Source organism: Petaurus breviceps, unplaced genomic scaffold (genome assembly GCF_028583685.1).
Source record: "Petaurus breviceps papuanus isolate PSGF00001 unplaced genomic scaffold, PetGlider_PUasm1.0 90825, whole genome shotgun sequence".
Classification (NCBI taxonomy): Eukaryota; Metazoa; Chordata; class Mammalia; order Diprotodontia; family Petauridae; genus Petaurus; species Petaurus breviceps.
In genome coordinates this window covers 18,637,263-18,708,608 of record NW_027187353.1, presented here as the reverse complement: position 1 = coordinate 18,708,608, position 71,346 = coordinate 18,637,263, and the positions used below count along the sequence as shown (strand labels likewise).

The window sequence follows — 71,346 nt, the reverse complement described above, 5'->3', positions numbered from 1 at the left end:
TGGTGCAGCAAGACAGTACCCTGGGCCTGGAGTTAGGAAGACCTGAATTCAAAACCTGCTTCAGACACTGGCTATGTGACCCTGGGCAAGCCACTTAAACTTCTATTTGCCTCAGTTTCTTCATCTGTGAAATGGGCACTTACTTCCCAGGGTTGTTTCAAGGATAAAATGAGAGAAATATTTGCAAAATGCTTAGCACAGTGCCTAGAACATAGTAGGAATTTTATAAATGTTAGCTATTATCATTAAAGATAGGTAACAATTGCTAAAGTCTCTATGAGAAGGGATATTTGTACTGGGGTTACAATAAAGAGGGGTACATTATTACATGAAAAGTACACCAGAGAGGTGCTAACAAAATGTTCTGGGAAATCTGAGAGGGAGTTAAGGTAAGCAAGGAAGACTTCCTGGGAAGCAGTGCTTGAGATAGACTCTGAAATAGAGATTTTTTAACCTCTTGTCCAGTCCTGGACCCCTCTGACAGCCTGGTGAAGCCTATGGAACTCTTGTCAGAGTAACATTTTTTTTTTGCTTTTTTTTTTTGGAGGGCAATTGGGGTTAAGTAACTTGGCCAATGTTACATGGCTAGTTTTTTGTGTGGGTGTTGTGTCTGAGGCCGGAACCAAACTCAGTTCTCCTGAGTGGGCTGGAGCTTTACTCACTGAGCCACCTAGAGAGTAACATTTTTAAATGCACAAAATAAAGCATGTAGGATCATGAAGGAAACCAATTCTATTGAAATACAGCTATGAAAGTATTTTAAAACCACAAGTTCACAGACCTCAGGCCCTGAAGGATGGGCAAGGCTTCAGCAAGGTGGGAAGAACAGAGAGTCTGGTCAGCCCAAGGAAGCTGAAGGGATGAGGCCATTGTTTGGGACTTGGGTTATGTGCCAAGAACTCAGACTATGCCTCCCAGATAGGGGCTAATGTCCTCAGGGAGTGAACAAGTCTCAGCATTGGGGATGATGGGAATTAGTCAGGATCCTGTGCCCCTAAGTGGCATTCGTTGACCAGGGAGCAGAACATAGATCCAAGGAGAGAACTGAGAAGTCTGACAACAGACATGGGCCCCTTCCATCTACCCCTCTGAAGAAACCACATGTCCCTTCCCCCATGCCAGGGATGGTAGCCAAGGAAAAGCAGGAAATACCAAACCATCTTGGACTGAGAGACTGAGACCATGGAGAGGAGAACCACACAGCTGGTCCAGTGGGGAGAGCTCCAGCCTCTGGAAGGATCGTGAGGAATTTTATGCCCCAGGACCAAGCTCCTGACTCCAGAGCTGGAGGAACAAAACAGTGAGGAACTGAGTCACCACAGGGGCCCAAACTGAACTCTGACCCCTGCTGTGCCACCATATGACCTAGGTCCAGTGGGAAAGGGCATGACTTTAGCAACTCATGTTCTGTCCCCTTTTGAGCTGAGTTCAGCCCCTTAGGGCAGCTCCATAGGGTAGGTCCCGAGGGCAGACCGCAAGACTCATCAGACCATGGGTGTCTTGATTACAATGGGCTCCACTGAGTTCTTTGTGTATTCATTCTGCTTTTTTTTAGAGGAATGAAATAAAGATGGCCCAATGTTGTGACCCACATCTGTGGAGACCCAGACTAGACATGGGCTGTCTTCTGAGGCTCCCCAAGGAAACTCTGCATGGGGTCAAATGAGTCCAATTCTGGCCCTCTCTGGGAAACATAGATGGGTCAAAACGAGTCGAAGGAAGTCGGGAATCTCCATAAAACCTCATCCTTGTAGGCCTGACCTGAGATTCTAGTACCGCGGGATATATGAGGATAGGAAATAAAACGGGCCAAGTCACAGAGAGGATGACCTGTGAAGAGATGATTGTGGTCCTAATGCACTGGCAACAGAAATCAGGAGAAGGGGGCAGGTTCAAGAGGATTGGTCTATGGTGCATCAGAGAACAGTGCTGACCTCTTGGGGGGAAGCCTAGGGGGATGAAGAAGAGATGGAATGGTCAGGGCTGCTTCCTGGAGCAGCTGGGATTTGAAGGATGAAGGGGAGGGGGACTTGGATCATCACAATGGAGGAGATAAACCATTCAAGGCCCATCAGAAAAGAATTGGTGGTTTCTGTCCTGCATTAACCCCCAGGCTTATAGCCTTAAATAAATAGAAGGGACTTCAGAGGCCACCTGATCCAACCTCTTCATTTCACTGAAGATGAAACTGAAGCCCCAACATGGGAAATGACTTACCCAAGGTCACAGTGGCAGTAAATGACAAAGCTCTGAGTCAAACCCTAGACCTCTGGCTCCAAATTCAGCATACTTCCTCTGTGTAAAATTTTTATACTTAAAAATCCCAGCATCACTTCTTTTTTGTATAATTTTTAAATTCCAGTATCCTTGCTTTTTGTAAAAATCTTTTTCTACTTAAAAACTCCCACATCCTTCCTCCAGCAGAACCTCAGATGGTCGTTTCAGCCATGAGGTTATTTTTATTTTATTGGCCATGGTTCCCTCGTGACCACTGAACCTCCCTCCCTTGTTATCTCCTTTTTCTCTCAATAAACAGGGTTTTGTGGTTGTAGTCATGGAAATCCCAGTTTATTTTGATGGGTTAGCTCCCAGTTCTTGGCTGCTTCTTGCAGCTGTAGCAAAAGGAATTTATCTTTCCATCGCTTCCTGTTGTATTTTTGTTACTACTCAAAACTCATCTACTTCCCTTGAAAGCCTTTGGTCCAAACTTGTCTGAGAGGATAAAAGCAGACACTTAGCAGGAGAGCCTGGTAAAAGGCAGCTTGGTAGGAAGAGCACTGGACTTCAAATCAGAGGACCAAGGTTCAAATCTCACCTCCACTACTACCTGTGTGACCTTGGGCAAGTCAATGTCTCTGGACCTCAATCTATAAAAAGAGAACTTTGAGTTCCCTTTCAGCTCTAGATTCTGATTTTATAATAATAAATTGCCTTCATTAAATACGATCCATGGGCAGGGCTCTGTGTTTGGGATAGAGATAAAAATGAAAGCATCTGTGCCCTCAAAGAGTTTACATTCTACTGTGGAATAATAAGGAAGACATATACACATATGGTACCCCCACCCCTCATATGTGGGGTATGAAAATAGCTTCCTTGTTTCAAGGAACTCTCCAAATCCACAGTCATTCAAAAGAATAACTCATGAGGTCCCAGTGAGTTCAAATCCAGCCTCAGACCCTTCCTAGCTATGTGACCGTGGGCAAGTCACTTAACCCTGTTTGCCTCCATTTCCCTGTCTGTAAAATGAGCTGGAGAAAGAAATGGCAAACCCCTCTAGTATCTTTGACAAGAAAACCCCAAATGGGGTCACAAAGTGTCAGACATGACTGAAACAACTGAACAACAAATGATTCACCAAACTACAAGGTCTGCTCCATTGCACGTCCCATCCATGTGTTGGAATCTTCTTCTTGGGCTCAGGGTCCACCTCCTCCAAGAAGCCTCCTAGGATGTCCCCAAGTGAAAGCGACCTTTTTCTCCACAGATTTTTCCCTGCACTTTGGCTAGATCCTTCCCTTGCTCTTTTGACCTCCTACTTTGAAGCCCCCATGTTAGTGTGAATGTCACAGAACCTTAGGGCAGACAGGGCCTCTCTCTGTACATTTAGGCTAATCCAAGCCACAACCCCCTGGAGAAGTGGTCATCTGTCACCCCTCTGAAGACTCTGGGCGAGCGGAGCTCACTGACCTTACCAAGAGGGCTGGTGCTATGAGGAAATGTGATGTTGTGAACATCTGAATTCTAATTCCATCTCAGACCCCCTTGGGTGAATCCCTTAGCCTTTTAGCCTCAGCTTTGTCATCTGTAAAATGGGAATAGAAAACCTGGTAGCAACTACTTCACAGGGATGTTATGAGGAATGTGCTTTGGAAACCTAAGGCAGGGATTCTTAACCTTTTTTTTTCATTTAGGTCAATTGGGGCAGCTCGGTGGTGCAATCGACAGGGCACCAGTCCTGGAGTTGAGAAGTTCTTACTAGCTGTGTGACCCTGAGCAAGTTCTCTTAACCTCAATTTCCTCATTTATAAAATGGGAATAACACAGAACCTGTCTCCCTGGGTTGTGGTGAGCATCAAAGGAGATCATGTTTAGGGGGATTTAAGTACTTGCTTGGCTTATAGTAACCGCTATAAATGTTAGCAGTGTGTAAGTGTGTGTGTGTGTGTGTGTGTGTGTGTGTGTGTGTGTGTGTGTGTGTGCGCGTCCTGGAAAACTCCTTTTCAGAATAATGTTTTTAAATATGTAAAATAGAATATGTAAGATTACAAGGGAAACCAATTATGCTAAAACGCAGCTATAAAAATATTGTTACAAACAAGTTGATGGCCCCCAGACTGTAGAGAACAGCGGCCTCACCTCCACAGAGTGACCATTTCACTTTGACATGACTTCACCCCTTAGAAAACTTCTTTTTTTACCCAGCTGAAATTTGTCTCCCTGGAATGGCCCCTCCCCACACACCCAAGTGGTTCTGCTCTGGGTAGGCTACCTGAACAAGCTTCCTTCTTCCTTCCTACCACGGCAGCTCAAGTACTCAGGGAGTGATGATGTCTTACCTTGGGCATGGCTTCTCCAAGTCTAATGTCCCCAGTGGCTGAGGAAGATACGACTCAGGGAGGTGGTCACTGGTCATTCAATTCATCAAGTAAATAGTAGGCACCTACTGTGTGCCAGGCAGGCACATTTTAGGCACAAAGACCAACACGAAACACTCCCTGCTCCCAAGTAGCTGCTATTTGTACCACTGGGGTATAGGAGGTCCACCATAAGAGCTTGGTTTTGATGGTGACTGTGGCAAGTTAGCTCTGCACACCTCATTCATTCTGGAAACTGCCGCCTTTGCTCTCTCTTCTAGTGCGGGGCTCCCTCCACTCTGCTCAGCACCTTCCTCCCCATACAGCAGCCACTGCCCTCCACCAACATCAGCATCATGACATTATAATGGGCTTCCTAAAGGCATCTTAAGCCTGTTCAAAGGAGTTCATCCATCCTCTTTCTCTGCCTGTCATTTCCCTCAGCCTCAGGGAGGTATCCGGTAACCCTTTGCCACTGTTCTTTGAAATGATTTGTTACTCTGATCAGAAAGGCAGGGCTGCTGAGCTGTAGGGCCATGGAGACAGCCGATGCTGTTCCTCATAATTCTAATAAGTGCCCCAGCCCCCCCCCCCCTCTCTCTGCCTCTCTGTCTCTGTCTCTCTCCCTCCTCCTCCTCCTCCTCCCTCCCTCCCCCTCCTCCCCTTCTGGGCCAGAGTTCTAGGCTGACATTCATTATACTGTGACCACAAAGCTGAATGTTTGGGGAGAGGGGAGAGCAGAGAACCTGGCTGGACTCTTTATGGTGGCACAATGAAGTTCTGGAGAGTCTGGTCCTTCAAACTGGCTTTCCTGTCTGTTTGTGTTCCCTTTTGTCCCTGAAAATGTCCACCTGAAGTCTTGACCACAGAGAACACTGAATATCTGGACAATGATGACCGTGAACACTTTCAGTTCGTATCAATGAATGAATCAATAAGCACAGAAACATTGAGCCAAGTGCTTAGGATACAAATAGCCATCACTACTCTCGGGAAGCTCACACACCAATTAGGGGAAACAGAAGAGTTTCTCTGCCGCGCAAAAGGAAAGGTTCCACAGCCGCCGGGGAGCAGTGGCAGCATGAACAGCAAGGCCCAGGGTCCTCGGGCACATGAGCAGATCAGGTGAGAGTGCCCAGAGTCACAGGGCTGACAGCAAGGCCCAGAAGACTTTAGGATGTCGTGGCAGGGGTAAAGCCTAATGGGTAAGGCCTAATGGGCCCCCCATCCCTGGAAGGCTCCCAGTGACTCCCAGACTGTCCAAGTGATAGGAACATCCACATGACTCTTCCCCTGTTCCCTCTACCCCAACCCTGGCATGTGAGAAGAAGGGCCTTCCTTAGAGGAGAGAAGGGAAAGTCAGGGGCGGGGCTGGGGGAGGCGATGATGCCTTTGCTTTAGGTCCTTTCTGCCTGATACCTCCCTACCCAGATGGGCTTTGAACTCCCCCCCCCCCCAGCACCATACTGCACACAGTATTTCTGAGTCCTTCCCTGATCTCTCCAGTGCCCCTGCCATGGGATCTGGAAGTCTTGGCAATTTTGGAATCCCTTCCTGAACAGCTGCAGCATCATTCCCCACTCCTAGTCAGGAACAGGATCTACTTCTGAATTCTTTGCTCCTAGAGGGGATCCCCCAGACAAAAATGAGGCAAGAATGTCTAGCAGAGGCAAACTGCCTAAACAGGGCTTGGGAAATCACACTTTCCCACAGTGAAGAACAATTGGGCAGAACTGGTGACCAACTCCCTACCAGTGTGACTAGAGCTGACTCTGGGCTGAGTGGCAAATATGGCAAGGGTTCATCTCTGGCACCCCTCCCCTTTCATTTGCCACCCTCCCTCATCCCTGGCATCTAGCCAAGTGTGCCACATCCAGACAGGCATTCACTCATAGTCAGCTAGTGAAGTCAGAAAACTATTTCATAAATTTAGCCCCACCAAGGGTGGGTACTAATTATAGTTACCGGTGTTGCCACTCCCAGAAGTATATCTGTCCTCTCAATTCCCTCTCTCATTCCCTTCTTTCTTCCCTCCCTCCCTCCTTCTTCTCTTCACTTCTTTCCTTTCTTCCCTTCTTTCTTCCTCTTTTCCTTCTTTCATTCTCTTCCTCCCTTCTTTCTTTCCTTCCCTTCCCCCCTTCCTCCTTCCTTCTTTCCTCCCTTCCTGCCTGTACCTAACTTTCTCAGTCCTTGAACCTTTTTTTGGACTCCTGGATTCAGGGATTTGGTCCACCCGTTCCTACCATCACTGCTCACTCAAGTCTGGAGTCTGCTTCCTCTTTTGAAAGAAAAGAGGATGTGATGATAACAATGCCAAACTTCAGGAAGACTTGGTTTTGAATCCAGGCTCAAACATTTCTTAGCTGTGGCACGCTGGGTCACCACATCTCTCCAAGCCTCAATTTCATCACCTACAAAATAACAGCACCTACGTCAAAGAGTTGTTGCAAGGATCATATGAGAATATCACCGCTATTATCACTATTATTTCCACTCTATCCACTGTCTCTGCATTCTCTAGATTATGAGTGGATTTTTTATGGTTTATTCATAAGGCAAAAGACACTATACAACCTCCAAAAGACCAGTAAGACAAAGCTCATTAGACGACTTATAAAAAAAAGACCTTATCCCAAATTGGATGATGCCTAAGCTTTCTAAGTTAATCTTTTCTTAATTAAATTTTTTTTTCAATTACCAAGCATTTAATTTCTCCCTTCTTGTTATCCCTCCCCTCTATGAGGGGGAAAAAAAACCTTGTAGCAAATAAGTGTAGTCAGGTAGGCAAAACAAATCTCCATATTGCCTATATCCAAAAATGCGTGCCTCCTTCTGCATATCAGTCTACCAACTCTCTGTCATGAGGTGGGTGGCATTCTTCACCATGGGTCCTGGATGATCATGGATGATCAGAGTTCTTAAGTCTTTAAAGTTATTTCTTTATACATTACTTTTGTCGCCATATACATTATTCTCCTAGTTCTGCTCACTTCACTCTGTATCTGTTCATGCAAGTCTTCCTGGGCTTCTCTGAAACCATCTCTTTGTTACAGCACAATAATATTCCATTACAATCATAGACCATAATTTGTTCAGCCATTTCCCATTGATGGACGTACCCTTGGTTTCCAATTCTTTGCCACCACAAACAGAACCATTCTAAATGTTTTTCATGCATATTAAAACTTTTGCCTCTTTTTTTGATGTTTCTGGGGTTCTATTCTAAACTTGAACTCCTCTTCCCTGAAACCAGATCAGCCTTCATGGCCTTCATGAGTGCTAGAGGAAGGAAGGTGAGCTTAGGACAAAAAGTGACAAGGATATGTTAAAGAAAAGCTTGAGATATGCCTCGACACCATATTTTCCCTTCAGTGTCTGTTAGAGACCACAATCCCTGTGGGAGGCAGCACAAAACAGTAGAAAGATCACAGAGCTCAAATACTACCTATGACATTTGTTACCTATGTGACATACGGCAAATCATTTAACTTCCCTGGGCCTGTTTCCTCATCTGTGAAATAGGTACTATAATCCCTTCACCACCTACTTCACAGGTCCATAAGGAGATGAGCTTCAGATATGGGCATAACTCCTAGCCTGATCCTGTCTGTGAGCCCCATATGGAAAAAAAAATTATTTTGTGTTGCTTCCCTAGCCTGGAAGATCACCTTGCCCAGACACACTACCACCTGACTGATGCTTCTGAATCCTTGGGGCCCCCTCCTCCCACCTTCCTGGCAGCTGCAGATGAGGCTGCCCCTGTCAAGAATGTCATTTTCTTTCCCTTCTCTCCAAGGCGCCTTAGAATAATAAACTCTCCGCTTGACTGTACTTTATTTTTTGCAAAGTCATTAAACTACTTTTGTGGAAACATTTTAATTGAATTAGATTGTTTTCTGATTGTAATAAATGTTAATTAATTGAGGGGGTTGGTGTGTCCTTGTATCCAGTTGGCTTCCTTCGTTTTAATTAGAAGGTGAATACAGAATTATTCCTTTTTTGCCACAAAACTGTAGCTTAAATTTACTTCTGGTGCTAATGAAGTGATCAAGCAAGTGCATGGGGCAGATTAGGCCTTATACATTCCATTTAATGGGCCACTCGGCAGAAGTAATAAGCCTGGTGGCCTCCCATCCTGGCATCCTGTCATCATGACCCAGTTCTGCTGTTTGCTACCCTAATGAGATTTCCCGAGTTCTCTCAGAAAAGAAATGTTCAGTGTTCAGATGAAGACGGGCCTTTGTGTCTGAAGCAAAGAGGTCAACTTTGGGAACAAAGCAGATTCCCCATTAACCAGGCCCACCAAGGCCACTCCCCTCCTCTGCCTGGTCCCTGCTGGGAGACAGCCCCAGCCTCCTCCTGGGGAAGGACAAACTCTACCACAGAGTCCGTGGGATAGAAAGGGAGGTTTCTGTCCTTTTAGGAGGAGGGAAAGATTCAGAAGAAATCTGAATCTTTCCCCCCAAAAGTAGCTGCTGAATGGGGTCCATGTTTATTCAGTTAGTCAGTCAACAAGGATTTACTTATGTGCCAGAGGCAAACGGGTGGTGAAGTGGATAGAGTGCCAGGACTGGAGTCAGGAAGACTCATCTTGCTGAGTATCTGCAAGTATATGGCCTCAGATACTTACTGGCTGTGTGACCCTGGGCAAGTCACTTTACCCTGTTTGCCTCAGTTTCCTCATCTATCAAATGAGCTGGAGAAGGAAATGGCAAATGCTTCTAATATCTTTGCCCCACCCCCCAAAAAAGCTAAATGAGGCCACAAAGAATCAGACACAACTCAAAAACAGACTGAACAATAACAGCCATGTGCCAGTCTCTGTGCTAAACACTAAAGACACAAAGACAGGCAAAAGTGACCCTGCCCTCGAGGAGCTTACGATGTAATGAAGGAGACAACATGAAAACCATCGTGGACATGCAGAATACAGACAGGTAAATGGAAATTCACCTCCTAGGGAAGGTTAGCTCTGCCGTGTCCAGCAGAGACCTTTGAAAAGATAAGATTTCAGCCGACTCTTGAAGGAGACCAGAAAAGCCAGGAGGTGGAGGCCAGGAAGGAAAGCATTCCAGGTCCAGCGTCCATAGTATCCAGACAGTGAAAGGACATGGAGTCGAGAGGTGCAGTGAGAAGGCTGGTAGTGAGTTGAGGGGAGTCAAAGGTAGGAGGGCATTAGGGTATGAAGATGCCAAACGGAGTGTTTTTTCTGGATTTTCCCCATTGATTCTGGAGACAAGAGGAAGTCTATTGAGTAGGGGAGTGAGATGATCAGACCTGAGGTTTAGGAAAATTCCTGTAGTGACCTCATGGAAGAGGATCTGAAGTGGGGAGACCCTGGAGGCAGGGAGGCCCGCCAGCAGCTACTACAGGGGTCCAAGTGTGAGGTGCTGAGGACCCGACTCAGGGTGGGGGCAATGTCAGAGGAGGGAAGGGAAGCACTCTGCCAGGGGCAACATCTTTATGTACTCTGCTCTGACCAAATCTAAGGCCACTGGGCTTGGCCTGGAGGATGGAGGACCAGACAGGAAGACCTGCCTGCAAAACTTGCTCGACACTTTTTTTTCTTTTTAAATCTTCACTGAAGCTATTTTTTTTAACCCTATTATCACTTCTCCTAGACTTCCCCCACCCACACCTCCAGTGGAACCTTCCCTAGTTACAAATAAGTACAGTCAAGCAAAACAAAATCAACATGTTGGCCATGTCTGCAAGAGTATGCCACATTCCACACCTAGAGGCCACCACCTCCCTACAGAGAGATTGGGGGTGAGTTTCATTATGGCTTGACACTCTTAATGAAAAATGCTATCCACTTCCAGAAAGAAAATTGATTAACTCTGAGTGAATGCTGAAGCAGAATTTCCCCCCCTTTTTTCTTTCGCGCTTCCACCCCCCACAATGTGGCTGATGTAGAAATGTCTTGCATGACTTCATATGTATAATTGGTATCATATTTCTTGCCTTCTCAATGGATGGGGAAGAGGGGAGAGGGAAGGGAGAGAATTTGGAAATGAAAATGAAAATTTTCAAATTAAAAAGAGTTACCTGATGTTTACCACCTAGGTAACCACCTGGCGTCACAGTGCATGGAGCAGTGGGCCTGGAATCAGGAAAATTTGAGTTCAAACCTGGCTTCAGACACTTACTAGATGTGTGACCCTGGGCAAGTCACTTAACCTCAGTTTGCCTCAGTTTCCTCAACTGTAAAATAGGGGTTATAATAGCACTCACCTCACAAGGTGGGTGCTTAAACAAGATAGTGCCTGGCAAACTTTAACTCAATGTAAAATGCCCATTAATAGATAGTGTATAGTCATGTATAGAGCACAAGCTTTGGAATCAGGAAGAGCCTCCTTGGACATAGACCAGGCACCTCTCTGTGCCTCAGTTTCCTCATTGGTAAAAGAAAGGGTTGTCTCAGGTGACCTCTCAGATTTCTAGCCTAGATCTATGGTCCTAATTACCCGATTACCAGATAATGATTTTTTGTAGCCACAGAAACTTATGAAGATGTTCTACCAAGGTGTAGAGAGGGTTTGGTTCTGCCTCAGTGGTAGAAGTGCCCACAACAGGGATCCTTGGAAACTCTAGGAGGGCAAGTCTAGTTTTTGACAGGTCAACAAAAGAAAGACCACATTTGGAGTACTGAGCTCAGTTCTGGGGACCATCTTTTAAAAGGGACATTGACAAGGTGGAACATGAGCAGAAAGGGGCAACAGCGATGGAGAGGAGATATGGAAATGATGCCATATATGAGTGCAGGTTGAAGACATTCGGAACCTTTGAAAGAGAAGCCTTACAGGCATGGTGAGGAAATGAATGCTATCATTAAAAAAAAACTGAAGGAAAACATAAGCTGGTATAGAGTGAAGCAAGCAGAACCAAGAAATCAGTTGACACAATCACAAGGATGCAAATGGAAAAAAAAACCCACCATAAAACAGTAGGAAATGAATGTTGCAAAATTATGAAAAGTAAGTTTGGCCTTAAAGAAGAAGTATGAGAAGACAATTCCCTTCACTCCTTTGAAGAGATAGGGAGAGGTCCAGGGGTATGGAACCTTACATAGATTGTCAGATTTCTTCCAATGTATTGATTGGTTTTTGCCAATTTTTTTCCTCCTCCTCTTTTTCTTTAAAAAAAGATTCTTGTTTGCTTGCACAGGAGGATCTGAGTTCAAACCTGGCTTCAGATACTTATTAGCTGTTAGACCCCGGGCAAATTGCTTCATCCCAATTGCCTCCCCTACCAAAAAAAAGATTCTTTTTTATAGGGGATCACTGTTTAGAAGGGGTAAGGGAAGTGATACCGGGGAAATTTTGGCAGCTGCAGGGAGGTAGATTTCAACTCATTATGAGGAAAATCTTTCTAATAATTAGAGCTATTTCAAAGTTGAGTGGGAGACCTTGAAAGGCAATGAATCCCCTATCGCTGGAAGCATTCAAGAAGGCTGGATGGCTTCTTTGGGGGGATGCTGTAAGGAGATTTCCTGCTCAGGGAGGGGCAGACCTAACTGACCTCTGAGATCCCTTGTAGCTCTGACACTCTGCAGTTCCAGCTAGGACATCTGAGGGTCCATGGCCCCCTCTGTAATCCTTCCAAAGGATGAAAGGACACCTGACTCTGGAAGGTGTGTACCTTTGACCAGCATCAAGGAGGCTGCTCTTCTGAAGACCAAGCCATCAAGGCTGTGATCCCCGCTGCTCTGTCTCCTGCTACATGGACTCTGGTCCTGGCAGACAGAACCAGCTGTTCATACCAGATTAATTACCACAATTAAAGCCAAAGTGCCTTTGCTGGGGCCCACCCTTCTCACACACCTGCGTGCCCACTGACTGAGAGCTCAGCCTGGGGTGAGGTGATTTGTCAGAAAGTCAGACAGGCCCCTTAATGATGTTTTCTGTCAGGTGCTTGGAGAATGTGCAGGCTTACTTCCTCATCTCTCCTAAAGCATTTGTCGCTCCCACTATGTGGTTATGTTACTCCCCAGTGGCACAAGGACCTTCCTTACCGTGGGCCAGACAGCAGCTTTCTCCACATTTCCATTCACACTGCCCCACCAGCCCACCTGACTTCTTATAGACCCTTACCTCTGGGAGCAGGAAGGGTGGCATCTGAGAAAGAACTCTAGATCTGGGGTTCTAGATCCTGGGTTCAAATCTCAGTCATTCTTTGGGCTAAGCTCAGTTCCCTATCTGTAAAAGGAGAGGGCTAGAAAATATGCCTCCTCAGGTTCCTTGCAGCTATAAACAGATTATCCTGAGAATGTTGGTCTTAAAGTCAGTAGACTTAGACTAGAATCTTGACTCTGACACTGCCTGGCTTAGTGACCTTGATTGAGTGGCTCAACTGGCCTTACCTAAAAATTCTGCATCTGTGAGATGAGTAGTTTGTAGTGGATGGAAAAATAATAGGAAAAAATATGGAATCTAAAACAGGGGGTCAGGGGAGGGATCTGTATATATCAGGACAATCCTGGAAGGTTGGTTCTATTATAATCCCTATTTTACAGTTAAGGAAACTGAGGCTGGCAAAGGTTAAATGACTTTTCTAGGGTCACACAGCTAGTGTGGGGAAAAATTTGAACTCAGGTCTTCCAGAATCCAGATACAACATTGAAGCCATTGCACTAGCTATCTCATAGTATGGTTGATGCTATTGCTTATTTGCTCCTTAAAATAGCTATACTCTTCATAATAAAATAATAATAATATTCAATAATCCATTTAATATTAAATATAAAGGAGTAATAGTAAGGTGACAACTTTTCCCAGGACTATTTCTATCTGAACTCCTGCCAAAAAGAATGAAATAATATAATAATACTAGTAGTAAAAATAATAATAAACAATATATAATAAATAATTTTAGGGGAGTTGGGAAAGGTGTCTGAAGGTGAGCCCCACATATTTTTATTGGCTTATTTTTTAGTTTTACTGGTGCCTTTTTTATTTTTATATCAGTTATTTCCTGATATTCCCCACATTCCCACTTTTCCATTGATCCCTATCTTCTGTCATTGAGGTTTTCCTTACATGGATGTGGGTGGTATTCCATTCTACTGACTTAAAGTAAACCTTTGATAGATAAAGACAATTTTTGGTTGAATCAAACAATCAGAACCCACTGTGAGTAGGACCTGTACACCACCCCTCAAATCAAAGTCATTTTAAGAGAGACTGGTTTATGCCCTAAGTAATTTGTCTAAAAGGAAAAAACTATCTTAGATCCAGAATGACAGAGTCTGAAGATCCAGGTTTGAGAGGGTGAAGGAAGTACAGATGGCTGTCAGCACACCTTTCAGGAGGAGCAAAGGGAGAAATGAGCTATGGCAAGGAAAGCACATCCATCACAGTCATCCATTCTACCAGCACCTCAAAGCAGAAGACCCAGCTATGGGAAGCCCCTCCTCCAAAAATTCAGTTCTTTCCCCAACTTCTCCTCCCAATTCCAATCCCAGAGGACACCATAATGTCCTCTGTTCCCAAATGTTTCTGGTAAACTGAATATTGTCTCAACCACAAAGAGGTTATGGGTTAACTAGTGATAAATATAAATATAAGTCAGGCAGAAAACCCAGCTGCTGCTTAGATGTTAGGAATTTTCCTAACTGGGAACTCAGGCAATTGTGACTGGACTAAAACTTTTGGTCTAAAATAAACTCTTTTTTAAAAAATTAAAATTTTTAAATTTTAATTTTTGGAAGGAAGGAAGGAAGGAAGGAAAGAAGGAAGGAAGGAAGGGAGGGAGGAAGGGGGGAAAAGGAAAGAAGGAGCAAAGGGGGAAAGGAATGAAGGAAATTAGCATTTATTAAGCACCTACTATGTACCAGGCACTGTACATTTCATTTGATCCTCACAACAACCCTGGGAAATAGGTGCTATTAATTCATCTCCATTTTACAGAGGAGGAAACTGAGACCAACGAGGCTAAGTGATTTGACTAGAGTCACATGTGAGATTGGATTTAAACTCATTGTTCTACCTACTGTCCCACCCACCTGCCCCAAATAAGTAAATGCTATTGTTACACCCATTTTACAGAGAAGTAAAGCCACTTTGTCTAAGGTACATAAGTGGTAAAACCAGGATTTGACCCCCAGGCCTCTCACTCTAAATCAAGTTCTCTTCCCACCATGATTAGATTGCCTGCTGCCTGCTCTAACCCTACCCCATACTCAGCACAGTCTGTGGTTTTTCAGCTCACTGCTGCCCCCACTAGACAATGTTGGACATTCTATCCAATTGCTTCCTCCAGCTCCGCTCTGCTGTGGTCTTCTTTAAACTCCTGCCCAGGCCGGGAAGTTGTGAAGAAGCTATTTGAGGGGCCACAGAATTGCCTAAAATGTCCAAACTCAAGGCTGGACCTGAAAGTGAAATTCCTGACCTTGAAGACTTCCATCCTTGACCTGGCAGAGGCTGACAGAGGCTCTCTCTAAGTGCAGTGACCTAATATCTGGCATCGCCTTGCTTCCAAGATTCTTTACTTCCATTTGCATTCATTTTGTGTTCCCCCACTGGGGGGACAGTAAGAGTGAGACGGGCATTACTTCTGTAAACTTCCAGCTCTGAAAGGTTGTCATAGCAGGATGCTTTGATCCCAAGTCCAGCGCTTCTCCCGTGGGAAGCCTCATTTTCTTCACTTGCAAAAGAAGGACAAAAATACAGATAGTGTCGGTGTTATTGTGGTCATTAGTCCTTGGTTTTCAAAGAGGATCAATGGCATCACAGGGAGATGTCTTGACTTGTTGATGAATTGGATGTAAGTGAGGCAGAGCTGCACAAAGTCTCAGCCTCACTCTCTCTTCCAGAGACATTGAAGCCCAGTGGCAGGACAAGAGTCAGAATGGCTGGGGATGGCCCAGGATGCAGTGGATGCCCTTGGTGTCTTCAGTATCTGACCCAGCTCTGAGCTCTCCACAGAGCCTGCTTCAGCCACCTTCATGACCTTTGGAACAAATTGTTCTCAACCACTGCGAAAGTCTTCACATATTGGGCATAGACACCCCCCTAACTCACCAACAGGTTTGAGGCCTGTTAATTACCCTCACCCTGGTTTAGCCCATCTGCTGAGATGGTGTAGCTGCTGGGCTTGCTACAGTTTCGTGGAGCCACAGGTGAGAGGTGGGTGGCAAGTAGATGCCAAGGCTGGAGGAGCAGCCCCCACACCAGAGGTCGCGCTTGCCCAGGGTAAGGGGAAGAAATGGACTGAGAGTGGGAAGGAACCTTAGAGCCCTAACGCAACCTTCTTCTACTGTTGAGTAGCCCAGGGACTAGAGAGAATAAGTGACTGGCCTCATATCCCAAAGCTTATATGTGGCAGGGCAGGAATTCAAACCCAAGCCCTTGGGATTTAAATCCAGCATACTCTCCATTCAATTGATTAGTCAATCAATCACAAGCAACCCCTCATTAAGTCCATGTCACACTGCCTCTTAGAATTCAGGCATCACCCCCCAAGCCCAAAGTCTTTTCTTGACAAAATTATAAACTAAAAGGAAATTTGTCTACCGCTTCTTTGTATCCCCCTGCCATGCCCTCCTCTCCCCCCACCCCCAGCCCTGTTCTAACATTCTAGGCTATTTCCTCTCATCCCTGTCCCTCCATTGTCCTTTGAGTGACCCCCAATCTGGGTTCTTCCAAGACTATGGTTTCCTAGGATTCACAGCCATCTAGCATCACTGGAAGAACATTCTTGTTAGAAAGATGTCTTTTAGTTTCAAGGAGAAGTTTGGGGTCATTGAGTGCACCACACATTTCCCAGATGCAATCCAGCTCCCAGTTTCCTTCTCTTAATCCTCAACAGTCTTTATGAGGGTCATGGGCACACATCTCAGTGTCCTTAGGGAATCCCTGCTTCTCTCAAAGCACAATGCAAATGCCACCTCCTTCCTCTAAGGCCTTTCCTCATCTCCCTCCTTACTAGCACTCTCTCTCCCTCTTTCAATGACTTGGCATTGCTGTGCATGTCTGTCCTTATCCATATGTGTCTCATTCTCCCATGTCACATGAGAGTAGGAAACGATTAATTTTCATCTTTGTATCCATGATGACCAGCACAGTGCCTTGTACATAGTAGGCTCTTAACAAATGCTTATTGAATTAGCTGGATTGAATCATTGATGAACAAGCACGTTTTTGTAAATGATGTTATGGTAAAAAATATGTCAAGATCCCATCTGTAGAGTCACACAATTCAATTCAACCCAACAAATTTCAATTAGGCACTTACTGTGACCAGAGTGGGAGATATAAGTCAATGACAACAGTCCCTGTCCCTGAGGAAACTCCATCCTACTGAAAAGAAAACTAACATACACACAGATAAGTAAATACAGATAATCTGAGAAGGGAATGAGCATTAACAGCTTTTGGGTAGATGGCAGAGCCTTAGCTCCTGAAGGAGGCTGAAGGTGAAACAGAAGATACAGTCTATACAAAGGCATGGGATGTGGGAGATGTGGCAGATGAAAAGTCAGAGCAGGAATAGAGTGGCCCAGTCTGGCTAAAACACAAAGCATGAAGGGGGGAAATGTGGAGGGGAAAAAAAGGCCAGAAAGGTAGGTGGGGCCCAGACTATCAAGGGCTATAAACAGCAAGTTGGGTTTTATTTGATATGGTAGAGGAAACAGGGATTCACTGGAGGTGTTTGAACACAAAAGTAACATGGTCAATCACTCCTGCTCAAATATTGACAGAAAGGTGCAGAGAAGACATTGTCTCCTCTTGTACATGGCACACAGCCAGATGCACCTTAGATGTTCAGTAGATATTTAGCAATTTTCCATTCTCTTTCTGGCCTTTTAAAATAAAGCTCCCAGGCCCAGAGACATCTCTCTGCCTTGCAGGGGACTGAAGGGATCAGATGATATGAACAGAGCTGTTGCATAGACTCTTCCGACCACTACCCACGTCTTCCACCTCCTCCACAGGAGGGGCAAGTGGGCAGCTCCTAGGGCAGCGCTCCTACCCGTAAGGGTCCCATGTAATGTAGCGGGCCTTGAATGCCCAAGAAGATGATACATGATTTTTATAATGAGGAAGCCAGCTTCACTCACTCCAGGGAAGGACAAATGCAGTGATGAGCAGATGAGTGTGACCTTCAGTCTGTAACAAACTGCTCTCTGGCTGAAGTGGTTTTCCCAAAATACCTCCCAGAGGCAGGATCCCATTACCCATGGAAAATGAGAAGGAACTCTGATGTGATGCAGCTTTATTTACTCACAAGGAAGGCCTCTTACAGAATTCTCCAAATGGCAGGGCTGGAAGGGCCCTCGGAGCATAGAGTGACAGATCTGGAAAGAGCATCCAGTGCCAGAGCTGGAAGAACCCTAGACAATCAGCCCAGTGCTAATAGCTGGCATTTCTATGGTGCCTCAAGGCTTCCAAAGCATTGTACATGTGCTGTCTCATTTCTGTTGGAGCTAAAAAGAACTTTAGAACAGAGAAACACAAAACGTCAGAGAGAGAAAGGATGTTAGAACATGAGATGTTCCAGGCTTTTAGGAAGCTGCAAGTTCAGAGCTGAAAGGATCCTTAGGACATGGAACCCAGAATGTCGGGCTACTAAGGCCCAGAAGGGGGTGAAATATCCCCAGATAAGGCTAAAACCACAATTAGTTTTCAAACAAACCCTGAAGCCAGGAGGATCTGAGTTCAAATCCAGCCTCAGACCCTTGACTCTTAACTAGCTGTGTGACCTTGGACAAGTCACTTTAGCCCAATTGCCTTGCCTTCCCCCCTGAAACAAACAAACATAAAGGCTGCTTGTTCATTCATTTCATCTCAGTTCAATAAATGCATTGTGCTAACTCACATTAAGAACCTAATATAGGGGACCCCCTTGCTCAGCACTGGGGCTCTAAAAATAGATATGGCCCAGACCTTACTCTTAAGAAGCTAACAATTTAAAGGAAAAATGAACAAATAACTATCATAAAGGGGACGGTGAGATAGGTTACAAAAGAGAGACTCAGACAAAGTTCCATCAGAAATGTGAGGAAGTAGGGTCCCTTTTACCTGGGGCAGTTACTTTTTCAGGGGCCTCTGGTTCCACCATTAACAAAGGATCCTCTGTGTTAGACTGTTTCATCTCCCATTCCTTCCACCTCCTCACAGAAGCCTGGCTCCCCCCAGAAGGCACTGAAAACCTGACTGCCCTCTCCAGTACCAGGTGCATCTTCTCTCCTGCCCCCTGACACACTGGGCCAGCAGGAGATCTCCTTGTTCCTCCATTTGGCCCTTTCTAGACCCTCCTCTCTGTCGCCCTCACTCAGCAAACTCTCCTGAGGTTCACTCCAGCCCTGACTGCTGTTGTCTACCAGACGCTCAGCCATTCTTCCTCCTTTCCCAAAGAGCTGAGCACCCAACTCAGTCTTCCTGTTCTCATACTCAAGGACTCCACTATATATACTGATGTACCCTCTGACTCTTTGTGACCTCACAGACCATAATACACCCGGCCTTTCTATCCTCCTCTGTCTGAACAAGCTCATGTCCGTTGCTTCCATGACACTATCTATCCATCTCATCCTCTGCCTTCCCCTTCTCTTTCTGCCTTCAATCTTTCCCAACATCAAGGTCTTTTCCAATGAGTCCTGTCTTCTCATTATGTGGCCAAAGTATTTCAGCTTCAGCTTCAGCATTTGTCCTTCCAATGAATAGTCAGAGCTAATTTCTTTAAGTATTGACTTATTTTATTCTCTTTGCTGTCAGAGGGACTCTCAAAAGTCTACTCCAGCACCACAAATGGAAAGTGTTATCTAATCTCAACTGGATATTACTACACAGCAACATAGCAATCTTTTATTCTTGGGGAAAAGACCTAAGAATTTATTAAGCACCAAGCACAGTGTCTAAGATATTATCTCAGCTATTTCTCATATGACATTTTTTTACAGTGACTTGCCCAGAGTCACACAGCTAGTTCAGTGTCTAAAGTTGGATTTGAACCCAGGTCTTCCTGACTCCAAGCTCAATGTGTTCTACCCACTTGGCCACCAGTCTCTAATGAAGCATGACAGTTGAGCCCATTGAGTATTGAACTCAAACCTCTTCGGTGGCCCCTTCCCACTTCTCTCAGAAGACCTTGCCTCTTACCTGTTGAGGGCTAACTCCAGTTAAGCAGGTAAAAGTGGCCAGCTTCTTGCAGCTGCTCCCAGGCCAACTGGATGCTGACTCACCACTCTCCATGATGCGTAGGGAACAGAGGGCCCTGAATTCTTACTCACCCTGATAGTAGTGACGCAAAGGGAACTAAGTACAAGGGAAGTGTACAATCCATCCAGTGTGATAAAGGAACCACCTTATTCTGTAAAAGGTATATAAACCCTGATCCTCAGATGAATAAATGGACTTCACTGCTGTGAGGCTTCCACCTGGCCTGGTCTTCATTCCATACTCTCTACTTCATCGTGGCCCCTCCCAAGCTAGCCTCACTTACCTTACTAATAAAGACCCTTCCTCTCCTTCCCTACTCCCCACTACAATTGATTTCATCTTCCATCTTCTTTTTTTTTTTTAGCTCTCATCCTGGATAGGGGGTGACCAAGCCTAACCCTCTCATACCCTGGATCCTATTTCACCCCCTTTTCTCCAGGAGCTTTCCCCTCCCAACACCTCCCATCCCTCCCCAAAATCTTCCATCTCTCCCAAAACCACAGGCTAATTTACAGCTACCAACTCACATCCCCAGATCTCACCAGGTATTAGACCACCTCATCTCCCTCATGATATTAGCTCAATTTCTTTCACATTCAAACTTTCAGAAGAAGCACCTATGTTGTAGCCTTCAGGCCAGCCCCAGTCTTACCCACCAGAGCTCCTACATTTTGTGTTTCCCTGTGGCCATCTCCGGCTTCAGCTTTGGGACCCAGAGGGCAGGTCAGCTCTAACTTGGACGGGAGATAAAGAAGGCCTCTGTTCTCATAGGACTCTCCGGCAGATACATCTTAAGAACATTACGGTTTCACTCCAACAAATTTCTGCCCCAACCTCCTATCCTACACCTGAGTATCTGGAGTTAGAAAGAGGTTTTCATGGAAAACCAGAGAGTTCCAGAGCTACAGGTGACTTCAGGGATCACCTTGTTTAGCCAGGACCCAACTGGGAATGAGTCCTTTATACATCATTCCTATAAGTCCCCTAAGGGGTTCTTAAGATTTTTAGTTTCAGGACCCCTTTACACTTTTTTTAAATTTTTTTTTTTAAGCAATCAGGATTAAGCAACTTGCTCAAGGTTACATGGCCAGGTGTTTCTGGGTGGGTGCCAAGTGTCTGAGCCTGGGATTTGATCCCCAGGTCATCCTGACACTGGAGCTGGTGCTCTCACTGTGCTACCTGGCTGCCCCATCCCTTTACACTCTTAAAATTATTGAGGGTCCCCCTCCAGCATTTGTTTATGTGTTACATTTATCAATGTTTACCATCTTAGAAATTAAACCATCTTATTATTATTATGAAAATAGTTTTGATCGCGCAAAACCCCCCAAAGTGTCTGGGGAGCCCCTAGGGGTCTTTAAGTCACTTTTTTTTTTTGCTTTTTGGAGGGCAATTGGGGTTAAGTGACTTGCCCAAGGTCACATGGCTAGTTTTTTTGCGTGTTAAGTGTCTGAGGCAGTATTTGAACTCAGGTCCTCCAGACTCCAGGGCTGGTGCTCTACTCACTGCACCACCTAGCCGCCCCCCTTAGGCCACTTTCTGAGAACAAAGGCTCTCAGACAGTCATCCAGGCTCTGGATAATGATCCTTATGAAGAGGAACTTAGTACCTACTGGAGGCAGGCCTTTCTATTTAGGTGCAGCTCTCATTGTTGGGAACTTCATGCTGATAAAGCAGGCAACCCAGCTTCCCCAGGTTCACCTTCTCCCCACTCCTCAAGCCCCAGGCTCCTAGCTCTGTTTTCTGGGGTCACTCACTTAGGATATTTCAGTGTCCAGAAAGACTAGAAGGTTGAACTGCAAATGTTGTTAAAATAAAAGGAGTATTGTTGTGAGAGAGACTGAAACAAAGAAAGGGGAGACAGAAGTGGTGGGGGGAGAGAGAGAGACAACGAAAGACAAAGACAGATGGGGGGGGGGGGAGATAGAGAGAGACGGAGAGCCAGAAACAGACACAGAGACGGATGGAGAGACAAAAGTAAGACAGACCCTACAGTCTCAAGGACATACATTCTCCATTATAATATATCTACCTCTCATCTCTCTCCTGAGCTTGTGGAGCAGACATCACCAACCTACTGTTCCACAGGCATCTCAAACTCAGGACATGCAAGTTGAAGTTCATTCTCTCCCCATTTCCCCAGCCAGACTCACCCTTCTCCAAACTTCCTGTTTCTGTTAAGGATACCATGTCTCACAAACCACATCTACTGAGTTGACAGATTCTAGTGAATTCTGCTTCCACATCTCCCCAATCATATGGCATCCACATGGCCCTGAGTTCATCCTCTTTCTCGTGGGCTTCTCCACAGGCTCCTAACACACAAGTGGCAAAAGAATCTTAATGAAGCACACATGACTTTGTCAAGAATCTGGAGGGACTGGTTCTCTATTGTCTCCAGGATAAACTATACACTTCTCAGTCTGGAATTTAAAGACCTTCACAAGCTAGGTCCAGTCCTCTTTCTAGACATTTCATGATTTCTCTATACTGAAGCCAAATTTAGCTGTTTGTTGTTCTCCAACTCTGGCATTCCATCTCTTGCCTTCATCTTAAAGAAAAGATTTTACTGATATCTTTTATTTTAAAATTACCTAACCCTATACCCCCACCCCACCGCTTCCAGAGTGCTATTCTTTATAACAGTGTGGTTTGTTTGTTTTTTAAGAAAAAGAATAAGAAAAAATTGGTAAAAACCAATCACTGTTTTTCAGTTGAATCTGACTCTGTGACCCCACTTGGAGTTTTCTTGGCAAAGATACTGGAGTAATTTGTCATTTCTTTCTCCAGGTGAGGAAACCGAGGCAAACAGTGACTTGCCCAGAGTCACATGGTAGGAAGTGTCTGAGACTGGATTTGAACTCAGGTCTTCCTGACTCCAGTTTTGCCTAACTGCCCAAAATATCCTGATCAATACCTGCCTAGAATGCACTCCTTACTCCCCTCTGACTCTTTAGAATCTTTAAATTCCTTCTAGGCTCACATACCACCTCCCACAAGAAGCCTTTCCTGATCCTTCTAGTTGTCAGTGATCTCTATCTCATCAATTTCAATCAATCAACATTTGTTAATCACCTACTACATACCAGACATTGTGCTAAGTGCTGTAGATACAAAAAGAGGCAAAAGCCAGTGCCAGCCCTCAAGGAGCTGACAGTCTAATAATATCACCCCACAGTACAGTGGGGAACAGTAGGAGAGGGGCACAGCGGCAACAGGACCTTGTGGAGGATGGAGAACAGAACCTGCCAATGACTCCCAGAGAAAGAAGAAGCGTTCCTGGACACCTGAGGCCAATGTCCTGCTTCTCCTGAAGGAGAGCCACAGTAGGCTCTGATTCTCAACAAGGAATTGACCTGAAAAAGTGTTTTGTTTTTGGTTTACATTATTAACAATAATAGCTACAATTTAAATAGCAAAGGCTTTATAAATATTATCTCATCTGATCTTCCAGGAGGGGAGGTAGTATTATTATCCCCATGTTACAGATGAGGAAACTGAGACAAACGTGTTAAGTGACCTCCCCAGGGTCACACAGCTGAGGCCACATTTGAACTGAGGTCTTCCTGACTCAGAATCTGACACTCAATCCAACTGCACCATCAGCCTTAAAGATAGAAGCCTAAATGTGGACATTTTAAAAATTAGCTATAGGGAGAATAAAACTTCAGAGGTGGTTTAAGGGACAGACTGAGGAACTTGGTGTGCTGAATTTGGTATCACTGAACCTGAGTTCAAATTCACCTCTGTGATCTCTGCTAATTCATTTGACCTCTCCGGGCCTAGTTACCTTTTCTGTGAAAAGAGGAATTGGACTAGACAGCCTCTTAGATTCTTTTCAGCTCTAAATATCTGGGGAAAATGGTTAGGCAAAGTGGCCGTTTGCCCTTTGATTTTGTTAATTTAGCATGAGCTATTAACTACTATTTACAGGTTCATTCAACAAACAGCTCTTTGACTGCTATCAGACCTTCCTTGTCTGGCCTGTCCAGCTCCAGCAGGTCTGAGACAAAGATCTGTTTGTGGCATCCTGGGGCCAGACAAAATAGATGCAGGGCAAAGTGGAAGAGGACAGAGATTCTCCCCACCCCCCAAGCTCTTTATCCCTGTTGGGAAAGTGGGTGGATGAGGAAAAAAGACAAATTCATTCATTCATCTGTGTGAACTTTATTCCCTCATGTGAAGCCTAGAACGCCAATCTTTGGGTTTCTATAGTCTGGTTCCATCTTGGCAGCCTCTAAAAAGCATCTTTTTTGCTTATTTTGTGCCCTCCCCCCCAACCTTCACCCCTCCACAGAGCTCCCTCTGGGAAATCTCAGACCATAGCTTGTATCTGTGCATATGAAGATCCCAGCTCCCTTGTATTCACCTAAGTAGACTTGTGGGGTACATGAGACAGTCTTTAAGTCACCCTTTCCCCCCAAATGCAGAAAATGCATCAAGGACTCACTGTAGCACAAAGACAATCCATATAATTCTCCCTCTCCAGCAAATCCCACCTTCTCCTCATGTACCTATAAGTCTCTCAAAATCATTTTGTTGTTCTGTTGTTCAGTCATGTCTGACTCTTTGAGGTCGTTTCTCAGGAAAGATATTGGAGTGGTTTGCCATTTCCTTCTCTGGCTCATTTTACAGATGAGGAAACCAAGGCAGACAAGGTGAAGTGACTTGTCCAGGTTCACACAGTAAATTTCTGAAGCCACATTTGAACTTAGGTCTTCCTGTCTCCAGGCCAGGAAACACCTACCGTGTTTCCCCGATAATAAGACACTGTCTTATTAAATTTTTTGGACAGAAAAACAGCAGAGGGCTTATTTTCAGGGGAGGGCTTATTTTAATGAACATTGAAAGCGATTTTAATAAACAGGTAAATGTGAACAAAAAAATGTACCTTTATTCAATAAGCAAATCACTGGGGAAGAACTGCTGCAGCTCTGATTGGATGCAGCTCAGGGCTTGTGTTTGGGGGGGGGGTGCGTACAGAGGGTACCCTAATGTAGCGTGTAGCACAGGGGATCACCTTCACTACAGTAGCAATCTCAATAGGGCTTATTTTCGGGGGAGGGCTTATTTTAGAGGAATCTTACACAGTAAGGGGAGGGCTTATTTTCGGGTTAGGTCTTATTATCAGGGAAACACGGTAGCTGCCCCAGTCACATCAGCATCCCAAATGCCTAAATCATATCACCATATTTGGAATCTTCTTATAAAGGAGATTGATTGGGGGGCTGATGGTAACAGTCTTCCTCTTCCCCACCCCCCATTCAGCCTAAGGCCCCATACAAGTCTCCTTTCTTACACTACTACTTTTAAACCGTGTCCTTTTGGGAAGCACTATTGATTCTCAAACATTGAAAGCACTTGGCATTGCTAGAGACGACCCCTGTGCCATTAGATTTGCACCGAGCCACATAATTCATAACAGTAAGAGGGGGCAAAACCTAGGATCTATGCCACTCTGTATCATGGCACAGCTTCGCTGCTCCTCCAGGATTTCGGTGACAACGCTGGAGACCACTGGGCATGCTTGGGTTGGAGCCGACTTCCCCCTCCCCCCCAGCTGTGGATCTCTGATCTATATCTGCTCTTAAACTCCCCAAAATGAAAGGTCACCACTGTAAGGGACGGCTCCCCTTCCCACAGACCCCACGGGCTCCTTCCTCATGCCCACTTCTTCCCCCAAGCACTCTAACAACCCGGTCTCCTTGGCCGCTGCAGCTCCTGTCTTCTTGCTTTTGCATCCCTGAGGTCCCTTGCTTAGGACCCAGCCTAACTTAAAACTCAGAACAAGCACTGCCTCCTGCAAACACTGCGCCTTTTCCCTTCATCCCAATGATGGCTGACTCCCTCCCCAAAAGACCTTCTTGGACGATATGTGCGCATGCGCATATTGTATACGGATACACGCAGGCGCGCAAGAGAGCCGCAGGTGGCCCCCTGGCTCCACACGCGTGTGCCCGTGAGCTGCCCAGTTGAGTGTAAGCGCCCTGAGGGCAGGGATCTTTGAGGCCCAGCCCCCGGAACAAAAGCACCCACCCATGGACAATCGCTTGATGCCCGCTGTTGGAAGGCGCAATGGCACGTCAGCCCTGGGCGCCATGTTTCTGAGTCCATGGATGGGAAACCAGTGGCCCTGGGCTGGGTCTTTGGTTCACACCTTTCCCCTCCCCCCCCTAACACGGGCCCCGCCCTTGCACGTGCACCTGCACGTGGTGGGCGCTTCAGAAACGCTCCTAGTAGAGGGATGGAGGGACAAGGGCACCTGGCCAGCCCAAGGTCACAGAGGTCACTGAGTACAGAGAGGCCAGGAACTCGGGGAGCAGAACCTGAAGGCGTAGCTCCATGGCGCACCCCCAGTGGGGCTTCCCCCGGGCGAGGGCCTGCGCAACCTGTACCCCCGTCCCTCTTGTTCCGCACTCGAGGACCTCGACCCAGCCCTTGGGAGGTTCTTTCCTCTGAGCGCGGCACCTATAAGGCGGTGTGACGTCACAAGGCACGTGCAGTGGGCGGGCCCTGTTGCCAGGGAGCGGCGGCGGCCGGGGCGGGGCGGGGGCGGAGGGAGGCGGACGAGGCCGAGGCTGGGCGGTCGCCATTGCCCTTGCTCGCAGCGGAGCGCAGCGCCCGGGACCGACGCCGCCGCCGCCGCCACCGCCGCCGCCATGGGCCAGTGCGGCATCACCTCCTCCAAGACCGTGCTGGTCTTCCTCAACCTCATCTTCTGGGTGAGCCGGGCCGGAGGACCCGGGGAGTCGGAGAACCCGGGACCGGGGCCCCCGGCGGCGTGAGCCTAGCAGGGCCCGGGAGGCCAGCGAGGCCCGAGGCTCGGGGCCCGGACCGCCGGGGTGGGGGAGGGGAGACGGCGCGCAGCGGGGAGCCGCAGCTCTCGGCCGGCTCGGGGAAAGCGGCCCCGAGGGTGGGGGTGCGGCTGGGGGGCGGGGCGGAGCCGCCGGCTCGGGCTTTGATTAACCCCCCTACCCCAGGGGTCCCCTTGGTTACTGTGTCGGTAACCGTCCTCTAGCCCTAGGCGGGTCTCGTTAATTAGCGCCCCTTATTGGGTAACCATCCCTCAGCCCTAGGCGGGTCCCCTGATTACCCCCGTTGTTTAACACCCCCCCCCCAGTCCCGGGTGCTTCCCACTGATTAACTCCCCTCCCCCATCGAGTAAACATCCCATCGTCCCAGGGGGGGTCCCCGTGATTAGCAACCCATCTTGATTAGCTGCGCCCACCAGTCCTAGGCGGGTACCACTGATTAGCCCCCCAGCCCCCGACGGGCCCCAGGTGGGCCCCCTTGATTACTGATTAGCCCGCTCGGGGGGTCCCCGACCACCCCCCTCGGCCTTAGACGGATCCCAGCAGCTAATCTCTGCCCTGGACCCCGGTTCCGGGTGGACCCCGCTGTCGGAGCCTCCCCTGCCTGGAGCGGCTCCTCCCGGGCGAGCCCAGGAGATTATCCCACTGTAACCCTTGCCCACGTGGATCTCCTTCCCTCCTGGTTTAGGTTAGCCCTCCTATTGAACTTTACCCTGGATCCCCCCCCCCATCCCGGGGCCCCTCCCTGGCTGATTGAGAAGCAGGAAGCCCGAGGGGCCCTCCCCCCCGCCGTGTCCCCCAGGAAATCCTCCGCCTCCCCAGCCCTGCTGCCCTTCCCCCTGCACACGGGCTCCGGGGCAGCAGAATGAAGGGCCCTGTGTCTGGAGGCTGGGCGCAGGTCCATCTGGCCCAGGGGCCCGCGGGAGCTTCCCCGGAGAGAAGTGGGCTGGCAGCGGGGCCGGGAGCCCGCAGAACGGGACGGGCCCTGTGCTGGGGGGCACGGGCGGGTACAATAGGGCGGCCTTGATTTCGGACGAACGCTAGGAGGGCTCCCTTTGGCATTTCTGTAGCTCCTGCTTGGTTCCGGCCCAGTTATCTTATCCCTGAACTGCTGGCTTAATCCCAGCTCATCTCCAAGATTAGTCTAAACAGCTTTGATCTGTGCTGTCTCCTGGATAAACAAAAAGCCAAATTCAAGGCCCTTAAAGATGCAAATTCCATTTTCTTTCTGCTTTTTCTGACTTTTCCAGTCCACCCTGATCTCCACTCCTGGGTCTTTTGTAAGACTATATTACCGGTGGAGAGACAGCATGGTGCAGTGGACAGAGTTGGTTTAGAAGCCAGACCCCCTGGGGGCCAATCTTGCCTCTGACCCCCTACACACACCCTGGCTGTGTGACCCTGGACAAATCCCTTCTTGAAGCTCTTTGGCTCAGCCACCAAGAGGCATTGGTAGGAGTGTCCTCACTCTTGAGTGAAATCACAGGTCTAGTCACTCTCCCCTAGGAAACTTGGCAAACCTCAAAGAATTCTGTTGTAACTAGTATGATCACCTCTCCCTGATGAGACAGGAAGCTCCCTGAGGGCAGGAGCTCTCTGGCAGGCTCCTTGGACTCCTTTTGTCCACTGGTCAGCTCTGACTGGAGGAAGATGATCCGGCCTGTTCAGTTTATACATTATTACCATGAGATATATATAATGACTTGGCTCATTGTTTTATTGAACTTTGATTCATTCTAAAAGTCAGGAAATTAACTAAGTCCTGATTATAGAAATTATTGAAAGAAGCTTCAGCTTCAGCTTGCTCGATGTGGGCACTTCTGCCTGTGAAGAGTTGGTACTGGATTTGGCTTACCCTCTTGATGCTGCTTGTCTTGCTGAGTTGAGGCTCATGCTGTCAGAGGTGCCTCCTCTGAGCTTGATCAGGGGGGTGGCACAGTCTTCAGGAGCTGTTGTTCAGAGGGTAGATACAGAGTTGTCTGAGCCAGAAAGCAGGTGATGTGACTGAAGTCAAGGTTAGTACATTAATTTAGGAAACGCCATTAGGTTTTGATAGCCTGTCTTTGGAGTTACTGCCAGCAAGGTTTCTTTTCACCCCTACAAAAGAGACTTGGAGACTCTGTAGATTGCAGTTGGAACATGGGCATCTCTATTAATATCTTTCCTGTACTAAAGTTAGGTAGCATGAATGCACATTCCCATTTCTGGGCTGCATTTAAATAAGTATTTTGTTTTTATATGGAACATTACGCATTTCTTGTCTATGGCAAATCAGAAATTTTTTTGTGTCCAAGTTGTTGGGGGACCCTAAGGCAGCTTTTAGATGGGAACAGCAGATTGAAGATAGGCATTAAAGGTTAATTGCTCTGGTAATATCTTAAGCTACATCTTTATGTATTAATATCCTGATTCAGTTAAAAGTTGGGGTAGTATTGTTGTTTGTGAACCCTGACTGCAGTATGCACCTGTGCCCATTTCTGGCCACTGAACCTCAAGAAAGAAATAATGACCAGGATGTGCTAACTGGGTAAGGTTCAGAGAAGGCACACAAAAATGGTGTAGCATCCTTGGGGTGCCATGACACAGCTAGAAGGGAGCTTTGTCAAATAAAGAGACACAAACTGTGAAGTGAGACGAGAATTTTGGGGAACCGATCAGGGGTGCTTCAAGGCTGAATGCTCCAGAGCTCTGGATTCTGGAACCTCAGGGAGCAGCCATTCCTGAATGCTTGAAGAAAAAGTAACCATTTGAATGAATAGATCCATATTTTTGTTCTAACCAAAGAAGCAGCCCAGGAAATACTTAAATAAATTCCTAGATGGTAATCATTCAATTTATGGAGGGTGGTTAAAGAGTTAAAATTAGGCCCTTCTGCCACCCCCACCTCTAGCCACTGGTGTCACTGTCAGCCAGATGCTGTCCTGGACAGCATTGAGCTAACCGGTGCCATTTCTTAGGCTCTTCGTCAACTGTCAGTGAAATTTGCTTTCAGGCTCTTAATCACATGATTAAACTGAGTACTTGAGAAAGTCCTTTGTTCACACAGTTGACTCTTTTTTGTAATTATTCCCTCATACAACCTGTAAAGTTGGCTTTTCAATCTCTCAGCTAGTTCTTTGGAATGAATGCCCCTTGTCCCTGTGGGTGTAGATGCAACAGAAAATGTCCCTGCCCTTGAGTTTATGAGCTCAGCTCTGATGCTTGGGAGCTTTGGGACTCTATAGTCAGTCACTTTCCCTATAGGCACCTCAGTTTCTTCAGTAAAATGTTTATGGCTGTCCTTCCATGATCTGTTTTATAATGCTTAAATTGCCACAGAATCAAGAGCTGCTGTTAGAATCAGCTTTAAATGCAGGCTGAAGTTTTGTGACTGTAGGCTGAGTCACCTGTGGCTATAATGTGAGGTCTTCTCTAGTCTTACTCTGAAGCCTTGTAGCATGGAGGGACCTCGAAGGCTCTGCCCAGGAAGCCTAAGATTCACCTGACTGGAAAGACTCCCCCTGTGGAGACCTACTCAGTGGCCTCTTGTCACAGGAGCAGCCTGGCTACACTCAGAGGTGCTTGTTGGCAGCCACCACAAACCAGAAGTTGTGCCCCTCCACAGGACGTCCTGGGAGGGGGTGGCATGCAGGCCCGTCAAGTCACAGGTCTTTGAAGTATGGAAGAAGGAGGGGAACCCCACTCCAGGGCAGCACTGCAGCTCGGGTCTGAGGGAAGCATGTGGACTTCCCAGGACAGCTTGGGTCTGAGGGAAGCATCTGGACTTCCCAGGACAGCTTGGGTCTGAGGGAAGCATCTGGACTTCCCAGGATGGGCACACACAGTCGGTTCTACCAAACTCCCCTTTGCAGCAAATCATAGGTACTTCTTTGCTAGTGTAGGCAATGGAGAATGGATCAGGAATTGTATATTAACTGAAGGAATGATTGTCACAAATGGATTCTTCCTTAAAAATGAGTGTTGATCATTTTGCTTTTCTACAGAAAACTAAACAGTAAAGCTCCGTACTCTCTACCACTCCCATGAACTTGACCTATCCTGGAAAACAGTTGGACAGAATCTCTGGATTGAGGACTGGAACTCCCAGAACCAATGTCTTTCCATCTTGGTGCCTGCTGGTTTTCACCAGACTTCAGTTAATTCTGCTTTCACAGCAGTCATGGGCTGCAATGCCTTAGGGCTGGCTTAAGGATACATGAGTGACTGCATTTTTTGTCTGATAATTTAGTTCACTTTGGGAGAAAAAAACAACACTGTTTCCTTCTCTCCCCCATTTTTGGGCAGGTTGTCTTTCTGACCACTTCCTGTAAGGAGAATTTTTTTTTTCCTTTTTCTTAACTTAGCAGTTGTCATCCATTAGTATCCCCTATTTTAGGCAGGTACATTGTGTGGAAAGTATAGATTTACAAAATCAAAAATTACGGTTTGTTTAACGAAGTTTTTACCGTGGGATTTAACTGGCAAATCTCCTTAATGTCTTTATGATGATTCATTGGTTTTTGGCACTGGATTTATTTAGCCCTGAAATCACAGCCATCTAGCTTAGAGCCTTCATTTTCCCAATCAGGCCAAATGACTTCATACATTTTCTCTAAGTGGTAGTTTGAAGGTTTGAACCCAGGTGTTCTGATTCAAAAATCCAGTGCTTCCCTTCAATTAAAAAAAAATGATATACCTCATTTTTCATGGAATGGTTCAATAACATCTCTCCCGTTTAACATGAAATATGTCTTTGCCTTGTCCTGCCTTTGGGGGGGTGGGGAGGTGGGGTTGGAAGCATTCTACGGCTGTTCTGGCTGAGACCTTTAACATTGAGGGTCAGTGACTGCCTCTTATGAAAAGGGTACCTTGTCAGAAGGCTAGGTGGGCTTTCTGGTGTATAGCATATTTGAGGTGGTTGTGCTTTGAGAAGCTCATCATTTCTAGGTATGCTGCCTACTCATTTTAGGAATGTTGCTACACAGTAAAATTGAGCTTTCCGGTCCATCACAGAAAGTGAAGTGATAACCCCCAAATCCATTTCTCTGGGACAAGACGTAATCCAAAAAGAAGTTGTTACCTGATATAAAAGTCCATTATGATCTGATTCAAAAAAGTTCATCTTCAACGGTAATTGAATTGATTTATCTTTGAAATTTACTGTCTTCCTCATGTAGAATTTACCACACATAAAAAGAAAGGAAAAGACTAAGATCTTATAATATCAATGTATTTTTCCAGTTTGGAAAATTGCCAATTTTCATCATAGCTTTTTGATCTTGTCTTGCCAAAAAGGGAGTGAGGAGCTTTGTAATTATGCATATAGAAGATAATAAGCACACCTAATTCTTCAGTAGTATCATTTGGCAAATTAGACCCAACACCCCCCCCCCATGCCTAAATCCCAAATGAGCCATTTTTGAAAGAGAATATATATATAAAATCTGTTCTTGGCCATTTATATTATCTAACTTCAACTCAGCAAAGCACTCCTTTCATTCCTCCCTAATTGATTCTCTATTCTACAGTCTGTAGAGCTGTGTAAAAACCTTTGTTCTCAAGCCTCCTACACCTGTCCCCTCCCTCTGCTGCTTCAGCCTCAGACCTCCAGCTCCTACCTCTCCAAATCCCCTGACATTCTCTCTTCCCTTTTCTCCTTTCTTCCAGTCTCATAAAGAGGTAGCTCTTCTTTGCTGGGGCTCATTTTGTACCCTAATCCTCTTGTTCCAGCCAATTGCCCCCACATCTTTCCCTTCTTTAATCACTTTCCCTCTAGCTGGTAGTTTGTTCCTTGCTGCCTACAAATGTGCCAGTCTTCCTATCTTAAAATCAAAACAAAAAACTTGACTCTGCTCTCCTGCTGTCATCCTTTATCTCTTTTCCCTGTCACAGCCAGACTTCTACTCTCATCATCTCCACTTCTCTTGTTCACTACTCACCCTGATCTAATATGGCTTCTGACCTATCACCCAACTGAAAGTGCTCTCTCCTAAGTTACCCTTGATCTTTTTCTTAATTGCTAAATCCAGTGGAATTTTCCCAGTCATTGGCCTTCTTAGCCTCCCTATAGCATCTTCTTTCTGGGTTGTCATGACACTGTTCTCCATTCTTTTCCCTGTGCTTTTTTTTCTGCTTTCTTTGTTAGATCATTCATGTCTTGCCCCTCAGTGGGTGTAACCTGAAGCTCTAGTCTGGTCCTTCTCTTTGTATGGTCTTGGTTGACACCATCAACTCCCATGGATGACCCCCAGATCTCTACATCCAGCTTCAGTCCTACACAGCCATCTGCTTGTTGGACATTTCAGACTGGAAGTCCTTTAAGTATGTCAGACTCAACATGTCCAAAAAAGAATTCATTATCTTTCTTCTACGCAGCTCTGTTGTGCAAGCAGCAACCATGGAACCCTGAATTTGACTGATGTTAGTTTTTTTGTCTTTGTATTTCAGTATTTTAAGTGTTTAATTGAATTGAATTTCCATTAAAGATTTTGGATAATAATATTGTCTAAAGGAGAAAAGAACATATATGATCAGTAGAGGAGTTAGAGTGATACTTAGTTTATCTTTTGTGATCAAAGTTTCCTGAGATTGTATTTTTAAAAAATCTTCATGAATTTTGCGAAGTATGGCTGTGTGCATTCCAAGCTAAGCAGGACAAAAATGTCTCTTTACATAGATTTTACTTATCCCAGCCCAGTTTAAAATAGATTGTTCTGAAATAGAAGTTGTAAAATATGGAAGTTTATTTTTTGATTCTAACAGCCCTTCCCCCATTCCCAAAACCCCCCAAATTCTCTACTCAGGGACCTAATGCTTTTATTCTACCCCATCTAATCAAAGCAGGAAAAGATCTGATACTCTTATAAACTTACTGTTCGGTTATGTTCGAATGGAAATTAGCTCCTGTATTATATCAGACAGCATTTTAATTTTAATCTTGAGTTGTAGAATTTTCGATGTAGGGAAGTGAGCAGGTAGAGGGATTTGGCTGGGATGCATTCCTAAGATCACATGTTTGCCTCTCGCCTCCTTCTGGCCTCACCTCCCCAAGTCTTTGGATCCTGGAGCTAGAAGGGACCTTAGTGATCAGGTGGTCCAACCCCTTATTTTGGAGATGAAAAAGAAAGAAGTGACTTGTCCAGGGTCATACAGGGACAGAGAACCTGGGTTCACATTCACATCCTTTGATGCTAGCTACTTCCCAGAAGTTGATTGGGAAGAAGAACCTCTGTGTCCCATTTGTACTGGTTTTAGGGCCCTCAATAACCCATCATATCCCCAGCATCCCTTTTCTTCCACTTCTTGGGTATGTTTTTATTTTTGGTATATTGGAAGTGATTTTAATATTTAATGTTTTCTTACCATAACCGCATCCTTTTGTCTTCTTGCATTGCCTCTCCCTCTGAGAATGAGATTTCTGATGGTATTGTTGACATCTTTGGTAATAAAGATATTCTGTGTTTCTTGTGGTGTATTGAAAAGGTGGTCTGCTAGCCAGTTCTTATCTGCTATGTGGTAGAACAGAATTATTAAAAACCTAGAGAGGCGGCTAGGTGGTGCAGTGAATAGAGCACAAGCCCTGGAGTCAGGAGGACCTGAGTTCAAATGTGACCTCAGACACAACACAAAAACCAGCCGTGTGACCTTGGGCAAGTCACTTAACCCCAATTGCCCTGCCTTTGCCCCTCAAAAAAAGAAAAGAACCCTAGAGAGGCATTCACCATGAGGCATTTCTTTCCTAATTTTTTGATAAATTGCTGAGAGTGCTGGAGCGCTTGGGTTCAGATCTTAATTCTGCTTTTTACTACTTGTGTGACCTTGGACAAGTCACTGAAATTTTTCAGACTTCAGTTCCCTCTTCTGTAAAATCAGGGAGTTGAATGAGATGGTTGTAGGACTCCTCTAATCTATGTGTGACTCCATTATCCAAAGGAAATCTGTTTTCTGCCTTGTGTATTTCCAAGTCATCCACCAGATAGGAAGTTACGGAGAACGCCCTGACTTGCCCTAGTGGAGGAAGTTGCCTCACCTGAAAGTATCCTGTACCAAAGGAATCACAAGAGGAAGGGAGGGGAATAAGCATTTGCATAGCACCTGTTGTATTTCAGGCCATGTGTTTAGTACTTGGCAGATATTGTGTTTGATTCCCACAAGAACCCCCAAGGTAGGTGTCGTTATTCCTATTTTACAGTTGAAAAAGCTGGGACAAACAGGTGGAGAGACTTGCCTTGGGTCCCATAGCTAGAAAGCGTTTAAGGCCAAATTTGAATTCCGGGACAGCAGGCCCAATGCTCTAGGCACTGTGGTGACACCTATCCCCCAGGTCCAGTTCCTGTCCTTGTCTTTCAAGTTATACAACACTTTCATTTCTGAATGTCTTTCCCCATCCTTTACAAAATGAGCCATCTCTAATAACAGATAAAAATTGTAAATGAGGGAAAACAATTTGGCAAAACTGTTCCACACCCAGAACCCCTATCTTTGAAAAGAGGAGAGAAAGGCATATTTTCGCAACTGTCCCTTGGATCAGATATGGTCATTTTAATTAAACAGTTTGTTCTTTCCAAGTACATTGTTTTAATGATTTTGTATGGTTTTTTTCTCCCTAGTTCTGCTTACTACACTCTGCATCAATTTGTTTTCAGTTCTTGGTTGCTACAAAAAGCATTGTGAATATTTTGGTGCCTTTAACTTCCTAGGCTGGTAAATACCTGACCACACAGCGTCCTCTTGGTCAGAAAAGAGAGAGGGACTTTTCACTGACTCAGCAAGTTGTTTTCCAGTATGTCTAACTGGACCATGAGTGTGCCTTTCTTCCCAGAACCCCTCCAGCATTGAGTGTGTCCATCATGGGTCACTTGCTGCCACCTCCTGTTCTGGGCATTCATTTCTCTGGTAGTCTTTATGCTGCTTTTCCTGCACGTCACTGGGAATTTGTTGCCTCCCATTTGGGCCACTCTGCACCTTTCCATTTCCCTTTGGATGAGTCACAATAGCAATTCTTTAGTGACTAATAGTCCATGATTTGCAGCCCTATGACACCAGTGGAAAATTGGCATTAAAAAGATGAGTTTTTGTTTGAGGGAACCAGTCCTTGGAATAGCTGAAAGTGCTGTTCCACTTCCCAAATGCACGATTGCACCCTTCCTCCCCTTCAGTTCTAGATCTGGCTCGCTGGTGTTGAAGACCATAGGAAAGAGAATGATCCAGAACACTGTTCATATGAAGGGCCAATCAAAACAACCCTGAGGTTTCACCTCACACCCAGCACATTGGTAAAGAACACAAAAGGAGTCAGCATAGCCAGGAAAAACAGTATATACCATGTCTGTTACAGTGTGAATGAAAGGAGCAACTATCACAAAACATTTGTAAATCAATTTTCTAATTATAAAAAAACAAGCCTGGCCCCATATAATAATTATGAGAAAAGATATTGCCTTCCCCCTCCTTTCCAGGGTTGGGGGGTAGGACTGGGGGTGGGGAGGAGGCCATGGTTGCAGGATATGGCATATAATGGATTTTTGCCCAATGCTTTGATTAGTTTTGCCTAATTTTTTTCTTTCACTTTTTCTTTTAGAAAAAACTTCATATAAGGGATGACTCTGGGAGGGAAAGGCTACAAAGGGAAATCCAAGCAATGTTAAAGTAAAAGATACCAATAAAAATCTATTTTTAAAATCCTAAAAAAAAATAGTGATTACAAATGGAAGATGGCCAATTTCTGGAAACAAGCTTTGGGTTCAGAGTTGTGAAAAAAAATTAAAAAATATTTCCCCCTTCCAATCTTTACTTGAACATAATGGCAAGAACAACTTGTTCATCAAACTATTTAATAATAGAATGACTTTCTTGTCCATAATCTCCTTGAAGGGTGGTTTTGAAAGGATAACATTCACTGAAGGATTTGAAATTGTGTTAGAACACATCATCAGAAAACATCTGAAGGCTGAGTCAAAGCCAGTCCTAGGCTCCAGTCCAAAGTGCTAAGAGGAATAAAACGAGAGATTGGGAAAAGGTGCTGGAGATACTCTAGATTGAAGGGGTGCTCACTTTGCCCTGATATTTAAAGGCAGATTTGAGATTTAATTCATTTTAAAGGAATAATAATGAATGCACCAAATCATAGTTAAGAATATTTTTAGTTTTCAAGAGCAGAGTTGAGATCTTTTGGATTTGTTCTTGATATGTAACATGTGATTTGTGGGAGCTTTGTACTTGGTAAAGGTATCTGATCTGCTCAGTTCTGAGTGGCTGCTGCCGCAAAAATAGCAAGATCAAAATGAAACCTATAAATAGACATCTAGAGAATGACTAGTGGAAATTTTATTTTTAGAAAAGGTTGGTAATTTAGAAGCAAAGAAGATATAGAAAGCATTACAAAATGTAAAATTTAAACATTTTTGCACAAACAAAACTAATGCAGCCAAAATTATTTTAAAAAGCAGAAAACTGGTGGGGGGGGATTTTGCAATAGATATCTCTGATAAAGGGCTCATTTCTGAGATAGGTAAAGAATTGAGTCAGATTTATAAAAATACAAGTCATTTCCCAGTTGATAAATGGTCAAAGGATATGAAAAGCAGTTTTCAGACAGAGAAATCAGAGCTATCTATACTCATGAAAAATGTTCCAAATCACTATTGATCAGAGAATTGCAAATTTAAAAATTTTGAGGTAACACCTCACACCTATTAGAGTGGCTAATATGACAAAAAAGGAAAATATTGGATATTGGAGATGTGGGAAAACTGGGGCACTGATGCATTGTTGGTAGAGTTGTGAACTGATCAAACCATTGTGAAGAACAATTAAAAATTATGCCCAAAGAGCTATAAAACTGTATATACCTTTTGTTCTGGCAATACCACTGGTAGGTCTGCATCCCAAAGACAGCCTTAAAAAGGACCTGTTTGTGCAAAAATATTTATAGCAGCTCTTTTTGTGGTGGCTAAGAATTGGAAATGAAAGGATGCCCATCAATTGGGGAATGGCTTAACAAGCTGTGGTATATGATTGTAACAGAATATCATTGTGCTGTAAGAAATGACATGCAGGATGATCTCAGAAAAACCGGAGAAGACTTACATGAACTGCTGCATAGCGGAACCAGCAGACCAGCAGACTGTTGTATACGGTAACCGCAGTATTGTGCCGTGAAAAACTGTGAATGGCTTAGCTATCTCGGCGATACAATTATCCAAGACGATCCCAAAGGACTAATGGTGAAGCATACTGCCTCAAGAGAAAGAAATTACATTGATTGAATACACGCTGAAGCGTGCTAGTTTTCACTTTTTTTTTTCTTTTATTTGAGTCTTGTACAAAATGACTCCTATGGAAGTGTTTTCTATAATTGCACGTGTATAATCTCTATCTGATTGCTTATCATTCCAGGAAGGGGGAAGGGAGGGAAGGAGAGAATTTCGAACTGAAAACTTTAAATATTGGGGGGGTGAAAGGTTGGGAGTGATTTTCCATATACTTCCAGTCTTAACATGGGTGTAAAGAATATTTGTTCAGAATCTTAGATAAAGAGGTGTTTCTTAGACTCTAAATTAATGTAACTAATTAGTAGACTTAAGATCAGAGTTTAGCATCTGGTGCCAAAGTGATTTTTGAGCCCTGGCTGATTGAGAGTGGCACAGTCAGGGCCATCCCTTGGGTACAATTGTAAAAATGATCATTTGAGTCTCTTTAGCTATCCCCAGCCCCTTTCTTCATTCTCCCCAACCACCTTCCTTGACAGAGGCCCCTCTCCTTTGTCCCATCTTTTTAGATGCTTGTCAGCTAGCTCCCTGTCACTAACCCCAGGAGTACTTTGTCTTTTCCCTTCCCCGTAGATGAAAACTAGTGGTGATTTATTCCTGAACAGTAATACTAAGAAGAGTTGGTGTGATACTGTTGGAATCAAACTTATGATGTAATTTCTTTGTTTTGTCTGCAGTAACTTCAGAAATTTTGTCTCAAATAGAGGGTGTGTTTGTGCCTGAAAATTACAAGGCTACTTTTTATTACATCTTCCTGATGATAGGAAAGTTCTCAAAGGCTCCAGGCAAGGTTTTAAATACAGACCCTAGGTTATCTGAGGTACACCTTGGAACTAATAACTAATATTGGAAACACTGGTCACGAGATTGACCAGAGTGGATTTTTTGGCCAAAGCTTCTCTTTAAGACCCCCTGATTGGCCCCAAAGTGACAGAGTTGTGGATCCTTCATGTCCTTGCTGCTGTTCCATGTGCCTCCTTCTTTAAGCACATTAATGGTTTGGCCTCTGAGCATTACCACAGTAACTAGTTCATTCTTTCAGAGAAACTAAAACTCATCAACATCTCTCCCACTCCCCTCCTGTTTTTAAACAGGTGCCTCCTAAAAAGCCTTCTATGGAGATCATGCTGTCTGACTGAAAGTTCCAAGTTAGTCCTCAGGCTCCCAATGCAGTCTTTGAGTGGTGACATAAGAGTCAGTTTGCTTCTTCCAAGCCCTACATGTAGCATTTCATCCTTTCTCTCTCCCTTGCCTTCCTCCTCTTCTCCTTAATAACCATCTCCATGACCGCTGGTTTGGGCAAAACTCCAAACCTGAAACAAATCCCAGCCTTACTGTGGATATTCATGAAAATGATTTAGGGCAGTTTGGGTTTTGGCCATTTTATCAGCTTGCAGTGCTGACTGATAGGCACAATGTAATTCACACCTTCAGAAACCATTTTTGTTATAGACCACTAATTTTGTAAGTTGCGTATTGATTTTTTTCAAGGGAGAAAAGGAATTGGTCAAGTTCCTGTAAGCTTCCATGCTTTCCACTTATCCATAATTCAATTTATATAAACTCGGATCTACCTGTATGTTGTTGTAGGGTATTGGTTGTGTCAGTAGGATTACTGCTAATGAGTTGCCCCCTTGGAATGAATGGCTAAAATAGAGTTCTGATGTGCGCCCAACTCAGCTGGGATAAATTGGGTTTTCACTAGTTTGCAGCCTGGGCAAAGAACTATTTTATATTCTATTAAAAGGATAGACAGTTTTACAAATGGTATCTGATATCAGCCTGCCTTTGCACTCTCTCTCTCTCTGTCTGGTGGCATTGGCTGCTGTTGGCTTGTTTTCTCTGCCACTACTTAGAAATCTATTTCTGACAAGTGCCTTAAGCTGGGTACAGGGTGACATCACTGGAAACCATTCACTTGCCTCATTACCAGGCAACACTTAACAATGTAATTCCCATGTTACAAGAATCCCTTCAGGCTCATCACTCTTAATTTCATATCTTAAATGTAAATATCCAGAACTCTTCTGTGTACTACACTGAAAATCAGCTGCTATTTAACTTACCAAGGTTCTTTGTTATTTGCATGTTTTCAGCTCACAATTTTTTTTTTTCTGTAGACCAAAATAGCACATTTGTCGGTTCTGGGTATGCAAATGTAGTTTTCTTTTTATTTAAGATTTGCATGTATGTCTTCTCTTTTGTAAAGGCTTATGGTAGCTTTTTTAAAGGTTTTGTCAACCTGATGAAACACTGAAAAGTAGGTTAACACCTAGCACAAAGCTTTGCATGTAGAAAGTGCCTAGCAACTTTATTGGGCCACAGAGTGGACTACCAGGGGAGATGATGGAATCTTTGTCCCTTGAATACCTTCAAAAGGAAACTTGGCTGGAGCCTTTCTAGACATATGGCTGCCCTTTGCCATCTTGGAGAACAGGGACTGGATCAGATGAGCTCTTCAGGCAGGCCCTTTATTGGTCCATCATATTATTCTTTTCCTAAACTATTGTTTCTTTTATGGTTTAAAATAGCATAAAATGTTTTAAAATTTCACTTTTTAAAGAAAACAGGAAATAATTCATTGCCAGGGGCGCTTGGTGGTGCATTCTTGTAGTCTTTGCTGATGGGAAGGGTGAGCCTGGTGGATTGCTTAAATTTTAGGAATTTGAGCTGAAGTTGGGCTAACTAATGTCAATTAATTGGCTATCCTCCCTAAGTCCAAGACCAGCTGGGAAAGAAGGCCACTAAGCTTTTATGGCTGTAAACCACACATTAAGTACATCAGAGCAGGTTAAAGTTTCTGTGCCGATCAGTATTGACTGCTGTACTTGTTGCCTGGGTGAGATGGTCTCCAAAAATAAAGAAATCATGGGCTGATCTGAAAGGGTAGCAATAGCATCTTGTATGTGTGTAGTGGGTGTTTACTCAGTGTCTGAACTGAAAATAGAGAAAATAAACTGAAGAGGAGAAAAGGGGTGACTAATAAAGTCAAGTACAGTAAAGTTTCATCCAATCATATTTCATTCGAAAATTTGTGAATAGTGCCTGGACTGGGCTGGAGTTTTCCTTTAGCTTTGCACTATTTCTAACGAAAAGGGTTTGGTAAGCAAATTATAGTGGAAGCTTAGATTGCAGGCTCTTCATTCTGTTTAAGCCAGCACATCTTTTGTAAGGTCTTTTAAGTGCCCTATGAAATTAGATGCTGGTAATCTTAAGGGTTAACTTCAGTAAAAGGATTTCTACCTAAGACTTTTAATGTTTTTTTGAAATAAATAAAACTTTAACCATCCTATAATCCAGACTTTTTTGCTAATTGAGACCCTCAAGTTATCTGAATGAGTAACCACACGTGCGTGTATACATACATATATATATATATATTCCTTTTTTCTACATGTATATATATACATTTCCATATTATACCCATGTATGGGGTCACACACACATTTACGTAAATAATGTGTATTTGCTGTACTACATACACACACTTATATGGATCAATGCAGAATCTTTGCCCTCGGGGTCTGTTTGACCAGTCTCTTCTATTAAACAGTCTCTGGGTTCATTATACAATCTCCTGTTCCAAGGATGCAGAGATGAAATGAGGGAGACTCCTGAGCCCACACGGGGATCTGACTCAGTAGGAGATGTTAGAACTAGGAATTCCTTGGGCTTCAGGAGCTTTTAACCGGCCTGCCGAGGAGCATAGACTGTGCAAAGGGGAATACTTTGAAATAAGATTCCTCCAGTAGTTTGGAGCCAGATTGGAGGGACCCAGTTTGTGTTTTCTTACAGGAAGTAGGGAGCCACTGAAAATGTTGGAGCATTCGAGTTATGTGGTCAGTTATGTGCCTTAGGAAGTTATTTTTGGCAACTGTATGGGGTGAATAGAAAGAGTATTAAAATTGGAATCAGGAGAACTGGGTTCAAATTCTGCCTCTTCTGCTTGTTTTCCCTTGGTCTCACTTTCCTCATGGGTAAAGTAATTGGTCTAAAGCCCTCGGGTTTATGATCCATTGAAGGATAAATCTGAGGAGGAAGAAATTGATGAGGTAGCCATGGTATGGTAGCAGGTGCTGAATTTGGAATCAGAGGACCCAGGTTCAAATCCTAGTTTTAATATTCCTATCAAATCTGATCCCCTGCTGGTGTGTTTTCTCATCTGTAACTTGAGGGACTAGATTACCCCATAAAGATCCCTTACAGCTTTAGATTTCACCGGTGTAAGGATCATAAGAGGTTGTCTGGTCCAACCCTTTCATTTTGCAGAGTACTCTGTCAAAGGCACTTTTTTTTTTTTTTAAAGCAATCGGGGTTAAGTAACTTGCTCAAGGTTACATGGTCAGTTATTTTTGTGTGGGTGCCGAGTATCTGAGGCTGGAGCCGATCCCAGGTCTCCCAACGCCAGGGCCAGAGCTCTTACTCATTGTGCCACCTGGCCGCCCCCAAAGGCACTTTTAATAGTCCAGAAGGTGGTTGTAAGTGAAGAGGAAGGGACCGATGTGTAAAAAATGTGCAATGGGATTGGGCAGCCAATTTGATTCTTTGTTCTCCCTCAACCCCACATCTGAAAATGTCTGGGAGGAGAGGCAGGTTTAGCTAGGAACAATTATGAGTTCAGTTTTGGACATGTTGAATTTGAAGACCTGATAGGACATCCAGGTAGAGATAGCCCACAGGCAGTTGGAAAGGAGGAGATGATGTCCAGGAGAGATAGTTAGACTTGTATTTTGGAGTTATCTGCACAGAGGAGGTGATTGGACCTATGGGAGGGAATGAGGGCCCAGAGGGGCAGTACAGAGGAGGAAGTAAAACAGCTTTGAGGGACAGGGCCACCCACATTTAGGGTTTGGGAGGATAATAAACCATCAGAAGATCCTAAGACAGAGCTGTCAAGACAGGTAGGAGAAACAAGAGAGCTAAACAAATTTCCTTTGTAAGTCCCAAAATAAGAGTTGAAATCGGGTCATCTGAAACACTTGCAGTTATGTCCTGCTGTACTCAAGCAAGTGTTTTCTGTCCTGATAGCTTAGAATAGATAGTAAACGTGAGTCTGGAAGTCAGAAATAGGTTCTCCTAGGCACCTTCACTTCCTTCTTTCTCCTGTGCATGCATGTGATTTTTAAAGCCTTGAAGTACCATATTGCAGAGGGATAAAAGCAAGTCTCCAGAGCTGCCAAGTTCTGGTTGCTGTGGGAACCAAAGCTGTGAATTGCTTAACTCCTACACTTAATTTCGGGAGAAAAGTGCTAATGAGCATGTAATCGGTGGTATTTCAAGGATCTCCAAGCATTTAATCCAAAGCTGCTCTCCCACCCTGAGCTCTGTAGTCAAGGATGTCTGGTGAGGACAGTCAATAAATTGCTTATCCTGATAGAAGGCATAACTCAAGGACTTCTGCCAGCGTGTTACTCAGACTAATCTCTCTCTCTAAGGTAGCAAACCATCTTAGGACAGGCCTAATTGCTAGAAACACAGTTATGTGTGTTAGCAGTCAAGTGCTGGCTGGGCCACATACTAGCTTTGTCATCTTATGCCTCTTAAATCAATAAGCCTCACTTTCTTTATGTGTAAAATGAGACCTACTGGCACTAAAGGATCCTAGCTAACAGCCATCCCATATGTAGAGGCAGTCAGGGATTCAGTAGGCCACACAAGGCAGGGCCACCTTCAATCCTGATCTGTATCTGGCCACTGGAACCACATGGCTCCGGAGGAGAAAGTGAAGCTGGTGACTACTCCTCGCTTAAATCCAGGCCACTTGCAAGGCATGGTCTTGATGTCACGGTTCTCTTTGAGAATGAAGGACAAACAACAGTGGCCACACGAGGTCTCCTGATCACCTCTGAATATATTGTGCCCAGGCAGACTCCCTGCTTGAGCAGAGGAGATGTTGAATGAGCAGAAAATTAAGAGATCAGGGAGGCCCAGAAGGTGGCAGCTAGACCAGATGGCTTTCTCACAATCCTTTCCAGCTTCATTTTTCTGCTTCAGAAGTGAAAAATCCATCATATTCATAAGCAAATCATATAATGTCTTATGGAAGTTTTCTTTGAGGTTCCCTTAACCCAAGAACGTGAGACTGATTCTGATAGGATGGGACAAAGAGGAAATGGGCAGAATCCCAGCCTCTGTCCACACTGAGAGCTGTTTACACATTTGAACTGGAATGGTCTGAGTCTAGAGGATCACCAGCTCTGGGTATGCACCTTTAAAACAATCGTGTGATTAGCCCTCCTTCCTCTGAGATTCCTAGTGTTCTGTAAATTAGCCTAAATGGTGCAGCACTGTGCTTAACGCTGCCTTTACTCATTCACACGTAGTGACATTGGCCTGGCACACAGAGTAGCAAGAGTGCTCACATTTCTTTCCTGGCTTAGTTTTCCCCAGAGGTTTTTTTTTTTTTTTTAACACTTGATTAAGTATCTCAACAGCAGCTGACATACATTCTTTTGAAGAGCAAATCATTGATGTGGGAGATCTGTAACGATGTTTACTCTTGTGGTCATCTTGGTGCCTGTAACCAATAACACTTTTCTAGTTCATGCTACAATGGATAGAGCCCTGGGACTGGGGTCAGGAAGACCCAAGTTCAGTGTGACATCAGACACTAGCTTTGTGACCCTGGGTAAGTCACTTAACCTCTGTTTGCCTTGATTTCCTCAGCTGTAAAATGAGGATAGTTATGGCACCTACTTGTGGGGTTGTTGTGAGGATCAAATGAGATAGTTTTGTAAGCTGCTTAGCACAAAGCCTGGCACAATGTAGGTGGTTCATAAATGCTTATTCCCTTCCCTTCCCACTGAAGGAGCGCGGGTAATGTTTCTCATTTTGTAGCCTTAGTACCTAGCAATGAGCTTCACATGCAGTAGGTCCTTGATGAATGTTTATTTACTGTTGTATAATGAGTTGTCTGCAGATGTGTCTTATTTTCCTTTAAGGTCCATGAGGGCAAGGATATCATATCTTTTAAAAATTTCCTCCAGCATAATAGTGTGCACATAATACGTGTGGTTTGTTGAATTTGAATCTGTTCCTGTTCCATATCTCAGCCTGAGTAAAACATTGGGCATGTTGGCGAGAGTGGTTCCCCATCTAAAGGAGGAGGGCAAACCGGACTGTGAACAGGCTTGATGGAAGCATTATCACCCAAAGACAGACTAGGGGGATTAAGAGTGTTTTCACACACATAACAGACTTGGGAGGGGGGTGGCAGTTGGCAATGTTCGCCTGCTTGAAAGGAGAGAAAGGAGGATTTTTCCACTTGTCCCAGAGGCTGGAAGTTCCAGATTTCAGTTTGGTATAAAGAAAAACTGCCCAGCAACTGGAGGCATTTCAGAGTGGGATGAGGGCCACGTTGGGGACCTAGAAGAGCAGAGGACGTATTTAATAGGGGCTTCTGTGTGCTGGGCACTTTGTTAGACTCTGTGGATGTGACACAAGGCAGCCCTTGCCTCAGAGGAGTGTCCGTTCTACTGGGGGAGCACCGACCATAAAGAGCAGGGTGTAGCACTGACCCTGCACAGGATTGGCCAGGGAGAAAACATGGCTTCTGGATGGTTTGATTTGAACAGTTTTAACTGCTTAAGTTCAAACTTCATACAGGGAAGGGCAGGAAGGGGGATGGGCATAGAGGTTTGCAATTGAGAGAAATGTGGAAATCCTGTATGAGGTGATGGCTCCTCACATCATAGTTTTAGAATTGCAAGGGGCCTGAGGTCATTGTGTGAGCAGAACCAGGAGGGCAGGGTGCCCAGGAACCACAGGGATGTCACTGAAAAGGGAGGCAGACTGAATAATTGTAGGGACAAAGGAACAAAGTGTCTTACACACTGTCAGACTCAATTGTTCTATCAGGTTTTTTGCTTAACTGTTTTTCCTTTATTATAGAGGCTTCATTTCTGGGAATGAAGGGTCTCTAAAAATGCATTGGAAAAACAAAAGATGCGTATAGTTATGTAAAAAAGCACAAAACCATCCAGCTTGTTTTCAGAATACTTTTCTTACCTAATAATCGGAGTTAGCAGTCTCCGTCAGTTAATAATCACAGTTAGCAGTGAGATTAGCCTCACTAATCTGTATGTAACAAAGAAATCAATCATGAAATCAGAGCTTACCTACTAATGAGAAGAATGCTGCTGGAGAGGGGGGGATTGTTACCCATTTGTTCGTTTTGTTTCCTGCAGGCGGCAGCAGGCATCCTGTGCTATGTGGGAGCCTATGTCTTCATCACTTACGATGACTATGATCATTTCTTTGAAGACGTGTACACACTCATCCCTGCTGTTGTGATTATAGCCGTAGGAACCCTCCTTTTCATTATTGGACTAATTGGATGCTGTGCCACCATCCGAGAAAGCCGCTGTGGACTTGCCACAGTAAGTTAGCATCAGAATGCACATCCCTGCTTGATTTCTTGGGATTTTCTTCCACAACTCATGGAACTTCCCTGGGTTTCTTAATGTGGATCTTCTGAAACTGTCTCCATATTTCACTTTGAAACTAGATGACTTTTTTATTGAGTGAATTGGGTTTATGCTTTTAAGTTTGTGTGTTGAATTTCCTCTCGATTTTTCCCTTGCAGTTTGTGATCATTCTGCTGTTGGTTTTTATCACAGAGGTCGTCGTCGTGGTTTTGGGATATGTTTACAGAGCAAAGGTATGAATTTTAATTTTGTCGTCTGTCTTCGGTCTGTGGTGGGCCCTACATTTGAAGAATGTTTTATGAGTCATTTATATTCAGCTAGAACAGCATTCACTTCAAGGGATAGTAAAAATGTTTGTACTTTAAAATCATGTACTGTTTAATTTCAGCTACTCTTTAAAATTCCTCAACTACAACCTTGATCAGAAATTATTCATCCAGCAAGGTTTCTTTTAGCCCTGGCATGTAGAAGAACACATCAATTCTGCTACAGTTTTTGGATTTTGAAAGTGGCAATAGAAGTTACAGTACAAATTGCCTTGAAATGAGCCATTGAAACTCCTTCCGAAAAACCATTCATACCCACTGGTGTTGGCCCACTGAACTCAGTGCAGGGCTCTACCAGCAGAAGTGAAGGGAGAAGTCAGTGATGACTTTGAATTTTATGAGAAAGTTACTGTTGTTTCATACAAATGAGGGTGGCCTTTGACTTTTAAATATAATATAGGTAAGGAAATTATAAATTATATATAAACATGAAGAGGTAAAGCCATTTTTTTATATTTCTAAGTAATTTCAGTTAAAAACACTTTTTTTTTTTTTGCTTTTTGGAGGGCAATTGGGGTTAAGTGACTTGCCCAAAGTCACAGTGCGTCAAGTTGAGGTCAGATTTGAACTCGGGTCCTCCTGACTCCAGGGCTGGTGCTCTGTTCACTGTGCCACCTAGTCACCCCAGTTAAAAACACTTTTGTGCTAACATATTAGAATGCTAAGTGTTAAGCTGTCAAATTTGATTTTATTCTGCAATAGAGATGGGCACTACATTATATGGGTGTGATTTCTGTTGGGACTCTGTCACTCCCTGCTGTATAGACCACTATTTCTGCTTCCTCTCTTCTCCCCTCCCCTCCTCTCACTTTATTTCCATCTTCTTTAATTTCATGCTGCAAGCACCACAGGTAACACTAAAGGCTAATGGCTTGGGTTTGCTTCTCCTGGCTAGAGAATATTAGTTGTAGTGTAAGTTTAGAAACACAGTGATGAGAGTATCAGACCCCTGTGGTAATGTCTTGTTGTTGTTGATTTAAATCTGTATCATGAGATGTCATTTACTATTTAAATCCATTGATGTGGTAGAAAAGCAATTATTATGTGGTTAGGAAGAACTACCCTGTGGTAAATAAAGACAGAGGCAATCCTAACACTGGGATTATACTGCTCTTAGGACAGTGGGTTTGTTCCCTTCCCACTGATCTGTCATGATCTTGTCGCGTCAATCTGAATGCAGCTGTGTACAGTTTTAGAGATTACAGCTTACTTTCCATGTTAATAACATGGAAACAGAAGATAATTGGTCTGGAAGGAAGAGAGTCAAAGAGGAAGAATTTGTGTTCCAGTACATTGGGGAGGAATGGGTTACTTGAAGTTATCAGGCCTGACATAGCCTCCTCCCTGGATTTTGACCCTTTGACCAACAAGTAGCATCAGTCTGGTGTGGTAGGAGTGGCTCTGTTTTATGTAGGTTGGGCGGGTTTCCCCTTAAGGGGGTGGGGAGGAGCAGGAAGGCTGTTCTCCAGGTCATCTCTGGCCTCTTGGGGACTGGTATCCAAGCCTTTAGCTGAATTTTCATTGCTCTGCAGAAGCACCTGCTGTTTTGTCTGAGTTACTAGCTTTAACTTTAAGAGATTTTAGCCTTTTGCATTTTATGGTCTAAGGGTGTTTCATTGCATTTTGACTAGAAACTTAAGTCACTGGACCGGTCTAAGTTTGACCTGACCTAGAATATCTGGTTTCCAAGTGAACTTTCTGCTTGGCACTTACTCTTTTCTTTGTAAATTAGTAATTGGCATTCTAGTTGATCAGTCAGGTCGTTGTTGGTTGTTTTAATTGGGTTAGCGTAAGACTGATGAAAGCCAAGTTCCCAGCTCTTGTGGTAGGACTCCTTCACTCACCCTCCATCCCTGGAAAAGCCACTTGTTCTTCCCAGTATAGCTGCTGTAAGCTCCTTGAGGGCAGGGTTTGTCTTATTTTTTCTTTGTATTCTTAGTCTTCAGTACAGTGCCTGGCACATAGTAGGTGCTTAGTTAATTTTTGTTTATTGATCACTTGATTTTCATGGTGAAGGACTTTGTGCAAGCAGGTTGTTTCTTCTGCTAACTGTCTAAGTGACAGAAATGTCATCAAAAACTGAATCCTATTTTCCCTGCTGCTAATTGTAAAACTTTGTATACCTTTGATACAAGACATAATTTCTAGGGGTTGACTCTTCCTTTGTTAAGCTAGATGTTTGGCTCAAGGTCTGAACATTGCATGAATGAAATAATGGATTGTGTCGTTTGTTATGTGGGCATATGTTTGAAGTCAGAATTTTGAGCCATAGCTCTTCCAGTCTTCATGCCTTAGAAGAAAGAGAAAAGCAAATTAAATCCTCTGAGAACACACCAAGAAAATTTATTTGAAAAAAAATAAAGTTAATTTGTAATTTGGGGCATCTATCTTGAGGGTGCCGCATGGCTCTCTTCTCTCCAGAATAGACATTGTTGTATTAAATGTGAACTCTTCATAGACAGTTATTAATTCCTGCAGGAGTTTGCTGCTAGCTTGAGTGTTGGTACAAAATGACACTAACCTACAATTGAACATAGGGCATAAAAAAAAGAAAAAAATTTAGAGTAGTGAACAGACTTTTTTTAGATAATGTTTTTTAAAAATTGTTTTTATTTATTATTAATAATAATATTAATTATTTCCCAATTACATGTGAAAAATTTTAACAATCGTTTTTTAAAATCTTGAGTTCCAAATTTTCTCCATCCCTCTTACCCCTTTCTTCTCCTTGAGAAGACGAGCAATTTGATACCGATTATACATGTGAGGTCATACAGAACATCCATATTAGCTATCTTTCAAAAGATAAAAATAAAAATTTTTAAAAGTATACTTTGACTCTGTACTCAGAGTTCAGCCTTTCTCCCTCTGGAAGCGGATAGCATTTTTCATCCTGGGTTTTGCCAAACTGCTTTCTAGTTTTCCCAGCAGTTTTTGTCAGCTGTTGAGTTCTTACCCCCAAAACGTAGATCATTGGCTTTATTATCCAAGACTAAATTCCTGTGGTCATTTACTACTGTGCTTTTTTGTGTACCTAATCCATTCCACTTAGCCACCACTCTGCTTCTCAGCCAGTACCAGGTTGTTTGGATGATTATGACTTTGTATCGTTTGCAATCTGGAACTGCTACGCTCTGCCTTCCTTAATATTTTCTTCATTGATTCTCTTGATATTTTTGACTCTTTGTTCTTCCAGATGGTTTTTGTCACTCTCTTTTCTAGCTCTGTAAGAGAAATATTTGGTAGTTTGATGGGTATTTCAGTGCCTCTCTAGCAGGAGGTTAGGTGTTTTAGCTGTAGCTTCTTACTGCCAAGTCTTTCCCAGCATCAGTGAGAGAATGAATTACTTGCATTACTTGCATTGTCTTTAGGTGGAAAGTGAGGTTGATCGACGCATCCAGAAAGTGTACAAGACCTATAATGGGACCTCTCCTGATGCTGCCAGTCGGGCTATTGATTATGTACAAAGACAGGTAAGCCTAACGCTCTGGCGTGGTTTTCTGTTTGCTGTAGTCCTGGATGTTTGTATTGTGGGGGGAGTACACCTTTCTCCTGATTACTTCCCTGTAGTAACATTTTGTAGTCTTATTACATATAATTAGGGACCACTGCCTAGTGGTGTCCTGGAGTTTTTTTCTTTCTATACCTGGGATTCTTAACCTGGGGTACATGAACTTGACTTTTTAAAAATATTTTGACAACTGTTTTATTTTAATGTAATTGGTTTTCTCCATAATGCTATCCCAAGTCCATAGCACAAAAGAAGGTTAAGCCCCTCTGCTCTACACCCCCTGAGTAGTTTTATCTAGTCACCTAATTAAAGCCAGTCCTTTTTCATTGCTTTGAAGGCATCTGCCTTCAGTCCTCCAACCCAGCCATGTTGTCTGGGCTGACACACTTTTCCTTTAGTACCAGGGACCTCCCTTGGTAAGTTTACAAGGTGTTTATAAGCAGGAGATTCTGTGTTTTTAGGAGGATGTCTAGAGCCTGTGGACAAAACAGTTGTCACACTTTATCCTTCAGAAGTGAGCCAACATATATTTAGCATATAAAGATCTTATGGGCTATATTTGCTAAAAATCTAGCTGTGAAGGAGAGTTTTTACTATTCATGTTAAATATTCTGGAATATACATTTTGGCAGTTCTGGTTCATGACCATAAATGTGACATTGGTAAATTGCTTCCTTTCTATCCTCCTCAGGAATCTCATTGGTGGGGGCACTCTTCCCACTGAGGCCAATCCCAGCCCTCATTTCACCACGCCTCTTGAGGTGGTCTGCAGGAGCCATGGGTGCCAGCCTTCCAGTGTACTGATCTCTGAGATGTTAGGCACACCCCCCACGTGTGTGAGCCATCCTGTGCTCAGGGTCTTTTCCTGCTAGATTCTGCTGCCATACCCCTTCAGGTGCCAGGGTCACCACTGTTCTAGGTAGGCAGCAGAGGAGGCCTCTAGGAGAAAGGGGCATCCTGGGACCTGCCTTCTCTATCTCACAGAGAAAAAGGGGTTTTGTCACCTTTACCGCACTTCAAATTCTAGCTCCAGCCTTCGCAAACCAGCCTGTCATGTCCCTTGTCTTGTGATAAATAAGATTTTCTTTGTCTTTCTTCCAGCTGCACTGTTGTGGAATTCACAACTACTCAGACTGGGAGAATACAGACTGGTTCAAAGAAACAAAGAATCAGAGCGTCCCCCTTAGCTGCTGCCGAGCATCAGCCAGCACCTGCAACGGGAGCCTGGCCCACCCTGCAGACCTCTACTCTGAGGTGAGTCCGGCTGTTCTCGGCCACATTGGGACAGGTTCCTCCCCTTCTGTGGCTGCCTGGAGACCTGCTGGTGGTACCCTTTTTGTGCTTTCAGGCCCTCTTGAATGCATTCTTTCGTAGCACACATTAATTTGGCTAAATTTCATTGAGTATCTACTACATGTGAGGTTCTGAGGAACACATGCAGGGGTCAGTGACTTGACAGTGCCTGCCCCCAGAGCCTGAAATGGAGCAGTCCAGATTCCTTGCCCTCATTTTATTGGAATGTTTTTGTTTTCTTCCCCATTGCTCTTGCCACGGTTCCACTTTTGGCAGTGAGTAGCTTGTTGTTTGTAGCTCTCTGTGCTTTTACTAGGTGAAGAACCTAATTCTGGTGGGTCTTTTATTTTTTTTCCAGGGTTGTGAAGCCTTAGTTGTGAAGAAGCTGCAGGATATCATGATGTATGTTATTTGGGCAGCGTTGACATTTGCTGCTATTCAGGTATGGCTCACCAGGTCCATCAAATAGAAACTTCAGGACATGACCCCTTTTCCCAGTCATCAGCTACACTTTGGTTAAAGTTCTACATTCAGTAAAGCCTTCCAGGCTTAGTTAGGTTGGTTAGAAGCCATTGAGGTCCAGTGAATGCTTTTCTACCTCCATTTTCTGGTCTCCGGTCTCAAATCATGGACAGGCCAGAGAAACCGAAGCTCTGAAAGTCGGGGAACAGACAGCTGAGGGCTTAGATGGAGGATTGAGTGGCTCCGGTCTGGAGCTTCTCTCTGCCTGCCTGTGGGAGGAGATTTATTGAAAAGACAAAAAACAAAAACAGAAACAAAATTCATATGTTGGACAGAGCAGTCTGTTTTCAAATTGGCCTCACTTGGAGTTCTTTTATTAGAAGGTAAGCGTTACATTTTTCTTCCATCTTTGGACTCTTTGCACTTTCAGTTCCCAATTATCTAGCATTGTCTATCTAAATTCATTAAAATTTACATATACAAACCAGAAGTGATGTCATTACCACTGGTGATGTTCTGAGCACCAGAGGAAGCCATCTCCAGCTAAAATACCGTGATGGAAATAGAGGTGGCGATCAGAGCCAGTGGGTGAAATTGTAACGTCAGGAAGGTAGGGAGGTCTGTGATGGCCCCCAGGGGTCCTGTAACCATCATCATCAGCCTCCTTCACTCACCCAGGCCCAGAACTTCACAGTCCCCTTGACTCCTGACTCCCTCACCTGGCATCTCCCCGGGGTTGCCGAGTCTTGCCAGTGTTGCATCCATGCTTTCTCCCTTCTGTTCCCATCTTTCTCCTCACTCGGCCACCAGTCATTCAGTTCTTTACGGCCTGTTCCCTGGACTCATGCAGTGGCCTTCTGATGAGTCTGTCCATCTCCCATTCAGGAGAATTTCCAAAGTGACCATGTCATTGCCCTGGCTTCCCATTCTCACTGACAGCCAATGCACACTCCTTTTTATTTTTTTGGCATGTAAAGAAAGCCCTTTCTAGTCTAGCTCCATTGTCCTGTCCGGCTGTGTGACCCAGGGCTCCCTTGCACACACTTGGGTTCTAACCACCCAGTCCCTGGGATGCTCCATCTCCCTGCCTTGCATAGCCTTGTGGATTCAGGCTCCTCACTTCACCGTTCAGCTGGGGCCGTTTTCTACAGGAGACTTTCAGATGAGCTTTGTTTCTGCTTCTCTGTGAACCTGTTGCTTCCCCTGATAGAGAATGAAGTCCTTGAGGGCAGGGCCTTTCGCGCCAATATGTAGCGAGTTGATTGTTGATTCCTTGGTGTCTCTAGTTATTAGTGTGTTGGTAGCAAAGCCAGACAAAAGGGTGAACTCTTTTCACCCCAATGAAGTTAGATGATTCCCAGGTTATGAAAGAGGATTACTGAGTCTATGTAAATTAAAAATATTGGACACAAAAGTTCCCTCATAGAAGGTATTTCTGCTCTGTCTCAGCCATGCTGCAGAACCAAAACAGTTGCCTCTGGATTTTTTGGTTTCAGTTACTTAGGGGTAAACTTGGCATAGCAGATTGAGGGTCCACACTGGAATCAGGGGAGCCTGAGGGGAAGTCCCCCTACCGGCACAGGATGGTCTCCTTGAGCAGGCTACTTCATCTCTGTGTTGTTGTTCTAAGAAACAAGTTTAAAATGTATTAAACATACCTCCAGAAAAGGGAAGGGAAGGGACATATGGTTGGTTAATAAGCTGATTGATCTGTGAGAGATGGACCTAGGTCAGATGAAGAACTTAGGTCTTTGCAGATGGTTTCATGATCACAAAAGCTGTGCTTGAAAAGATTTTCACATCTGTGCTAATGTATGTATTGTGTGTAAAATTATTGAAACTGTTTCAGTCATGATCTCCCCTGGGAGATGAGACCTCTCATGTTTCATTTTTGTGACCCAGTGGGTTTTTGCCTATATAACCCAATATAAAATGTGTCTTTCTGTACTGATCACCCTATTACTGTTATATAGTCACACAATCAATCCTCAGTAGTACAGAAACAGTCACATAAAGAGTGTGGCTTCCTAATGAGTCATTACTGAAATGTTTAAATACTGTAAGTACACAATCCACCTTGTTGATATTTGAAAAAGGCGTTCCCCATTAAATGCATTAACTTGAACTAACATAGACAAACAAAATCTAGATAATTTAAGAAACTTAGTTTTGAACTAGTAATTATACTGATCCTCTCTAGCATAATTTTAAAATACCCACGCACTCTCTTAAAATACATCCTCCAGGCATGAAATGTTTTAAGAGCAGCTATTAGAGCATTTCAGGAAATCTAATAGGTCTGATCAAAGAAAAAGAAAATGTTCTTGTTATTTTTTCCATAAGATGGGCATTTATTATGAAGGAAACTGCTCAGTTGGCCAGAGTGACAGGTCTTTCCAAAACTAGACTCATGTAGCCATTGATTGCTAAGCATTAGTGAAGGGAGCCCACTACTGCAAGAGACCACGCCTTCATTTTGGGATAGCTGTCATTCACACCAAGCCTAAATCTGCCTTTCCAGCTACATGGAGTTCCTACTTCTTCCCGCTTTGGGGCTGACCGAGACAAAACTAATCTCTCTCTTCCACATTTTAGCCTTTGAAATATTTGGAGAGAGATCTTCTTCCCCTAAGCCTTTTTTTCTCCAAACTAAATAGTCACAGTTTTTTCAAGTAATCTTGATACAATTTAGCAGGAGGCCCTTCAGCATTTTGGCGCCCTCCTCTGACATAACAGCACAGTGAGTGTCCAGATTTGGTCTGCTAGAAGGACTCTTGGTCCTTGGTACAATGGTTCTCTTAAATGTCAATCGGCTTTCAGAGGAGCATGGATCTTTAGAGTTGGAAGGCAGTTTAATTCAGCTCCTCATTTTATAGATGAGAAAATGGAGTCTGATGCTTAATAGGCCTCTAATACTTGCTGTGGTATTTTATATTTGAATAACCCAGATACAGATAGTGAAGATGACTAGAGGAAATTACTAAATGATATTTTTAGTAAATGCATTGTGGGTCTTATGTACCTGAAATTGTAGTTGAACACATTGATGTTATCCATCTTTTATATTAAAAAAAACTGTTTAACTGTTTTCCTTTTTAAAAAAAGCATTCAGAAGTAGACATGGTGACAAGTTCAGTCTTGTTACTTTCATAGAAGGCAAAATTCCATGACAGGAATTACCATTATCACCAAAATCTTCATGTAACAAGTAATGTTACCAAGTTTTTCACTTGGAAATCTTACATATATTCAGTACTACAAAATTCCAGTACAGCCAGAAAAATTTGCAAAGTCCTTTGGATTCCATGAATTCATTAATTAATACTCAGAAGTATTCCTAATTTAGCATGTTGCCTGAAATTACCAGTATTAGTTTCTCTTTTGGGTTAAGGCTTCGTCCCCAGTTACTTATGTTAAAATTATGCTGTGTTCCCAGGGGGAAAAGGAATGATGGGATATAAACAATTCTTAACTATCATAATCACATTCCACTTGGCAAGACTGGTGAAAATCCGTTTTAGGAGTCATAAATGTTGTAAATGGAAGAGTAGAAGGAGTCATAGAGACTGAGTCAGATCCTGTTCAGCTAAGTTGCTTGGCACCTGAAAAGAGGGTAAGGGGCCAGTGTCTTGATGTCATGGGAAGAATAGTGGTTCTAGAATTAAGGGTTCCAGATTTAAATGACACCACTTCTGCTTCTTCTGCATAGCCCTGTGACCTTTGGCATGTCACTTAACCTCTTCTGGAAAGTGAAAGAGGTAAAAGAGATGATCTGGGAGGTCCCTTCAATACTGTAAAATTTCAACTCCAAGTGCTATTTATCCTGATAGGATACCAGTATCTACATCATGATTTTCCCTAGAGTTGTCCCCACCTGATTTTAACAGATTGTCTAAAGAGGAAATCTCAAATATGCATCCTCCAACATTCCTGAGTGTGGCCTGAGCCAGATTAAAATAAAATTGGGAGGGGCGGCTAGGTGGCGCAGTTAGTAAAGTGCCCTGGAGTCAGGAGTTCAGTTCCGGCCTCAGACACTTAACACCCACACAAAAAAACTAGCCGTGTAACCTTGGGCAAGTTACTTAACCCCAGTTGTCCACCAAAAGGCAAAAAATAAAATAAAATTGGGAAATAGTTAGCAAAAGATAACAATAAACTTAAATAATAGTATATTTAAAAACTAAATTATTTTGCCGTCTGCTGGGATCCTTACATGTAGTTTAGTAGATCCCTTTTCTATTTTGAGTTTGACCTGACTGGTGTGTAAAGGAATAGTCAGGCAAATTTTAAAAAGATTTTTTCCAGCTTAATTTAAAAGGGTGCTAGTCGTAACTTAGATCATTTTAGTTTTGGGCTAGAATTACATCACACACATGTGCATGATAGATGTTCCATGAAAGAGGACTAAGTGTCCCGTGAAGGTTCTAGATTGAGAAGACTTCAGTTGTCTCTTACTTGCACAGGTCTAGTATGCTTTTTTATTCAATATTTGGAAAACTGTGTTGGCATCTGAGAATCTTTGAAATATTTTGAATTTAAACAAAATTGGTGACGGTGGCCTCAAGTAGAGTCTGTCAACTAAACTTTTATGCAACTGGGCACCAGCAGCAGTTTGAAGAGAAAACCATAGCAGTGGCTGGTCCCATCTTTGTGGCTTAGGTTTCCTTGGACCCTGTGCAGCAGCATCCCTGAAGCATGCAGCCTACATTGTTCCCCTCCCAGACTTTGATGGGAGTCCTGGGGACACTGCCCTGTAGCCTGTGGTGTCCCTCCCACTCCCATTCTGAGCAGAAATAGAGAATTCAACAGAACCTTGTCGCTCTCCATGTGTCGCTGGCCCCTTCACCCAGTCTTGGTCCTTCTCTCCCCTCAGCTTCTGGGCATGCTCTGTGCTTGCATCGTGTTGTGCCGGAGGAGTAGAGACCCTGCCTACGAGCTGCTGATCACTGGAGGAACCTACGCCTAGAAGACAGTCCCCAAGCTCCTCAGTCTTGTTTCCCTTGCCTGGAAGGTGGAGCGGGCGAGTCTTGTGCAGCCACTCTCCTGTCTCTGTAGACTTAGCTGAAGCACACCTTGCACAAGAGAGAAACAACTCATGGACACTGGTGATGGGCAAAGAAACACGGCTTTCCACGAGCCTGCCACCCCGATGACCTTTTCCCCATGCAGCTCCGTGTATTTTTAAAAATAGGCTGGGAAGCATTTTTATTTCAGAATCATTGGCCAGTTGGAAGCAGTATGATGGCCTTTAAAGGGGCGTCCCCACTGATTCTGAAAGCTTTGCTGCGTGGGCCTCCCAGAGGCTGAGGGCCCCAAGCATTGCCCTTCCCCAGTGTCCACTTTTAAAATATGTATATTGTAGTCCAGTATGATCGGAATTGTACAAAATGACAGACTGTAGAATCATATGATGTCTATCTTAGATCCTCTCCATTTGAAGGCATCTTCCAAACTTTAGTGTTTTTTAAATAAAAGCTGGCTTTTCAGGAGTATAATGTATGCACTACTGTTCTATAATGATATGTGTGTGTGGTTTTTTATGAGTGTAGGTCTTAAATTTGAAAGTAATGTACCCATGTAGACTAGCGAGATAGTATGTAAAAGTGATCTCAGTTGTACATAGTAAATCAGACTAAATAAAGGCTGTATATCCTCCCTCCAATATGTCAGGTTTCTCTTCATTCAGGGGCTTGGGGAGACTATTGTTTTTATTTCAGAGTTTCTGCAGGACAAGTGATTGGAGGTTTGAGACCCTCTCCCTCTGTACATAGCTGATGTCTGTGATCAGAATCTAAAAATCCCCTCACATCCAAAGAACCACAAACAGGTTTTCCTTTCTCTGTACTTTGACTAGGAACTGGCTTATTAATAGTGACCATCCCTCCCATTTGTAGGGGCTCTAGAGTTTGCATAAGAGCTTTCTCTAAAACTCCCTGGAAATCTCAGCAGATCCTCCAGACACGGTTCACAGTTGTGTGGTCTCCCAACTCTGAGCCTTTGCACAGCTGCTAGTGCCTGACCCTCCTCAGGTCACCTCTGCTTAGCATGGGTCTGGTGTGTGCCTCGCTCTGGACCTGTTGTCTCCCCCATTAGAACAGGTGCTTCTTGTGGGCAGGCCTGTTTTGTTTCTGTCTGGTACCACCCTCACACAGCCTTGCACATAGTAGACACTAACTGAATGTTTTGGATTCACTTCAGTGACAGATGAGAAAACAGGCTCATATTCACACTGCTGAGCTGACCCTGGGTTTGGGTCCAGACTCAAGCCCAGTACTGTTTCTTCCTGCAGAGACAGTAATGTTGGGTCTGACTAAATTCAGGTGACATCCCAGTGTTGTGGAAGGAGAATGTCTGGACCAGGAGTCCAAAGACCCGACTTTGGATGCTGGTGCTACCACTCAGCAATCATGGCCTGTAACTGCCTGAGCCTCAGTTTTCTCATTAAAAATGGGGGGGGAGGGTGAATTTGATGGCCTCTGTGTTCTCTTCCAGCCCCAGAGGGAGGCTCCTGTGATCCCCTGCGGGGATGACAGCCTGTTCACCTTCATTCCTCCCCTTCACAATCCCAGATCTTTAAAAAGTTTTAAAAGCCCCCCTGAGTCCACGGGGGGACCCATGTGCAGCCTGAGGCTTCAGGGACAGGAGGCCCCCAGAAGAAACTGGCGCTGGGGATGGAAAGTGGAGGCTGGAGAAGCATGTCACCTGTCCTTTGGACAGGGCTTGGTGCCTCCTTGATGAATGTTCTCTTTTAGGTTAAGACCTGGAAGATTTTGCCTCTGACCTACCCTTTTTATTCTGGAATATGTTCTGTGAAAGCATTAAGCATTCTGATTTTCTTGGCAGTCCTCAGGATTGAGATCAGGTCCCTCAGGAGGGGACAGGGACCCCCAAAGGCCAGCCTGATCTCTCCTGGAGTTGGCCCTACTTTCCATGTGGCCTTTGGGCATTGGCTGGCCTGGGAATGTCCACTGATTCCTTTCTCCTTTCTAACGTGCCTCTGGTGCCTTCCAGGCTCTTGGGAACCTTCCAGTGCTTAGAAAGAACCCTCTCAAGGCATCCAGGTTCCTATCACTACAGGTGTTGAGGCTGAGGCCTAAGTGCCACTTAGCAGGCCAGCAGCTGATGGAGATGTTCACCAGGGTTTCCCACCATCCCCAGACCAGCTCTGGCTCCCAAAACTGGCTTGTTTTAATACCCCCAATACTCTTTCCCGCACCTCCCTCCACAGGCCATCCTTATCCCTGAAACTTTGCTCAAAGAATACGCAATCTTTTCCACAGTGGAAGGATATGGCTGGTACTGTTCTGACAGCAACCAAAGGATGGCCTTTTTTTCAGCAGCATCAACTTATTAATTCATCTCCCTTTACTGGCTGTTTGACACCCATTGTGACCTGTAAGCTTTATCATGACTCGAAAGCGAGGCCAGGGCACACAGTGTTTGCGTCTGAAAAGGCTCCTGGTATCAGCCTGGCCATGAGCCCCAACCAGCAAGACCAGCTCACAAAGGTTGTGGAGGAAGGGGATGGAACGGTGATGGCACATGGCCAGAGAGCTAAGAAATGGTGCCTTTTTAGAAGTTAGGAACTCTCCCAGATAAGCTCAGTAACCCTCCCTCTCTGTCGCTTCATAATTTAATTTTTCTAGTCCTTTTCCTGAGGCCTGACTTCTCTGGACTTCAGAACTGGGTCCCCTCCATCGCTGACTCAGCCTGGAGCTTCCCTCAGTGCCCGGGGCCTCCTTACCACCCTCCAGGGCCACATCATGGGATGGCCCTCTGTGGGGCCTGTCCTCCCGTGGTGACTTGATCTTGGGGCCTCCCTTTTGTGGGAGGGCTGAGGCTGGCCTGCCTCTGTCCTCCTGGCCCTGTTCTTCACAAAACTCGCCCTCGCCATGTACAGCCCTCATCACTCCCCTTTTCTGTGTTGTCTTCCCCCACAAGAGTGTAGCTCCTTGAGGGAAGGACTGTCTTTTCGTTTCCATCCTCTGCCCTTAGCGTTTGGGGCCCTGTAAGGGAGGAGGATTGTTCCCACCTCGGAACTCTTAGAGCTTTACAAAGCATTTTGCCACCGACCTTTCCTCTAGAAAGAGGAATGGCCAATGCAGGACTGAGAGGTCTCAGTACTTTCCCGCAGATCAGCCTCTGGTCATGCCTTTTGGAAGTGATATCAGATGATTTCCTGATTAAGTACTAGCCCAAGTTTCAGTTCCCCTTGACCCTGTTCTCTTCCTGTTGGGTATGTGCAGCTGGGAATGTGTAGGCTCAAGAAGGGGTGAATGGGAGGGTGGGAGAAGGGTAGGATGGCTTGTCTTGCGTCAGGGGGATTAGGCCTGTTCTGTGCTGAGGGCTTCAGGGTACGAGGGAACTCCAGTCTGTTTAATACAAGGGCCAGGAGAGGTTAGAACTTTCCAAAATGGGATGTGTTGCTTTGGTGGTGAATTCCCCATTCTTAGAGGGCTTTCAGGGACAATGAGGGTGATCTGTGTAGGAGGACGACCTCTGAGGGACCTTCCACATCCTCCCTGGAGCTGACTCCTGCTCCTTCCTCAGGACTGGGTCCTCCCAGGCCAGCAGATACCCTGGTGATGTCTGGTAGGGAGTTAGGCCTGTGAGTCTGAGTTCTAGTCACATGTGCATGTGGAGGTCAGTCGTTAAAGGTCAAGCATATTACTTCACAGCAGAAATGACTGCAAAGGCTGATTTGACTGTACCTATGGTGTGTTAAACCCTGCATTCATTCATGTCTCATCATGGCGTAGAGTTGGCCTTTAGTCCTGAAAAGATTTTCAAGTGCATCACTGGCGTGGCTGGGTCTGAGCTGGACTAGGGGTCTCTGAAGGCCTCCTGGCCCTAAGCATCCTGGGAGGTAACCAGCCCTTGGCAGAGTCCTCCTGGAAACCCTTCTGTACACACAAGCTGCCATTTTGTGGTTCCTGATAGCATTCATTTCTGTGTTACTTTAGGATTAGAAAGCGTTACCTCATGTCCCATGAGGTGGGTAGTCTAAGCATCATTGCCTTCTTACAGATAATGAAATGGGGAGCCATGACAGTGAGGGAGGGTTGCGCATGGCCTCCTGGCTCGAGTCAGAGTCAGGTAACACCTCGGTAGTGTTGGAGTGTGCAGTGGACCCATTGTCTCTGGGTTTTCTCAGCTGGTCAGTCAGCAGATAATTGGTAAGCTTTGAGAGGGGCTGAGGTTGAAAGACAAAAGCCAGGTGATCTCTGCCTCTGAGGCCAGAGTTGACAGCAGTCTTATAATGGCGACTCGATGGTGGTTTTATGTGTGTTTTCGTGGGGTAGAATTGGGTCTTGGATCTTGAGGCGGGGAGGTGTGCATCAGGAGACCTGAATTCATCTCTGGCAAATTGCTTCTCCTCGGTGAGCCTCAGTTTTCCCATCTGTAAAATGGGGGTGATAATGCCTACATGACCCACCTCTAATGGCTGTAAAGAAGGTCATTTGTAAAGATGTGACAGGCTGTACAGGAAAGTGGGCACTGGATCCCAGTGACAACGCCTCAACCCTCCCCAGTGAGGGTGACCAGGTGGCGGGCACAGTTGCTGGCAGTTCTTGCCAGAGGGGATCCCTGACAGGCACCAGGCACCAGCAATTCTGCTTTTTTCTGGACTTGCTGATCACAAGCTAGGAAGACCATCAGGTGTTTGCTAAAAGGACTTCCTGCAGTGCAGTGATCCCTCTCCTCAAGCACAATGAGAATCCTGAAAGAGGCAGGGACAGGATTGTTAGTCTGGGCCTTTTTCTCAGTGCGTAGCATGGCCAGGCCCAAGGGAACCTTGGTTTGGGGCCAGATGGTTGGGAGGTTGGGATTTCAGCTCTTATAATCCCTCTTTGTATGACCTTTCAGCAAGTATGTAAACTCACAGGACCTCAGCCTAAAAAGGTGGGGAGGGGGGTGCATGGGAAAGTGAAGGATGGATCCCATCGTCAGAGCTGACAACAGTAATTACTGTGGCCAGGGCAAAAAGGGGGTGAGAGGAAAGGAAGAGGTTCACCTGCATGGAACCCCCAGGGGCAAGAAGGCTTCCTCATGCCATTGAAGGGCTGGCTGCCACACTAGAGGCTGTGGACGGCGCCTGTCCGGGGCATGGTGTCCCAGGACCATGGTGCCCTTGCCAGGTAAGGCTGGGCAATGTGGAGCTGCCCTGGAGTACAGCCATAAAGGGTAATGGTGTCATGGACACCTTCTAAATTTTGACCATGTTGGACAATGCCCTAGTGATGATTCAGGGAGTCATAGAGATCCTGACCCCACCAGTTAACTCCCAAAGCAACTTTGGGCAAGGCCTTTCCCTGCTATGGACCTCAGTTTCCCTCTTGTAAAACAAGAGGGCTGAGCTCAGTAATCTGTAACATCTGTTCCATCCATGAATCTGTGAGCTCAGAGTATTGTTCTCTGCCCAGCTGAATGACCTCATCCCAGATTCTCTATCAGACACCTTTGCTCACTACCAGCTGGAGCTTGTTTGAACAGTGGTGACTCCCAGAGAGTATGATAAATATATTGACCAAGGGAAGGGGAGGGGAGGGGAGGGGAGGAGAGGAGAGAAAGAAGAAGGAAAGAAAGGGGGGAAAGAAAAGGAGGGAGAGAGAGAGGGAGGGAGGGAGAGAGATGAAAGGAAGAGAAGGAAGGAAGAAAAAGGAAGGGAGAAGAAGGGAGGAAGGGAGGGAGGAAGGAAGGAAAGGAAGGAAGGAAGGAAGGAAGGAAGGAAGGAAGGAAGGCAGGCATATTTGTCTAGCCTTTTCTTCACCACTGCTTGGAGGATGCAGGACATTTGAATTAGGAGAGACCTTTAGAGGTCATTGAGTCTCTTGTTTTACAGATGAAAAAACTGAGGCCCAGAGAAGGGAAGCTTATTTTATTCTTTTGTATGTGTATTCTCCAGCCCCAGTATCATGCCAGGCACATAGTAGGGGCTTAATAAATCCATGTTGATGGATTAATTGTTCTGAGGTACATATAATAACTGTACAGTGAAACTCTGGCCTAGGTCCTCTTGCCATCACGTCCCACCTTGGCAAAGCCCACCTGCCAATCCCATTTGCCCTGGTGCTGGGCCCATTGTCTGTGGGGTGTTACCATCTGAGCCCCTTTTAACCAGCTGCCAGTGTGGCCCAAGAGGACGAGCCTGGGCTGGGAATCTTAGAAGCTTAGGGTCATCCCCAGGAAGCCATCCGTCCTCTGCTTAAAGAGCAGATTTGCAGACCTTTTCGTGTAAATGTCATTGTGGGATTTTGGCTCATCTTTCAGCAGGTCAGGAGCTCCATGATCTCAGCTCTGTCATCCACCACGTTGGCTTGGACAAGCCAAGGGCACTTCTGTCTCTTCTCTCTTTCCTTCCTTCCTTCCTTCCTTCCTTCCTTCCTTCCTTCCTTCCTTCCTTCCTTCCTTCCTTCCTTCCTTCCTTCCTTCCCTCCTTCCCTCCCTCCCTCCCTCCCTCCTTCCTTCCTTCTTTCCTTCCTTCCTTCCTTCTGCAGTTTCCTGATCTGTGAAATGATAGGACTGGACAAGGCAGCCTCTGAGGGCCATCAGCTCCTGATCCGTGGTCTCTAATCCACCCAGGCTCTACCTCCCTGCCTTGTGACATCTGTCATCTGTATGAGTGCACCATCTTGGTGCTGTCATTGATTAAAATGTTAGATGAGTCAAGAACAGAGACCCACTTTTCTCTCCACGTTAACATCAGTCCATGCGTGATCACTTCGCATCTGAAACCCAGGTCTCCTGGTTCCAAACTAGTGTTGCTGTATTTTTGGAAGGATAGGTGAAGCCTGTGAACATGAGGGGTTCTGCCCTACAGATGATACTGGGGCCACCCACTGCCACTGTCCCTTACCCGCTTCCAGTTTGGAATTCCACCTCAGTGAATGTGGAATGCAAGTCTTTGGCCAATTAGAATAAGACTCCATTGGCAGCCTCCAAGAGCTAGGACGTGAGCAAATGCCCAGCACTGGCAGAACAGTGGAAGGAAGACTAGCCATGCAGTCAGAGGAGACGGGGTCAAATCCTACCTCTGGCATGCAAAAAAAAACAAACGCCATTCCACTCCTCTGGGCCTCAGTTTCCTCATCTGTAAAATGAGAGGGTTGGACCCACAAGGCCCCTTCCAGCTCTTGATCTTCCTAAGATGATGGTTCTAGAACCCAGAATGTAGAAGCTGAAGGCACCTTGGAACATAATTAAATGATTGCTAGGTACTTATATAACACGTTAAAGTTTCCTGAACAACTTCTATCTAGCATCTCATTTGATCTCCACAATGCCCTGATGAGGCCAGTGTTCTTATTAGCCTCATTTTGCAGATGAAAAAACTGATCTTTTTTTCTTGCAAGGCAATTGGAGTTAAGTGACATGCCCAGGGTCACACAACTAGTAAGTATCAAGTGTCCAAGGTCAGATTTGAACTCAGGTCCTCCAGACTCCAGGGCAGCTCTGTGCAAGGCAGGTACCACTAGTGCCCTGGAAAAACTGACCTTGAGAGAGGCTGCTTGCTCAGGGTCCCACAGCTCAAGGAAGGCCCTCCTGACTCCCAAAACCAGCAGTCCGGCTGATTCACCGCTCAGCTCCCATATAGTGTCAAAAACTAAATTCTAAATTCCTCATGTTTACAGCTGAAGAGAGGGAAGGCTTTGCTTAGGACCACGGAGCAGCCTGTCCTGGCTCCCTGGGCCAGAACCCCAGAATCAGGAAGGGACCCCCAGAGCCATCCACCTCTCTCAAGATCCTCTCTATCATTCGACAGCCTCTGGGGCCACTTTTGGATGGGTCTCATTGCTGTGAACATGAAATGTGATGCTGAACCAGGAGGGAAACAGCCACTTGAGTTCTTTGTGCCCCTTTCTGCCCTTCCCAAACCAGCTGGGAGTTTGCAGCTGGCAGATGGGGAGGGTGCCCAGGAAGCTGGTATTGCGGTGGGGCCGTCTTCCTCTGCTGCCATCTTCAGTTCAGTTAATCTCCCCATTATCCCTGTGGATGGGGCTGTTCCCAGCTGTGGCCTTGGGAGCTGCAGGGATGGAGGGAAGGGCAGTAATAATGGTAACAACAATCACACAGTCATTCTTCTATAGCATTTTACAAAACCCCTTCCTGAAAATAGCTCTGGGAGGTAGTAAATAGTGGAAATCTTGTTACCCCCATTTTACAGATGAGGAAACAGAGGCAAAAGTGACTTGCCCAGGGTCCACCAGCCCAGGAGTGCTCTGTTAATTGTCAAGTGCTAAGTGAATGCATCTGCTCTTTTTATGTCATTGCTAAGTGACCAGGGGCATTGCATGAATCTGGATTTTCTGACTCTGCTGAATCTGATGGCGCATCTGAGTCCTGATGCATCAGAGAATATTTCCCTAAGACCCCTCCTTCCCCCTCGAAACCCTGTTAGATCTCAGGTCAGGTGGGGTGTGGGGGGCTCATGTTGGGCTTGGGATGATTCCAGGTAGAAAATGAGGCCGTGATAATGACAGGCGGGGTGCTGGGCAAGGAGCCCTGATCTAGGAGGAAGGACACTTGGATCTAGGTGAACCCCACGTGCCTCATGGGCAGAACAGGACCACAGTCCCTTTAGTACCTCCTCCCTAGCAGCTGTGAGGGTCAAGTGGAATAGTGTGTGTGACATGCTTAGCAAGCCATGAAGCACCTGAATGATTAATGAATATTATTATTAATATGCACACTAATTAGGAACAATAATGGTGATTATAAATAGAACCAGGAACCAGACCTGTGATTTTGTCCATATGAGGGATTCTCTGTATGTGGAAACCCTCTCTCCAAATGCAAGTCAGCACCTCGTCCACAATGTACAGTCCCAGAGAGCTGCCTCAAGCACAGAGAGGCTGTGCCATGCCCAGGGTCACGCGTGTCAGAGGCAGGATTAGGACCCGGCCTTCTTGGCTCTGAGGCCAGCGTCTCTATCCACTCCAGAGGCGTCCGACTCCCCCGCATGCCCGAAGAACTCCCCAGTGAAGCCCGAACCGGGTGAAAACGGCATATCAACATAAAAATACAGTGCAACATAGATACTGTGAATCTGTGGTTTACTGAGTCGATGTGTAGCAGACAGGGTTTTTCTGTAAGTCTGACACTGCTGTGCCGCTGTGTCTCTGGTAATAATAGCCAGCGTTTATAACCATTCGTTTGAAGTTACAAAATAAATTATTGTTATTTTTATTCTAAGGTCTCTTCTGCTTCCAGCCATCTATAAATCTAAGGGAGGAAGCGCCTCCCCCCACCACACACACACCCACACCCTAGCCTAGCCAAGGCTCTTTTGGTTCATGGAATTACATATAGATTTAGTGACAGAAGATCTCAGGAGGTCATTGAGTCTGACCCCCCTCATTTTACACACAGGAAGGAGAGGCCCTAAGCTGCGTTACTTACCTAAGGTCACACAGCTAGTAGAGCCAAGACTTGAACCAAGGTCTTTGGACTCCAAATCCTGTGCTCTTCTACCCTGTGGATGCCCCAGTTGCTGGGTTGGTGACCCTTTCAGCTGTGGGGGGGCTAAGCAGATGGAGACGGGGAGGGCCCGGAATGATTCGGGCTTCCAGGAGAAGGAGGTCAGAGAGAAAGGAGAGCAGGGCTAGAGCAAGCCCACCAGCAGCTGCTTCAGGGACCACCTGGCGTTCACCTCCTGCAGGAGGCCACTGTCCCTGGACTCTGCCTTCTTGATTCTATCCTAGAATGAGCGGGGAGTCAGAACAATTCTGTGTCTATGGGCACTCGGTGACTGACTGACTGACTCTGACATTCTCTGAGCTCTCCTCACAACCCCCTGGCAGCGAAGGGGTGGGAGCCTCCTTATGTCTCGCATGCAAATCAAAAAAACAAAACAAAATCCTCCTCCTCCTTCCCTACAGTTGTTTAAGAGTTGATCCCACATTCATTTTTTTTTCTCTTCCCAAACGAGGAAGAATTGCAAATCCCAGGAGGTTTTGTAGCTGGCTCATTTACACAGAACGCCATCAAAAATGGTGAAGGAAGTAAGTCCATTTATCCCAGCAAAACACCAAACAGAAATCACGATTCTACGTATTTAAATACACCATATTTTACATAAGAAGTGAGCTTTGAGATAAGATTTCAGCTCCCAAAGTGGGCTGGAGAGAGGAAGATCTCTCACTGCTCAGAGCAGTTTCCAGGATTTCAAGTTCCAGAGGTCAAGGACCATGGCAGGGTCAGCTCTGAAGGACCCAGTCCACCCTTCAAAAGCCTCTCTGTCTTGGCCATCTCCCTAGGGTTCCCAGGAGTCTTTACAGAAAGCTAAAGCAGGACCTTGCTGTGTTCAACATTCTCTCATCCAGTCAGGAGTTGTGGCTTCCTCCATACATGTAGCACAAACACGGCTGTCCCTGTACAGAATAGCTTCAGGCTTGGGCAGAAGGGGACCCAAAGAGGAAGAACAGCCCAAGTCCTCCTCTCAGTGAGTCTAGCCTAAGTGTTCCCCTTCGTCTAGGGGGAGGGCTCAGCATAGATGTGGGTGAGTATAACACAAGGTCCGGAGGAGGGGGCTGAGGGAGATGCAGATCAAGAGCTTTAGGAAAATTTGAGGAAGGGAAACTCCCACTTTGACTGGGGGCAGGGGCAGGGCTTCGAGGAGACCTTGAGGAGAAGTCAGCACCTGAGCTGAGCCCCGGAGGAAGACAAGGATTTCAGAAGATACAGTGTGGTGCAGTGGGCAGTGCCAGATTTGGGGTCAGGAAGATCTGGGCTGGAATTGGAGGGAAAAGTCATGTTAGGACTTGGAAGGGGCTCCAAAAGAGGGCCCCTGTGTGACAGCAGCAAAGCAGGACCAAAGCAGAGCTAGTAAGAGCCTTAGACACAGACCCCCAAGTCTGATCTCTTTTTTTTTTTTTTTAAGCAATCGGGGTTAAGTAACTTGCTCAAGGTTATACAGCCAGGTGTTTCTGGGTGGGTGCTAAGTATCTAAGCCCGGATTTGATCCCCAGGTCATCCCGACACTGGGGCCGGTGCTCTTACTCACTGTGCTACCTGACCGCCCCAATCTCCTTTTTATAGAGAGAAAACTGAGGTTCAATTGTCGACGGACAGCTGGGTGGTTCAGTGAATAGAACACTGGACTTGGAGTCAGGAAGTCCTGAGTTCAAATTCAGCCTCAAAGTGTGGCTTAAGGAGGGTCACTTAATCTGTTGTGCCTCAGTTTCCCCACCTGTAAAATGTGAATAGCCATAGCACCCCCCCACCCACCCAAGAGTTGTTATGAGGAACAAACATATTTGTGAAGTTCTTCACAAACCTTGCAACGTTCTATGAACGCTGCATTCTCTTGTGGGTATCCAGTTATCTTTTACATGCTGTATACTGGAAGGGGAGCACATCCTTTCAAACATCACCCTTGTGGCTCTCTGCCCTCCCTGATTCAGGGTCCTTCACACATCAGATAGCAGCCCGCACATTCTCATCCACTTCCTCCATCCTCTGTCCGTCCCTGCAGGTGCCAGAGTGGCGCTCCTGCCCTCCAGGGGTCACTCCCTCCCTCCCCTCCGGCTCCACATCTCTGCCTCCCTCTCTGTGCCCATCGTGGGTCTCTGAGGATGCTTCTGACAAGCCGTTTCTGGTGATGTGTGACCTGCTGTCAGCCACCATGAGTCCTCCTGGCCTTTGGATTATCTCCAGTTTCAATTCTTTAGCAACCCATTGGCTTTCTGCAGTTTCCATGGAGGGACTGAAAGCAGGCTCACCCTCCGGGCCCCAGCCCCACATTTGAGAAGGGACCAAAATCAGGGAAGAGAGGGTGTTGGGAAGGAGGGGAGTGGGAAAGGGAGACTGCTCCTGGCCCAAAGGCGTCATCTCAGACACAAGTTCCTTCCTCCTTGTCTGCTGTCCAGAGGAGGACACATGAAGTGACATGCCCAAGGTCATGCAACAAGGGTAGTAGCAAAGCCAGGATTTGAACCCAGACTGTGAATCAACCCATGAGCCACTTTGTCTTTTAAAGAATTAAATTATCCAGCACCGGGCTGTGGTTTGTTTGTTGTTGTTGGGGGCGACAGTGGCATAAAGAGAGGAAAGAAGGGTGAGGATGCTGAGAAATGGAAGGACATGGGTTTATACCCCTATATTCGGCATATACATGTGCAAATACACATGCAAGATGAACACCAATTGGCCTGAATTAATAGCACCAGAGATAAAGACTCATCAGTAAGTGTGGCCCCCCCTCAGACAACTCTGGGGCTCTGGGGCTTTCTGCTGTGGTGTGGTCTCCTGGCCAATGACCACGAGCCCATCAGGGAGGGCAAGGGAGCTCACACACACACACACGCTCACACACACACACACTCCATAAACCCTTGCATTACTCTGGCCAGTTCTCCATGTCTAACTTCAGGTGGGTCTGGGGGGGTGGGGAGTCCTCAGAGACCCTCTCCGCGATCTCTCTGTGTGGCTGCTCCCAGGGAGAGGGGCAGGAGCCAGCTGGGGCTGCCCAAAGGAGGTCGAACTCATTCTACAACTTCTCAGCCTAGGGCACAGTCCCCTTCCCCACCTCACCTCCCTCCTTTTGTGCTTTTCATTACCCATAAAACTGGGGCCCAGAAGGGAGCCCCAGTGCTATGGTGAATGAAGTCGGACCAGGGAGGAGGAGGATGGGGCTCGTTTATAGAATCATGAATTTCAAGCTAGAAGAGGCTGTAAAGATCATTTGGTCCAACCCCTCATTTTGGAGCTAAGAGCCTGGAGGGGGGAAATGGCTCAGCCCATTACAGAAGTAGCAAGTGGAACTGGATTTGAACCCAGTTGCTCTGACTCCGAATCCAGTGGGAGGCCCACACTGATGAAATCATGTCATCTTATGGTGTTTAATTTCAATGAAAAGTTAGAAGACAGAAGAAACACAATTAGTCCATTTTCTACACTAGTACAAAGGAACAACACAGATTTGGGTCTGGGTGCTGAGTGATTTCTCCAATTATTCATAAAACCCACTGAGGACCATACCCTTTATTAAAACCACAAGCAGTATGATGGGAACTGGACCGTGGTTCACCTTCCCACTGCTGGGGTTGCTAAGGAATGTGGACCTGTAGGGCTTGTACAGAATGGGTGAGGCTGGGGGCACCTCAGAGCCAAGACAGCCCTGGGATGGTCCTGTAATGATCCCCATTTTACAGATGAGGGTCCTAAAGATCAGACAAATTAAGTGACTTGCTCAGGATCCCACAACTAGTATCAGAGGAAGAATTTAAGCCAGGTCCTGTGCTCTAACCACCCTGGTAGACAGGGGCTGGGGTAGATGATGATGGCACAGCCTTACTCCTAAGGGCCATCCACTCCAAGAAACACCCAAGCAGGAATCCTCCCTACGGCATGAGGTTGTCCAGTCCTGCTTGACCTCTGGAGCAGCCCATTCCAGCCCTTCCCCGAATTCCCCCTGAGATTACTCTCCACTTACCCTGCACAAGTGTATATCTGTTTATCTGTCTGTCTGCCTATCCATCCATCCATCCATCCACCCATCCATCCGTCCATCCATCCATCATCTAGATCTGTCTCTTGGATGTACCTGGATATTTACATGTTGTCTGTGCCCCACCCCCTTCCATTAGAATGTGAGCTCCTTGAGGGCAGGAACCATAGTTTTTACCTGCCTCTATGTCCTCCGTGCTCAGCACAGCAGGTGCTTCAATAAGGGCTTGTTGACTCGACTCCAGTTGTTGGGAAGCTTTTCTGATGTTGAGCTAGAATCTATCTTTACGCTGGGGGAGTCTCTGAACTTTCTCCACTACGCCCTCACCCCCCTCTCCACCATCCCCACTCCTTTCCATCTTCTGTGAGCTCCTGGAAATCAGAACCTGCTTTTTGTTTGTCTGTATTTACATTCTTATAACAGAAGACATGAAGGTCAGATGTGGGGGAACATTGCTGACCATGAGGCTTGTGAGACCCTAGGTTGGGGGGCAGTGACAACCCTATGATATATATATATATATATATATATAAATTTAGAGAGAGCCAGAGCATGTTAGCAGGTGCTGTCCCATTGGAATCTCACAGCCATCCTGTGAGGGAGGGAACAGGCATCAGTACAGGAGGAGAAACTGAGTCCCTGGGAGGGGACGTTACTCTAACACTTTTGAAACTAATGAGCCTCTTCAAGGGATCAGGCACCCAGCCGAGTCCATGCAGTAGGTCTGACTGTGTCTGTCTGTCTTCACTTCTCCCTCTCTCTTTCTCTCTCCCCAGTTTCTCTCTCTGTGTGTCTCCTCTCTCTGTCTCTGTCATGTCTACAGTTTAGTCTGGCTGCTTCTCTCCCTGTCCCCCTGCCCCACCGCCAGACCCCTATTCCCACCCTCTATACCATTTCTGGTTCATTTCCTTCCTTTATGCTTTTGCCTTCTCCTGCTAGCCTAGAACATCCATGCAGTTCTGCCCCACCCCCCCCCGCCCCCAACATCCCATTCTTCCAGGACGAGCCACCATCCCACCTCCCCCCGGAAGTCTCTCCTCCTGTTCTGTCTCCTCTGAGCTCCTGCAGTAAGGACCACATC

The 71,346-nt window shown here is 45.4% G+C and overlaps 2 protein-coding genes across 2 annotated transcripts in view; one reads left to right on the top strand and one right to left on the bottom strand.

Annotated features, from left to right (window-relative positions):
* The first annotated feature begins 26,302 nt into the window (after positions 1 to 26,302).
* On the top strand, positions 26,303 to 57,479 carry TSPAN3 (tetraspanin 3). The gene is made up of 7 exons (XM_069071439.1): positions 26,303 to 26,460; positions 45,986 to 46,177; positions 46,384 to 46,458; positions 49,923 to 50,024; positions 51,164 to 51,316; positions 51,714 to 51,797; positions 56,691 to 57,479. The coding sequence occupies exons 1-7, from the start codon at positions 26,398 to 26,400 to the stop codon at positions 56,781 to 56,783; spliced, it is 762 nt and encodes a 253-aa protein (XP_068927540.1). The 5' UTR covers positions 26,303 to 26,397; the 3' UTR covers positions 56,784 to 57,479.
* A 13,762-nt stretch (positions 57,480 to 71,241) lies between these two features.
* The window catches only part of PSTPIP1 (proline-serine-threonine phosphatase interacting protein 1), a 91,623-nt gene continuing 91,518 nt past the window's right edge, over positions 71,242 to 71,346 (bottom strand). Inside the window, exon 14 of the mRNA XM_069071261.1 lies at positions 71,242 to 71,346. This exon is cut by the window's right edge and continues 575 nt beyond it. The gene's annotated coding sequence lies outside the window, so the exon portion shown is untranslated.

What these genes read in the sequence shown, in the direction of transcription:
- TSPAN3 (XM_069071439.1), top strand. Translation starts at nt 26,398, where the DNA reads ATGGGCCAGTGCGGCATCACCTCCTCCAAGACCGTGCTGGTCTTCCTC. An exon ending in TTGATTATGTACAAAGACAG is followed by an intron (nt 50,025 to 51,163) that starts GTAAGCCTAACG and finishes TCTTTCTTCCAG; the next exon opens with CTGCACTGTTGTGGAATTCA. An exon ending in TGACATTTGCTGCTATTCAG is followed by an intron (nt 51,798 to 56,690) that starts GTATGGCTCACC and finishes CTCTCCCCTCAG; the next exon opens with CTTCTGGGCATGCTCTGTGC.